Below are 72,089 nucleotides of genomic sequence, written 5' to 3' on the forward strand. Positions count from 1 at the left end.
TACTGTTCTCGTTCTAGCTGCCTATATTAATGCCCTGTGTTGCCACAAACACGGTTTCATAACTTATGATCCAAACTAGAATGTTCTTGGTAATTTGTTTTTCGCTTATAATGCATCGAAATCCTGGAGATCTTAGGTTTAGTACTAAACAAGACGAGGGAGGTGTGTCTGCGGGTTGGCCCCCACCAGTGGGCCCCGTCTGGTTGGAACTTAAACCAACAGACGACCTCTGGAGGGCTAGTGAACCTGCTGCTGCACAGTGACGACTACCACGCCCCACTGGGTTAGGGACAGACTGGGAAAGGTACAATACAATGGGTAAGGAGCTGTGTAGGTTACGGAGATGGGTGTATGCGGCCAAGGAACTACAGAGGACAAGAATTAAAGACTGAGATTTAGAAGAGGTCCAGGTTTTTAGGGGTCATGGGACAATTATTAGGATGTTCCCAGATGCCCAAAGACGTAGCGGGTAAGAGAGAGTCGTCAGGCTTCACATAGAGTGAGAGGGAGGTGAATAATGTGGTGACCTTGAGGCTTCATGCCGTCGCACAGGTTCGATAATTTATTGGGTTGTTGCTGCTGCTTTATGACTGACTAGTCTGTCATACCTACCTACACACCTACTACCACACCACGCACCTGCTGCTATCCCACTACGTCCACTTAAACACCTGCTAATACACCATCATGCTCACCTACAACTACACCACCACGCCCATCTGTACACCCGCTGTTACCACCCTACGCTCACTTACACGCCTACTTGTTGCTCTGCCTCACCTCCACGAGGCCTACTCCTGAACGCACACGTCAAAGGCCACCTCCAATATATCCCATACTTGTAAATCATTATATATATCCGGTGTAACGTCGGATGTGTAGGACTGCCAGACTTGTTTCCTATTGTGGTGGTGTTATTTGTCGCAGCAGCCAACGAAGGACTCCACACACACACACACACACGCACACACACACCCGAACGATATTTGTTTACACCTTGTTCACTTAGTAATCTCAGGTTGTTTCTTCTCTTCTTTTTATCTGTGAGTGTGAATCATTAGGCTTCCGGAGTTGAGGTGCGAGGGGCGGTGTTTGGTCCCTGATCCTTGCTTGGGAACTGACTCGCCTCGTTCAAACAGCCAGATCTGGAGGACATGTAGCCTGCCTTTACTGCTCTCTCTCTCATCGTCAACACTCAGTGCTCTGCTTTTCGGAAGAACATAATATACACGCCGTGGATGAGTAATATCCGGAGAGGATGTTGGAGAGGTGCGGACTGAAGACAAAGATAACCTGCCCCCCAACTGCTGGCTCGCATGACCATAGAGGCAGCATCCAGCCCCGTGTCCGCAACCTGGGCAGGCTTGGTCCAAAGTGTTGTTGTCTGTTATCCTTACTCCCGAGTCCCAACATTCACCTTCTTCTATTATGTAATGTAGCCGATCCCGTGGCGCCCAATCAAAACCTTGATATTAGGATATATCAGCCGTGGTAGGATGTCTCACTCCCAGGGAGACAGTGACGTTGAATGACGAGGCAGTGACGTCACAATACTTGAATAAAGGTTATTTGGAGTTGTTATTAAAATTTTGTAGCACAAACTTACTTAAAATAATAGTTTTAGAAGAATAAATTCCCAGGTGAGGTGTATGGAGGTCGTGTGTTGCGGGAACATACCACAAGTAACAGTTTGAGGCAGTTTGAGGAGGCGGGGCGTCAGGGCCGGGGGAGGAGCCACAGGTTAGAAGGAGATAAATACTGCGGAGCCACAAGGACTGCAGTCCACTCAGGCACTGTAAACGGTGGTAGTGTAGTCGCAGTCCTCGACTGTGTACCGGCAGTGATAGACGCGACTCTGTGGACACTTTGATCAAATCTCAGCGCCATGGTGGCTCTAAACCAGGACCCTCCTCCCTACGACGCCCAGGTACTTTAACTATTTACCTGTCTACACACACACGCTCATATATATATATCCTTTGTGTGTATGTATGTGTCTGTCTGTTAACAGATACAAACGAAGAAGAATGAAATAGAACAAAAACTGAAGTTAGTGAATTAGGTGATCCAGATTTCTTCTTTACTGGAAATGGGTTGTAAACGGTTCACGCGAAGAATCTGGCCACTGTGGGCCTCCACGTTCTCCGCATGATAGGCCAATATGTATAGGTTGACCGACTGGACGACTCTGCACTCAACTGTGAATTTTTAAGTGATCTGATGACATATAAATTAAAGAATATATTACTTTGCCACTGCTACGAAACAGTGTACAGTAATATATTATATAGGATGACTTACAGTGTAGAGTGACGAGGTGAGGATAGCGAAGCGCAGTGTGAGAGATGTTCCTACATGTGTTGTCCTGTCCTATCTTGTCCTGCCCTGCCTTATCATACACTGTCTTGTCCTGCCCTGCCTTATCATACACTGTCTTGTCCTGCCCTGCCTTGTCCTGCCCTGCCTTGTCCTGTCCTATCTTGTCCTGTCCTGCCTTGTCCTGCCCTGCCTTATCATACACTGTCTTGTCCTGCCCTGCCTTGTCCTGCCCTGCCTTGTCCTGCCCTGCCTTATCATACACTGTCTTGTCCTGCCCTGCCTTATCATACACTGTCTTGTCCTGCCCTGCCTTGTCCTGCCCTGCCTTGTCCTGCCCTGCCTTATCATACTCTGTCTTGTCCTGACCTTTCTTCACGTGATCGTGACCGCCTACAACATGACTCACTTATCACACCCTTCCTCCTTCCGGTATTTTTCTACCGTAAAGAAAACGCGAATGTGAACTCCTGGAGTGGGATAGTTTAAGTGTTTCGTACAAAATGATGTGGGTTGAGTAATTCGGTCCCTTGAGCGCAGTGATTCAGTCTCGTAAACACGATGATTCATCTCTTGATTATCATTTATCTCGTGAGCAATCATGATTCAACCTCTCACGTTGTTTATTTAGTTCCTTACCGTCGTGATAACTTAACCTGATGGAACATGACTATAAATAAATCTTTTCATAACTGAACCTTAACTGCTAGAGTAATGATAATCTTTTCCCTCTTTCGGCGATAATTTTAACCATGCAGGATGATTATTTAACCTCCAGAACATGACAATTTAATTCCCAATAACACGACAATTTCCCCCCTATAATGCAACCCTTGGAACAATATAATACTTCCTCAACAGGGTGATAATTTACCGTTCAAAGATAATAATATAACCCCTCGAGTATAACAGTGAGTGCCCACAGGTTACTCTCCCAAGGACTCTGTACCAACAACACAACTATTGAGGGGAAAAGAGTTTTATCACTCATAATTTTTAATTGTTGGTAAAATAGTGTAATTACTAACATTAATACAACAACAGAGCATTTGGATACACATTATACAGAAAAAATAGTCGTATGAATCACTGTGTTGACCTTCTGTCGCTCTTACGCTCGAGCTGTGCTTGGAATTGTTCATAATACAGGTGTAATGTAAATGTCGTCAAAGGAAGACAATCTCACATTAATTTTTTTTATTTGTTTCTGTCTTGATATTTGATTGATTTCTAAATGGTCGGAGTCAGTATGAAAAGAGAACTATAGAATATTGTTGCTGGACATTTCCTAAGCACAGTAGTGTGTTTATAGTTCTTATATAAAAGTCACTCATAGTCTGGTTTATGTAAAGGACAACAATACAGAATTATTAATGCAACTTAGAGATCACTATTCGCTTCCATATGTCTTATGTTCATATTGTAATTTTCCCTTAGCCAATGAAATGAAAAATTAAAAAAAAATATATATATATTCATAAGCATCGAGTTTTCACTTCGGAGATAAAGTCCACTTGGTGTGCTCATACGTATAGTTCTAAAGAGCAAGGCAATTTCTCCTCAGTCATTGTTTACAGTGTCAAAAACTCGTTGTCCAGTTACTTTAACGAAGTGACCGTGATATTTAATTGAACTTGAGGAAAGTTTGTTACGGATTTACAAGATGAGAGTCGATCGTAGCCAGACACTTGCGAGTCGATTCTTCCAAGGTCGGAACCCCTGGACTACCTCTTAACTGGGTGGTGGCAGGCGGGAGACACTTACACAGACACAACACATGCCACTGGTTCTTGAGACAAGGTGCACAAAACGTCAATATTTGTGTGGTTCTCTCTTGTCATTTAAATCGTGGTTAATAATATGGCTAATGTATGGTTTACTTTTTGTGTAAAATGGTGTGGTTTGTGCTTAGTTTGTGGCTTGATACATAATAAATAATGTGGGTGACGTGTGTCATTATCCGTGGGAAACATTTGGGCAACTGGCGGTGTGTAGCAGTGTGTGCGTGTAGTAGTAGTTGCGGATGTTTGGCTTTGGTTCTGTGACGGCACTAGCTTGCCTGTCATCTCTCAGGTTCGTCATAACCCGGCTCGCTGTGATGCATCCATGGTAGTACGCGGTGGATACACCTACAGCCTAAATTAATGGTGGGGTGTGGCTATGGTGGTAAACAAGAGGTACTGCTGACAAGGCTGGACAGTTGAGTATAAGTCATCAGACCACAGATACACAAGAACACAAGAATGGAGGAAACTGCAGCGGGCAGTCCCGTTTACACCCAACCCCTATTGCTCATATAAGCATCCAACCTATGTTTGAAGCAGTTCAGCGTATTCGAGTTAATGATGATATTTGGAAACTTGTTCCATTCATCCACTACTCTGTTTCCAAACCAGTGTTTACCTATTTCACGCCTAAATCTAAATTTGTCTAATTTAAAACCATTGTTACGAGTTCGCTCCTGGTTGGATAGTTTGAGTACCTTAGTAATATCCCCTTTGTTTAGCCCTGCCTTCCACTTATACACCTCTATCAGGTCGCCCCTCGCTCTACGTCTCTCAAGGGAGTGCAAATTAAGATGCTTTAACATGTCTCTATACTCAAGGTTCCTAATGCCCGGGATTAGTCTTGTCATTCTCCTCTGAATTCTTTCCAAGGATTCTATATCCATTCTGTAATACGGTGACCATAACTGAACTGCGTAATCCAGGTGTGGTCTCACAGAGCAAGATACAGTTTTAGGATGACCTCGCTAGTCTTGTAACTAACACTCCTTTGTATGAACCCAAGTACTTTATTAGCCTTGTTACGAGCAAAAACACATTGTTTACTTGGCTTAAGGTTCCTACTTATCATTACTCCTAAATCTCTCTCAAAGTCGGATTTCTCTATGGCATCGTTGTTCATCTGGTATCTGGTTCCCTGTTTACATCTCCTATTCTGAGTACTTTACATTTGTCCACGTTGAATTTCATCTGCCATTTTTCAGACCATTCGAAAAATTTGTTTAGATCTTCCTGTAGTTTTGCCGAGTCCTCGTCAGATTTGATAACACGTCCTATTTTAGTGTCATCAGCAAATTTACTTATGTTGCTGTCTATGCCGATATCTATGTTGTTTATGTAGATAATAAATAATAATGGTCCAAGTACTGAGCCTTGGGGAACTCCACTTGTGACGTTGCTCCAATGGGACTTAGTGCCGTTAATGCTCACTCGCTGTTTCCTGTCCTGTAACCACGCCCTAATCCATTTAAGGATGTCACCTTTGATGCCATGAGCTTCTACCTTTCTAATTAGTCTTTCGTGGGGGACTCTGCCGAAGGCTTTGCTAAAGTCGAGATATACCACATCATAATTGTGCCCCTCGTCCACCGATTCGAAAACTGATGAAAAGAATGTTAATAGATTAGTTAGGCAAGAACGTCCACTTGTGAAGCCATGCTGGGAATCATTGATTAATCGGTGCTTCTCCAGGTTATTTCGAATAGAGTTTGAAATGATTGCTTCCAGTAATTTGCCTACTATTGATGTTAGACTGATTGGGCGGTAGTTAGAGGATAGTGATCTATCCCCCTTCTTGAAAATCGGTATTACATTCGCTATCCTCCAGGATTCTGGTACTACACCTGTTTTTAAGGACAGTACAGTACTGTACTGCACAACCTTTCCTTTCCAGTTCACTCTCTCCAATTACCAGTGTCCCCTACAAGGCTGTTGCCATTATGCTGACCAGTGTGATGTCTCTGAGGAAGAGGTTGGGGTCCACAATGTCTAGATGATTGCACAATTTTCACAGCACTTCCAACAATCAAAATATTATAAAGTTCATGCTGTGTGTCTACAGAGTTTAATTTCGAGAAATCTAAGCTTCCAGGCCTCCTCCGCGTGATGGTGACAGTATAGTATTACGGAGGTTTAGATACGTGGTGGTATACGAGCTGCGGAAGTGTTTGAGTCATAGTCGAAGCCAAGGTTACACTTAATGGCATTTCAGGTTAGCATTTAAGACACTTCCGCCACTCTACATGACTCAGCATCCATGTTTTTTACTAGATATTTTTGGTTCAACTAATCCGTTAATTATAAATAATGATCTACTATGTAGGGGTCATTGTTGTGCCATCTACCGCTTGGGTCAGCTGGGATGTCAATGATGTTTTGAATGAACTGAGACACATTTTAGCAGAGTGATTATCATATACATATATTTTTATACCCCGCCTCTGTCGGCTGCTACATTGGCAGCATTTTATCATTAATTAAAGCCTACAGGAAGTATATCCTGATTCGTTGAATCAGAACCAGAAATAACGTTAGTTAACCTTTAGTTAGCCCCACCCGGATTTCATTTCTCATTTTCTATCATCTACTCAACACGTTTTGAAGGCCAACGAAAATGTCTTGAGGTGATATGAAAATTCCATAAAGTTATTAGGAATACACACCCAGATGTGATACGAGTTTTTCAGCAAATCAGGAGTACAGCTTGGTGTAGCTCCGACTTATATAACTTGGTAGTTTTTGTTGGGCTCATCACTGATCAATAGTTTGTTTTATTGCGTATAATACAATTCTGGTGGAGGCAATGTACAAGGAAATGCGACTGTGAAAACCTTATCAGAAGCATACGATACGAGCCAATCACACTTATCCTAACCATAACTACCTCAAGGTCATTAGGTTAGGTTACGAGTGGCGGGTATATGTCATACATTGTTCCTTTATCAGATATGTATTATCAACAAATATCAAGATATAAAGTAGTGTGATTAAATTTACCAGAATTTATTAGAGAATCAATACCTGAGTTCATGTTCACAAAGATTTATATTTCGAATATTCCCTGAAGTTAAAGCTGTAAGGATGAACCAAACTGATTGACTTAAATTACAAAAATGATATACAAAAAAACACCCGAATTCCACCGAGAAGCTACCTTAAGCCGATGCCTTCATTTAAAATAATAATAAATAAAAATAATAATAATAAACGGTTTATTAATAGAGTTGCAGCCGTTGGCTGAAAATATACAGACTTACATTTGATTTAGACATAATGACATAATATGCGTTAAAACGTTGAATACATTTACAGGGCTGTACAGTACATAAATCAGGAGTTGTTTATTATTTTGACAATAGATGGGATGGTGCTATTCTTATATCTATCGGTGCGGGCTCTTATGGGCTGAATTTTTTGGATGAGAAAAATAAGCTTAAAAATCTTCGACAAGCTATTTACTGAAACAAAGGTATAAATTCTGGAAACGCTGGAATAGGTGTACTGTAGAGAGAATTTATCCGGATGATTAATGTGACAAATGAAACGTTGGGAGGAATGGCGGAAACATAAACAGTGACTCACGGTCATCGACATCCACACAACAATGATGAATCACATTTTCCCCAAGTACTGATGCATATGTCCTTGTAGCTCTCAAATGATGGTGTGTCTGTGACGTCAGAGGCAGGCGAGCGTTTGCACATTATTTACTTGAGCTCTTTCCTTGTTTATTCTATTCTCAGTTTGTTGACAAATAGATTCGTAGGTCAATAGATATATTCGTAGATAAATAGAGAGATTCATAGATAAGTGAATATATTTTAGACCATATTTAATATTTCTATATCATAAGATAGCCGTAAAATACCCGTGTGAGTTTAATGGAAAACAAAATGATAAAAATTGAAACTTATTCCGAATTTGTATAGTTGGCTCTTGAAGAAGGTTAAAGTGACCAGCGTTTTGTAACCTCGGCAGTCGAAGCGCCCAAAACAAAAACAACAACACGAGTATTAGTTCAGTGTTGTGGAGTGGTGGTGGTGGAGTGAAGCAATAATGATATTGAATATAAGAACATAAGAACATAAGAATGGAGGAAACTGCAGCGGGCCTATTGGTCCATACTGGGCAGTCCCGTTTACACCCAACCCCTATTGCTCATATGAGCATCCAACCTATGTTTGAAGCAATTCAGCGTATTCGAGTTAATGATGATATTTGGTAACTTGTTCCATTCATCCACTACTCTGTTTCCAAACCAGTGTTTACCTATTTCACTCCTAAATCTAAATTTGTCTAATTTAAAACCATTGTTACGAGTTCGCTCCTGGTTGGATAGTTTGAGTACCTTTGTAATGTCCCCTTTGTTTAGCCCTGCCTTCCACTTATACACCTCTATCAGGTCGCCCCTCGCTCTACGTCTCTCAAGGGAGTGCAAATTAAGATGCTTTAACCTGTCTCTATACTCAAGGTTCCTAATGCCCGGGATTAGTCTTGTCATTCTCCTCTGAATTCTTTCCAAGGATTCTATATCCATTCTGTAATACGGTGACCAGAACTGAACTGCGTAATCCAGGTGTGGTCTCACAAGAGCAAGATACAGTTTTAGGATGACCTCGCTAGTCTTGTAACTAACACTCCTTTGTATGAACCCAAGTACTTTATTAGCCTTGTTACGAGCAAAAACACATTGTTTACTTGGCTTAAGGTTCCTACTTATCATTACTCCTAAATCTCTCTCGCATTCGGATTTCTCTATGGCATCGTTGTTCATCTGGTATCTGGTTTCCCTGTTTACATCTCCTATACTGAGTACTTTACATTTGTCCACGTTGAATTTCATCTGCCATTTTTCAGACCATTCGAAAAATTTGTTTAGATCTTCCTGTGGTTTTGCCGAGTCCTCGTCAGATTTGATAACACGTCCTATTTTAGTGTCATCAGCAAATTTACTTATGTTGCTGTCTATGCCGATATCTATGTCGTTTATGTATATAATAAATAATAATGGTCCAAGTACTGAGCCTTGGGGAACTCCACTTGTGACGTTGCTCCAATGGGACTTAGTGCAGTTAATGCTCACTCTCTGTTTCCTGTCCTGTATCCACGCACTAATCCATTTAAGGATGTCACCTTTGATGCCATGAGCTTCTACCTTTCTAATTAGTCTTTCGTGGGGGACTCTGTCGAAGGCTTTGCTAAAGTCGAGATATACCACATCATAATTGTGCCCCTCGTCCACTGATTCGAAAACTGATGAAAAGAATGTTAATAGATTAGTTAGGCAAGAACGTCCGCTTGTGAAGCCATGCTGGGAATCATTGATCAATCTGTGCTTCTCCAGGTGATTTCGAATAGAGTTTGAAATGATTGCTTCCAGTAATTTGCCTACTATTGATGTTAGACTGATTGGGCAGTAGTTAGAGGATAGTGATCTATCCCCCTTCTTGAAAATCGGTATTACATTCGCTATCCTCCAGGATTCTGGTACTACACCTGTTTTTAATGACGTGTTAAACAACTTTGCTAAGGGCATACTATTAGGCTTATTAGGCTTTAGTTTGTCTATTTGCTTACTAACATCGTTACTAGTCACTACTATCTCACTTAATTTGTTTTCTTCACTATCTCTGAATAGAGTCAGTGCCTCGGGTATCATGTTTAAATTTTCGGTGGTGAAAACTGTTGAAAAATATTTATTCAAATTATTGCTCATTTCTCCGTCGTTATCAGTGAGCTCGCCGAAGTCTGTTGATAGTCAATCGTTCACTGATCACTTGAATGTTTTTCTGAATAAATTCCGGTGTAGTAAGGCTGGTAGGGCTTTGGAATATAGCAGGGGTGGGGGGGGGGCAGGGCCAAACAGACTCGGCCTGGCTGCTCAAACTGGGAGCGCCTTCAGGGCACGTCTTGTCTCGCTGGTGGTTGACAAGTGTGTGTGTGTGTGTGTGACAAATATCCCACCTTTCGCAAAACCTGATACTGGTTGAGATATTTACACCCCATTTACACATACGAGAGGTGAAACAAAAAAGAAAAACAGGGTGTTTATTGTGTCATTGTTTAGTCAACGTGGATTATAGTGCAAAAGGTGGCTGAGGGTGTGGAAGGGGCAGAAAATGCAGGAAGTGGAACACAGAATGAAGGTGACGTAGAAAGAAAGAGGTGAATTAAGAGTGCGAAAGTTAGTGGGAGTGTGGGGAGGGGGATGCCTTGGCTAAGGTTAGGGTGGGGTAAGTCATCTGAGAGGGAGCGGCTCCGGAAGCTAGCATAAAAAAGTTCCATTGTTTTCTCATATTCCATAACTCATCTAGCACACTCCTGTACCCGGAACGACGTTGTTGTCGCGCCCTCCTATAAATTACCTGGTAAGCTGTATTCCGTAACAATTCTGAGCTCCTAGAACAGGTATGTGGGTGCAACCTTTGTCCTCCCCCTACATCGAGAAGGTGTGTGGGTGCAACCTTTGTCCTACCCCTACATCGAGAAGGTGTGTGGGCGGCTGGGCGCAACCTTTGCGTCTTCCCTACATACTACAGGTGTGTGGTCGTGGGTGGATATATAAGGTGCGTTGTTCACCTTCACATTGCTTTACCATCCATAACATTGAGAGAGGACGCTCGCCACTCATTACCCGCACCACCCAACACTGATCCACTTTCACAAGTTGCTACCTAAGTGGAGGAAAAAAAATGCCGTACCATTTGTCGAGACTCTGGCAATACTTTTTGTTCATATTTTCACTTTCGCGTCCTGCACGTCAAGGAGTCTGTTATCTTTTTATTTTTTCCTTTGTTTCATTGTAGTCTTCCATTCATATTATTTCTCTTATCTCACTGTATCCACCCATTCATTTTGCTATCACCTGGATATTTATGATATAAGAACATAAGAAAATAAGTTCATTTTCGTTGGAAATTGCGATATATCAGACTATTGGCTGACCACAAGAACGTAGCATCAAGGATGGTGTCGTTAGTGACCCTTCAACTGTATTTTGTCATTATGAAGCTGCGAAGATCTGGCTGTTGTGGCAGATGCAAGTAGCGACGATAGGGGATTTCAGTACGGGGTTAAGATGTACGGGAGACGTTAGATGGTGGCCTGGTAGATGGTACTGTGGGTGGTTTATATAGAGGGGGAAGTAAATTGTACTACTTATCACTTAGGTAAATTAGGAAAGTGGCGATAAATGGTTCTATGCGTAGTTTAGGTGGGCGATGACGATAAGTTAGGTGGTGATAAGAAGTGACAGCATCTGACAATGGAATGAAGATCACCAGTGACTGTAGCCGCCAAGGTACGTAATGACAATAGATGGAGATAAGAAGTTAGGATAGTGAGTAACTTGATGACAAGAGATGGAAGAAAAGATAAGTGACGATAATTGGTGACGACGGCAGAGATGAAAAAGATAGAGGTCATATTTGTTAGTAAATGTCATTAAGGGAGATTATAAAGTGACAATAGTTGGTGACATTGGTGAGGACGACTATAAGGTAACAATAGATGGTGACATTGGTAAGGGCAGACATTGGGCGACAATGACATTGGTAAGAGATACTGAAAGTTGTTGAAAGCTGTTGAATTTCTGTCATATTTAAATGAGACAGACGTGACGCTAAGTGGTGATGAAGGAAGGTATGGCAGACCGTCGACAACAACAGAGGCGATGAAAACAATAGTGAGAGGAGGCAATAAAAGGCTCACCCGGGATGTTGTGTTTTTATGGCTAGTAAAGTATCTCTTTGTTCTGCCATATCTTCAAACAGCTAGCTTGTTAGATGGTTACTTAATTAATGTATACCACCTCGGCCTATCCCGTGTGTGTCCTGGCGGGTGTCTGTCTTTAATGATGATGCTTGTTGCTGTTCGACAGGTACTTTGTGTATATGTTGGTTATTATTTTATTATTATACTATTATTATTATCTCCCTCTCACGTCTTTCTGTCTGTATTTAGATTCATAACTTTGCTTTAAGGTGTACATGTATGTTAACAGACAACCCAAGAAATTCAATATAACCGGTGAGAGTAACAGATAGACATGTAGGCTTGATGAATGAGTGACTCGAGTCTGTGAGTGTCTGTGAGTTGAGAGGTGAGGACTGGACTCACGAGACAGGTGGTGGCGCTCACCTTGGGAGTGAGGAAGGGTGTGGGAGGGATCTCTGGGGGGAAATCAGGGTCTTACTCGAGCCCTAGTCCAAGGTTATGGCTTCTAGGTCAAGGTCTGTGTCCTCCTCGTGCTCCACCAGCTGCTGCTTCACCTTCCTTCTGCAGCGGTTTGGGAGTTGCTGCTCCTTTTGATCCGCTGGTTACTGTTGCTACTAGGCGGTGGTTGTGATAGTGGTGATGGCGGTGGTTGTGATAGTGGTGATGGCGGTGGTTGTGATAGTGGTGATGGCGGTGGTTGTGGCGGTCGTTGTCATAGTGGTGATGGCGGTGGTTGTGATAGTGGTGATGGCAGTGGTTGTGATAGTGGTGGTGGCGGTGGTTGTGATGAGGGTGGTGGCGGTGATAGTGGTGGCGGTAATTGTGATAGCGGTGGTGGTGATAGTTGTGGCAGTGATAGTAATGGCGGTGGTGTTTTTCTCGTCTTAGGAATCAATTTAGGAATATATGTTTCCAAGAATAGGAAAACAACATAACATAGCACGTACTTGATGTTAGCTGAACTGTTAACAAAACAATAGGTGTTATATGAGACTACTTGTGTGGATTGTTTTATTGTCTTTACATGTAAACCTTCACAGACCTTGAACAAAACTGTAGTCAAGATTCACCTTAGTTAAAAGGTACTCACTGAAGTTGATACTTAACATCATTATGCTTCTTTAAAAATGAATTGGAGGCTAAAACTAACCTACTTTAATTAAATTCAGTTCTCGTAAGACTAGACGAGAGTTGATAGTTTGTATTATACAGCAGCTGACCTTCGAGGGTAGAACCAGATTGATAAAACATTCCATTCTACCAACTTTTATTGAGATACGAAATATTGGGCTGTCATAAAGCTTAACAGTACCTTAGTAGTGAAGGTTAAATATAGCTGCCCTTTGTCCTTTAAAAATACTGAAGCAAAGTAAAATCCGATTTAAATAAAAGGCGAAAACTTATGCTGGAAAACAAAAGTAACTTCTAAAAACAGCGTCGACATTGTACTAAGACTGTAACTTAACTAACTACATACACTTACCATTAGTTAGACGACAATCTGTGACCCGCTTAAAGAAAACTCGTACCACTCGAACCACCTCCCTCACGGAAGAGGACGTGGAGGAGGAGGAGGACAAAAAGGAAGAAAAGGAGAAGGAAGAGAGAGAGGAGAAGGAAGAAGAAAAGTAAGAGGAGGGGAGGAGGATGATTCTCTTCCAGGCACGACTTGTCTTTCCCAGGGCCAGTTTTTGTGGCGCTCAACACACCCTTGTGGTTGGTCACTAGGCGGGGAGACAGCCCTCTCAGTCCCGGGGGTAAGGGGGTAATGGGGGGGATATTAGACGTTAAGAGAAGAGGTGGTGTTGTAGATGGGGGGGATGTGTAGTGTTGTAGGAGAGGAGGGAGGGTGGAGGAGGATCCGATGTTGGGAATGGAAGGGAAGAGGAGGGATGGCAGAGGGACGGGGACTTGGGATAGGTGTTGGGGAGGGGGGAGGAGCGTATGGTCGAGGGGGCTTATGACAAAGGGGAAGGGGGAGCCTGATAGATGTGTTGGAAAGGTGACTGGGTGGGGGATGTACAGTGGTAGGAAGGGAGGGGGAGGTAGGAAGGTAGGTAGCATAATTGTCTGAAGGCTGAGGGAGTTGAACTGTAACGTGTGAGGACATAACACCTCCATTAATGAGTAGGGGGAAGAGGGATTACGATACTAGTGTTAGAGGGAATAGGGGTAGATAGCTGTACTGAGGGGAGTAGGGGGAGAGGGGAGGTATAAATGGTTGAGAGGACATATTGGCGGCGAGGAGGGAAAGCAGGCAGATAAGGACAGGAATCAAGCGTGACTACGAGGCGGCTGTCGTTCACTAGAGTGACTAGACGAGTATGATAGACCCTCGGGTTATGATTGTGGCTAATGGATACGCCTAAGCTGCTAATACCTGCTGTCACACACACACACACACACGCACACACACACACACACACACACATACACACACACACATCATTGACATGTTCCAAGGAAGGTGTGGCAATGAGAGCGGGGCGAGTGGGAAAAGTTTAAAGGAGGCCAAAGCCACTTTAAAAATTCGACAATAATGACGATGTGCAGACACGAGGGATACGAAAGTGATAAAGGTTTTGTTGGTGTTGCTCAAACACAACGCATAATTTTGTCCTCAGGGCGAATGTGAGATGCGTGCGGTACACCCCTCCTTCCCTGCACAAAATTGTTACCTAACTCGTCCTCTCACCATAGTTTACTAATGGCCATTTTTATTACGCAGTCTGTGTTGAAAACTGCATCACTGTATTAGTGTATGAGAGTGTTATGTATGTGCATCTGGATAGGGAGTAAGTGTGGTGGGCGTGGGTGTGCCGTGTGGAGCGGAGGTTGCAACATCATAGTCAACAAAGCTGTTGCCATGCACCCACACTCGTTCCATCCACCACCCACCCTCCCTCTTCCCATCTTAGTTGTCCCGATGTACAGTAGTTCGTTCTAAAATATACGAGCAGCACTTGTAGAAATTCTGGCTCCTCCAATATCTGCGTTAAGTGCTCGCTAAATCACCTAAAATCTCCGTTTTCTTTTCCTCTCAGGGGAACACACGGTGTTTATAATGTTCTGCCTTTTTCTCCGTTATTCCTGATAATTGTTGTGACCTTTTCTTAAGGTTTACTTGCATGAGGGAATGGTCACTCGTGTGATCTGCTGTACACACACCCTTAGTCTTCTTTGACAATTCGTGAGCATCAACAAATCTACGATGGGTTGAGTGACAGTAAGCCATAGACATAGTGTGTTCAAGCATACTCATAGGTCACTGACACGGTGCGCCGCGCCTTCAGTTTAATTGTTTCTCACCTGCTATTTTATTTTGTTCATTAATTAAACTTTTTAATAAACTTCCTTTTCATAACAATTTAAATACAGCACAGTACAGTATAGTGTGTGTGTGTGTGTGTGTGTGTAATAATAATAATAATAATAATAATAAACGGTTTATTAATAGAGTTGCAGCCGGTGGCTGAAAATATACAGACACATTTGATTTAGACATAATGACATAATATGCGTTGAATACATTTACAGGGCTGTACAGTACATAAATCAGGAGTTGTTTATTATTTTAACAATAGCTGGGATGGTGCTGTTCTTATATCTATCGGTGCGGGCTCTTATGGGCTGAATTTTGTTGTAGTGGCGGACTGCGCGAGTTGGGTGGGGGGCTGCAGGTGGCAGGAGGTGGCGATGGCGAGGGTGGTGCAGTACTCCACGGTCAAACCTTTCCAGTGCTTGGTGGTGGAGGTCACTGAGGGATGGCATTTCCAGGGTGGAGAGAGCGTTGGTGTAGCCGGAGTATTCTGCGCCGAGCATGATTCTGCAGGCCCTTTTCTGTACCTGCAGAATCATGTGTGTGTGTGTTGGAAACTGTCAGTATGAGATGATGTCCCTCGATTTGCCTTTCCTTCCTCGTTCTTCCTTCCCTCACTCATCACCTCCTGGCGGGCACCAGCACCCGTAATAGTATCTCCGAAATAACCTGTCCTGGCCTTGGATCACATTTGGCTCAGGATGCTTTAATTTTTCACATCCTAAAAGTGATTATAAATGTTTCGTGGTGCGTCGCGTTATGTTCCTTTTAAGCTGTCCTGGTGAGCAGCTTCATTCTTACAGGTATAAATATTTCGAAATGACTGACGCAGCACACGTGTTTGAACTGCTGCTTTTTAAAAACGTTTATTTCCCTGTCTGCCTGAGAGGAAACTCAGTACAGGTTGTGTTTGTCCAACGTCGACCACGCCTGTTTGTTCTGGCATCGGAATAGAAATAGTTTGGGAGTTAAATAGGACTCATTTCCGCTTGCAGTGTTTGTTTGCCATTGCCTTTATCTTTTCAGTACCTGGAACAGAGTGACTCATGAGTATTTCGTTCTAAATGTCACGTACAATGATATCTGGTGCGTAAAGCAGCTCCTGCATGTGTCGTGCTGAATGAAGATCTCTCTCACTATTTTCCTCCACGGACGCTTCCCCTGACAACTCATCCGCCATCCCCTGACCCGAGACAACTCCAACCTCACCACCGCGCAGTAGGATCTCTTACTTAATTCTGACGTCATCTTGTTTACTAGATATAGGTATTGAGTTTATATCCTACTCCTATACCTTATCCGTCATGACACAATAGATTATATTATTCACCTTTGGTGAAGAGATGCATCACTTAAAAGTATTTACTGCTTTTTATTTTTATCCAGTATGATCGGAAACTCTTTTAAGCAAGAAGAAATATAATATTTAGTATATTTATAAATGCATTGTAAGAAAATGAATGGTGTTTTGTTCATGTGTTTTATATGTACACACAAAATTATCATTGATTTTTCTTACAACACATCTGTGGGAAATTTTATAGAAATTACCGACCGAGTAGATACAACGTTCCCTATCTTAAGCATCGCTGATTCGACGCCAAGGCTCTCCCAGTCCACTCGTTTGTAAATGGTTATCTTACTTTAAAATTAGAGAAGTGATGCTGGTCGAGTGCAGAGCCGGCCACTCTGCCTCCTTGTGTACCGAAGACGTAGTACACAGTGTACTGTATCCACACTGTCCCTAACGGTCAGTCATGCCTATGGAACCTCCATTTACTTTCTTGCATCTGGAAGTTTTAAAAGTTTTTCGCATTTTACCTTGGGCAGTGGGACCAGGTTGGCCTGTCTCTCTTTCCGGATGTTTCAGTGTCATATTGTTAAATCCTCACGTTCAATGTGTTTCCGCTGCTTTGTTCGTCAGGCGCCATGTTGTGCTGTGTTGACTGACATATGGCGCTGTGTGGCCCCTGTAATCATTTTTTTTTATAACTCATAGATACGGATGTGTTCTCCTTAACCGACTTAATGATTCCCCCCACCGTGTACTGTAGTCATCTTTGAATAAAATGTTGGGACAGCTTCTTTGGGGTTTAAAATAATTATTTATATCTGTGGGTCAGGCTGGTTGGTAAGGTACTGTTCCTAGTGAGAGGTCCTAAGACATCAGAGTGGTGCCTCTTGGGGTTTTAAGAGGAGTGAGGCAGACGTACTTCAGGTGCAACATGACCTCTGCACACACATAGTAGGTCTGGAGGTTGGCCGGAGGGTTATGGGTTATTCACATTTAGTTCAGGGTGTATTTTTTAGCTTTATTTTTTGTCGACAATTTCGGCTGATCAGTTGTGTTATTTGGCAAGTCCAAATTGCCTATAATACACTTGTTGGACTAGTAGTATAACTTATGATTAAAGATCGGCGACCTCTGACCATCAAAACTTATTACACTGTATAATATATGGAAGCTAGGGGATAAGTCTGACATATAAAAGTTTTAACTTTCACTCGTTCTATTGTCTGGTGACCTCGAGTGACCCATTGTGTGTGGCACAGGAAACACTGCCTCCTCTTACCTCCACCCAGACATGTGTTCTAAAAAAAAAAATTCGTCACATTACTTTTTTCAATTTCGCAGCTCATGAGATAAATATTACGAACCACAGACTACTATGGCTACACACAAGGAGGACTTTACACAATCGCTGTTTCTCCAGTACTTATTGTAGATGACTTAAGTGGCATTAATTATTATTATTGTGCGATAGACCTTTTTCCTCCGAGTACACTATGTCAGTAGAAATAAGCCATAAATTGATCCTACTATATTCGGCAGTCAGTTTTTGTGTGTCTCTGGACTCCACAACAGTTTTCACAAGGTCAGCCCACCGGATCTGCATAGCGTGTTTCCTTGTATCGCGGAAATTCGATAGTCTCTTAATGGTCTTCGTGTTCATCAGTCACTGCCTGGGAGGTTCACGTCTATTGTGGATTTAAGACTTGCTGCTTATTATTATTCTTTTTTATTACAAGAAATGGACAAGCAAAATGGTGAGAATTGCCACTCAAACGATTACACACGAACTGGTTGACTAAGAGAGTCGATAAACAAATAGAAAATTAAAAAATAAATGGAATTTTGCACTTGATTTCTCTAGTGTCATGTGAGTGCAATTTGTTCATGATCTAAAATAAATAAATCTTTCATAAAGTTTAATAAAGTCAAAAATCACAGTTTTATCAACGTCATCCAAGACCCATAACATCACACGACTTGATGAAAGATCCACATAAACGCATCTTGATCGAATCTTAGACGGCCACTTTTATTGTCCAGCGTAATTCCACCCAAACTCACGAAGGCTAGATGGTCTTGTACTCCTGAGAATCCCCCTGACGAGGTCGTGGGTAGTTACGTAAGGAGGATGTCTTCCCTTTGTGTCTGGAGTTTCGTGGTGGTGGCGGTCGTGACCTTGCGGGCCAGATGGTATGGGGAAGTCCTTTGCCGTTAGCTGTGTGTGTGGTTGAGGTAGGCGTGCCCTCTACCTCCTTTAGCACTTTTTTTCTTCTATACCTTCCCCTTAAGGGTTTCCCGGGTGCACTGTGCATTCCTCGCCAGTCTCTAACGATAGTCGCCTGCCTCCTGTCTTTTTCTTGTGCACTCCCTTTTCCAATCTCTTTCGTGTGAGCTTACCTTTGTATTCATTTATCTTCTCTTTCTCTACAGTGTGAGATTATGAAGAACCGAATCCATGAACTAAAAACGTTATTACGATAAATAGTCCTCATATATTAGGATGTAAGGATAAACATTTACTGGTTGACTAAAGCAAGAACACAACAAAATGACTTACAAAAATATCATCAAATTTATACTAAGGTAAAGTAAAGAACGTTTACAAAAAGATCTGTACCTTAAGTGTTCCAAAATAGTACCTAGTGGACGTATCTAGTAAATTATGGTCCTATTTTTGCACGTTAGGTGTATTCTTACATATTTGGTTACAAAGGATATTTATCACACGAACCTTGGGCAGTCTGAGTAAGATGGTTGTCTCTACTGGAAGTCTGTCGGTGTCTCCTGCTTCCTCCAGTTTGTCTCTGTCTCATTTTCTCAAACTTTTATTTGTCTTTTGTTTTCTTTCTGTGTAATGGTATATTCTTCCATCACTCTCTCTCTCTCTCTCTCTCTCTCTCTCTCTCTCTCTCTCTCTCTCTCCCTCTGTATATGTTACTTATGTAATTTATATGTCTTCCTTTTTTTCCTCTCAACATCTTTTTCTCCTTGTTAAATCGCTTCTCTGTTCTGTCTCCTCTATTTCCTTATCTATCTTTTTATATTTGTATGTCCTTGTCTTTTTCCCTCTCTTTATCTCCTGCTACGGGTGCGGCGACCATGTGGGTACAGTGCTCACCTACGTTGGTTCGATCACGGGCAATCCCAGTCCACCTAATTGTGAATGATGACCTAAATTTACAGTTGGGGAAGAAAGGGCGGTAGACTACAGTGCCAGCTACGCCACCTCCTGATACACCGAAGGTTTACTATACACTGTGCTTAATCAACACTCCCAAATTTATAGAATTCTCTTTCACTATCTCTCCCCCCCCCCTCTCTCTTTTTCTCTCTCCAGTCGAGCATATCTCCCCGCCTACCTATGGCCTCTTACAATGACCGTAGCTTTAGGGTAGTATTATTCAAGCAACAATTCAAGGCTACATCCCCTATGCCCTTCTTCAACACCATGTTTATGTGGCTGGGACCTTTTGGACAGATATTATGTTAACTAAAGCAAAGTTAACACACACACACACACACACACACACACAAAGGTTCGTTATATTGTTCCTAAAGTGGCCATAAGAGAATGCATCAAGTTACAGAATTATCGCTGCAGTTTTAACACCATTATAACCTACTGTATTAATGTATTAAGTAAGATGAGCCATTTAGATATATTTTCACGTTATTTTCAGTTCAAGGAAAATAATCGTACGAAAGTTTGAGTTTCCGAACCTACTGTATGATCTTATGTATAGGTCGACATTTAAGTCACACGCCAGGGATCTCTTTGTAGAAAATCACCTACATGGAAATCCATCACGAGACGGGGGTAATTTATCAGGACACATCACGACGAGGCATTCCCATTCAGGTATATATTATGGTCCGTGGTGGCGGGTGGTGCAAAGAACCTGTTGGCTAAGGCTTGGTTACTATGGTAGAGGATAATGATGGCGTGTGATGCTCGGCTGGCTGGTGTTAAGTCAAGCAGGAGTCATTTGGGAGTTCGGATGTCACGCCAAGTTGCTGTGGTCTCGTCTGTTTTGGTTCTTCCTTCAACAGTGTCCCTTCCAGTTCTGTTGTTTTGCTTCTTGCTTCATCAGTATCCCTTCCAGTTCTATTGTTTTGATTCTAGCTTCAACAGTATCCCTTCCAGTTCTGTTGCTTTGATTCTAGCTTCAACAGTGTCACTTCCAGTTCTCTTGTTTTTTGGTTCTTACTTCATCAATGCCAACCCTTGTCTTTTTTGCTTCTTGCTTCATTGGTGTATTCGGCCTTTTTTCTTTCGCTTCACTTGTTGGGGTACTCGTGTGGATTTAGAAAAGATTTATAAACTTTCTGGGGTAAAGCTACATCTATGTATTTTTTTATTACTAAACCGGAAAGTCACGCAACCAACACTTTATGCTTGTTATTGCTTCCATCTCTACGCTTATGTGTTTCGGAAGTGCTCCCGAGTCTCACAGAAAATTGGATATGTCTGTTTTCAGAATTCATTTTTGTCATACATACATACATACATACATACATGGGAGGGCCAGGAATCATGCACTGAGCCTACATTTTATCATGACTTGTGGCTTAGCTTTAGTTTACATAATATCTGTCCAACAGGTCCCGGCCACATAAACATGGTGTTGAATAAGGGCGTAGGGGATGTCTCTTAATTACTACCACGTACTAGACATTGTGTTGTATAACTCTGGGTAATTTTTATGTAGCCTTGAATTGTTGTTTGAATAATACTTCCCTCAAGTCACAGTCGTTGATAGAAGCCACAGGTAGGCGGGGAGATATGCTTGGCTGGAAGGAGTGAGAGATAGAGAGGGTATGGGGAAGAGGGGGAAAAAGATCGTGAGGAAGAGGGAGGAAGAGGGAGAAGGAGATGGTAAAAGCACAGTGTATAGTAAACCTTCGGTGTATCAGGAGGTGGCGTGGCTGGCACTGTAGTCGACCGCCCTTTCTTCCTCAACTGTAAATTTAGGTCATCATTTATAATTAGGTGGACTGGGATTGCCTAAAGTATACACCAGACGAGTTGACTTAAGGTAAAACACAAAAATAACGTGCTAAGATAGGACCAGAATAACTCTCTAGAATTTACTAGATATGTATATACATAGCTACAAGATCTTCCTTTTTTTTATTCTCTACTTAAGTTGTAGTACAATTTTGATGCTATTTTTGGAAGTTATTATTTTTGTGTTTTACTTTAGTCAATCAGTAAATGCATCTTTAGATCTTCACATACGAGCAATATTTATCGTAATATGCTTTTTAGTATATAGACCCGGGTCTTCATAATCTCACAGGCAACTGTATCCCGGGTTCCAGGCGCAACTGAGTGGAGGCGGTTATGTTTGCACGTGACGGAATACCCAAGTTGGTGTGGCAACAGCTCGAGCACACAGAATAGCAATGTTTGTTTAGAAAGTGTTCCTTGGAAACCTTGTTATTGTCAAGTCACATTAAACACTTGAGTATTTGCTCATTACCGGGTACTGTACTGAGCAGCATGATTTACTTCGCGGGTAAATGTCTCTCGCCTATTATTTGGTGCCCATTATAATCGAGGTCGAGTTAAGCAGGAAGAAAGAGGATAAAAATAAAGGAAGTAGAATAGAAGAGAGAAATAAAATACAAAAGGAGAGTGATAAAGAATAAGTAGATAAAGAGAGAGCGAATAAGTGTTTTAAGCAGAGTAGCTGGCATACGCAAGGTACAATTGATCAGTAACACACAACTTAGAACCATGAAACAAAACTCATTTTTAGCCATTTAATGATCCAATTAGATAAGCCACCACCTGCTCGTTCCCACGTACAAGGTGGAGTCATGAAGACACTCCCTCTTTTATTTATAAACCCGCAACACATTATTAATATCGCCTGATATACCGAAATATATACACCATTTTCGTCTCCCTTGTTCTTAAGAGTGTAGGTTCCAGCGTAATAGGAAGATCTTAGAACGGTAGCAATCCTTGGAAAGTCTCCCACAGGGTTTAACAATATATCATCCTACGGAAGGAAGGCTGACGTTTATTGGGCATAAATTTAGAATGTATAATCAAGTTGTTAACTAATTAATAACCCGGGATCTGGGTACTTCAGCTGCTTCACCAGGGAACATTTTGTGAATGTTTTTGTAGAATGTGAGAATTTACTGGAGGTGATTTTTTATTTCAAGCAGATATGATCTAAAGTGCTGTAGAAGCTAATGTTTTAAAGGCTAATTAGCATTATTTAAAATAATTTTATTGATATATTTATTTAGCTTAGAACACCATTAATTTATAAAAAAAATATTGTACCTGCACTTACACAACCATCCCTTGTACCTCAGCGCAGTATTGTACCAGCACTAATGAAAGTGGTGTTCTTACTTTCCCAGGTGTCAAACGGGCACGTGAATTGCGCCTTCAATGGAGATGTACAATCCAAGGAGGCGGCGAAGAAAGAGAAGGAGAGCTTGGCCAAGAAGTATGAGGGTCAAGACCCTTGGGCCGTCACGGAGCTGGCGGTTGACGACGGTGTCAAGTGGAGCGGTAAGTGTGGCTGCTCTTCCGACTGCTGTGATGTTGATAGTAGTCTTCATACTACTACTACTACTACTACTAATAATAATAATAATAATACTAATAATAATAATAATTATCGTAATAATAATAATGATAATAATAATAATAATAATAATAATAATAATAATAATAATAATAATAATAATAATAATAATAATAATAATAATAATAAAAATAAAATAATAAAATAATAATAATAATAATAATAAAATAATAAAAGTAATACTACTACTACTACTACTACTACTACTATTACTAATAATAATAATAATAATAATAATAAAATAATAATATAATAATAATAATAATAATTATAATTATAATAATAATAATAATAATAATAATAATAATAATAATAATAATAATAATAATAATGATGATGATGATGATGATAATATTAATAATAATAATAATAATAATAATAATAATAATAATAATAATAATAATAATGATGATGATGATGATAATAATAAAATAATAATAATATTATAATAATAATAAAAAAATAATAATAATATTAATAATATTAATAATATTAATAATATTAATATTAATAATAATAATAATAATAATAATAATAATAATAATAGTAGTAATATTAATAATAATAATAATAATAATAATAATAATAATAATAGTAATAATAATAATAATAATAGTAATAATAATAATAATAATAATAATAATAACACTGTTCCTGCTGGTGTTGCCATTTACTATGGCATTGAGTATTGATGATGGTGGTAAAGTCTTTATTGATACTGTTTACATTAGTACTGATATTGATAGCCCTAATTACTACTAACACTCACACCACCACTACAGATAATACTACATTGTTTACTTCAATTCAATTTCAATTGTTTATTCCTTGATAGAGGAAGCGGGATCCTAGTGCCGTCACTAGGTACCCATGTACAATAACACCAAAAGCATCTGGCAAGTGTCACAAGTATATACTTTAAATCACACAAACAGCGCTGAAAGATATTGCCCCCCCCCCCCTCTACTTTCACCATTATTACTTGATATGTTCGTATTTTTGGTCAGTTTTACGTATATTATTCTGAAAATTTATTAGAAATTTTTAATAATTAGGGAAAAATTACCCATGAAATGGTGAAACAAATCATTATTCGTTTGGTTAGAAAAACGTAGGTTACTTTCACTTCGTGTAGGTAATCTGGTGTGTGTGTATGTTCTAGATGTAGGTGTTTCAACTGCCTGGCTCATTAAGCACCGAACAACACCAAACAGCATTTAGAAATTCACGAGGGCACAAAGTCACTCCGTTCTTACCGTGTGTGTGTGTGTGTGTTGACAGGGTGGGGCTGGACGAGTTCCTTACCAGGGCTGACTGGAGGAACCTGCTCACTCAAAAATACACAGTCATGCCAAGAGTGCCAAGTATGTCCTCTCAGCCAGCTCACCTTTCACCTTGACAATGAGGCCACACATGACCTTAGTGAGTGACCCGGGAGTTGGTCAACCCAAGGTCATCTGACGCACCGATCAGTTCCCCCCTCCCGACACCACCTTCAACCCCTGCCATGCGTTCCTGCCCCGACATACAGCACAACCTTACCTGCAATTTAAGACACCACAGCATAACACGTATGTTTAGAATGGATAGCTTGGGCGAATGACAGTGAATTAGGGGTGCGGTTAGTGATGCGCTTGGAGTCCATCCAAGTCCGGAAAAGGGATTTCAAGCGTGACTTTTAAGCTAAAACATGACGATTTTTCAAATTATTCTGAGTTTTGAATTTAATAAAAGCACGTTAGATAATAGGTTTTACGATAGTAACGACGTGAACAGCTGTGCCCAAATCTTTTTTTTTTCCAGAAAACTAACGTGTTCCTTCACAGCTGTACGGTGTTTATTCAAATCAATGCAGCGAAAATTGATATTCAAGGTAGCGTCTGTGTTAACCGAGTCGTTGATAAAATACTCATAAATAATGTACTCTGACAGCTTAATGACTGGGAGAGTTCACGGTTAAGTGCAGTATCTGTACATAGGTTGACGCAAATATTAAAGCTCTGTTCCTCCACGCAATGTTCATCGATTGGGAAATGAGACATAGAAATTGCATAGTAATTTTATCAGAACTAATGAATTGGAACTTACTGTACAGTCGTACGCCTGGGTGTTTTTACCTCCTGAAAGTGATTAGACTGAGAAATATAGAAAGGATTGAAAGGTCACTCTACTTAAGAGGGTGGCCGTGAACACACACACACACACACACACACACACACACACACACTCAAACACAAGAAATATTCTCTGAAATATATTTTAATGCTGATAGTTTCTCCAGCATTTTGATGAATTTATACGTCTACCTCTCTCTCTCTCTCTCTCTCTCTCTCTCTCTCTCTCTCTCTCTCTCTCTCTCTAATGATTTTTTTTTCTTGATCTTAATAAATTTTTATTCCATCACATCACATAAGTGTGTGAATGTACCGCCACTCACCAATAAACTCACATGACCCCACTACAAGTTCACCTCCTTCGCCATTCTTCTATTGATTTCTTTTTAATACAGTTTTAGAGCAGAAACCAACGAAGTGGAAACTGTTTATAGGAATTTGGGAGGGGGATAGAGAAGAGAGAGATGAGGGAGGGGAAGGTGGGACTTGGGATAGCTATTAACATCACCGAATAGTGTTATCAAGTTGTCTATATTACTCTATATTCTTGTTTGTTATTTGTCTTGCAGCCATGTGCCTTAATGTTAGTAATATGTAATGCAGGGAAACAGTTTAGAGGTTATACAGTAATTTCTTGAGTGTAAATTACCAATTTGAACGTCACTGCTGTTCATAATTATTTGCGTCTCCCTTATTTTATTTTCACTGCAAAAAACGAGAACAGAATAAGAATTAATTGTTTGTATAAAATGGAGGAGTAAATAGTAAAGTTATCCACTGACGCACATCATTCGGGCGTGGATGTTAGGAAGTTAATTATCAGAGCGGTGGAAACTGATACGCATATTCAAGTGTCGACACAGTACTGGTGTGAGCTGAGTAAGGGTGTCTACCTGATAAGTAACCAGCACCAAAACAATGACGAGAAAGTAAAATTGGAGTTACTGACTTAAAATGGCTCCATAGGAGCAAACCAGTCGTGTTTTAAGGATACTTTAGTCTGTTGTTGACAGCAGCACTTTTTCCCACACCAGCTTCCCGAGGAATGTTTTTATTTTTATTTTTTTTCACTCTAATAGAAAGGCTGGTACCGTCTTGGTTGGGGAAACTTGTCTTAAGTGGAAGTGTGCGTGTATTGAGTGATGGCGGGAATGGTAATAAAAACTTCACCTCGCCAGGTTGCACCATAGGCCATGTTGAGCGGCTTGGCCTCCACTGCATCTCACTTGATGTTTGTTAACCTTCCACCGTCTGAGTTCCCCGTTAGTGGTACAGTATGTGATGGATTACTATTTCACATGGCGTTGAATACTAGCCCCACTATTTTCATAAAGACCTATTTACGTGTACAGACTCCCCTTTCCTGCATAGCATACTGTAAACAGTGAGTCACCTCTAGAGATCTATGATTTATTGTTTTATTGAACTATGATGAGGGGCTCAAATATCTCCACAAGTTCTGCAACATTACACCAAGTGTGTCTCGCTGCCACTGTCTCCCGCCACCAATGACTAACTTGTTAAAAACAACACCAGAGGAAAATATCGTGGATTGTGAGAGGTCAGTTGAGAGATAATGGCCTCACCGCTCATGTGTGGAACGCTTAACATTTAGCAGACTATTACCTGGGCAACAGAGTAGCCGCTAAACAATACATGCTGAGAATATTGCCCTGCCGATGAAAACACATGTCACTATAATTAGAGCACCTTGGATAATATCGACAAGACTAGAGGATATCACGGTGGATATCATGAGAGATATACCGTGATGGTGACACAGCTCTGGGTGTGAGGTACACCAGCTAGAGTGTGTCGATGGTACAGTACGGTGAGAGACATTGCCTGGGGTGACGTCACTAATAAAATAAGCACCTGCGGCAGGAAGGGGTGAGATAAGACCCGCTGATGTAAACAGTACTCCAGGAATCGTTCAAGAACTAATTGCTAAATTTTGGAAGTGTCGGCAATACCTGACACTTTCACCGTACTTCAGATCTCTATCGCACTCTGCTCTTCCGTTTGATCAGCAATATTCTACATGTCAGGGCCAGAGCCACTCTCATGAGTTGGTCCAGTAAAGTACACCAAAACTCCTACATACCATCGTAGTAGCATCCACCAGGTGTTCCTTCGTGTCAGTGGTGACGGCACTCAACCCCATACACCTTTTTTGTGGAGATAATCCAACCACACCGCCACCACCACCTCTCCCCTTGACCTTAATATGTGGTAACATGATTGGTCAGAGGTCAGATGTCATCTACAGACTCCCAGAGTAAATTTTGGGTTAAAAATATCTTCCTGTTTTGATAGTTAAGCAAAAGTCTGTTAACTAAAGCCGTAAATTTTGTATCTTATGTATAGGTTGTCATAAATGGTCTTAGGTTAAGTTGATCCATCATCCATAAAGTTAGCAATTTTAGATGTTCTTTGATTTTAGATGAATAGATGATTTAAGTGAATTTGATTGATCATATGTGAACTTGGTCTATTTATCGTAGGTGAAGTTAGTTTATCATTGATGAAATTTGGTGACTACATGTGAGTCTGGTCATTTCAATACAGGATTTCATTATAACAATATACACGAGGCCAGAGTGATTTGTTGATAACATGTAATTGAGACTTGATTTCTTTGCCATTTTTTTTTAGATATCTCATTATTTCTCGTCTGTCTGGCCGTGTAGGCGTGTCAGTGATAGTGGTTGTATTGTAGATTTGTAGACGTCTCTCTCTCTCTCTCTGTCTAGTTATCTCTCAATCTCTTTGATCTCTTAGTTGGTATTACTGATTGCATCCCTGTTTTCTAGATACGAGACCAGTTAGAGTTACACCTCTTATCTGGTATCAATGGTGGGTTTCTAAGCATCGTAATAATTAATACCAGTAACATCATGTTGTAATAGAGGTGTAGTTTAGGATAGTGCCGGGCGTTGGGTGTGGCCGCGTTGCACATGAGTTTCCTGCTGGCCCTCGCACATCGAGCTGGGTTATACTGTGTTGAGCAATAAACATTAATAAATCTGACTCGCACTTCCACCCAGATGGACAATGTTCCGTGGCACACGTTTGGAGTATGGAGACTTTCACGACTCAACTCTATGTTTATGGTCTCCTCTGATTGCAGATTCAGATTCAAAAGGGTTATTTAGTGGTACAAGTACAAGTGTAGATGTAAGGAAAAAATCCGTCACGCTTATTTTCACGATACTGTGCATGCTTGTTAGTGCCAGAGTGATATTCATTTATGCTACGCTTCAAACTTCATAAAATCCTCAAATTATGAAGCTTTTTTTTTTCTAATCTACAAATATAATTCTGATCAGAAGCAACAGTAACATGGTGTTTACTAGGTACCAGGTGTCTTATGGGAGTCTAGTAATAAAAGTGTTAAAGAGTGTTAACCTTGTGCTTGTACATCATCATTATAACACACCTCGCTAGCTGCCGACACCCTTGATTTTTTCACTTTAAAGTCTGAGAACAGTCATTACCTTGTGGTGGTGCCTTAACCTAGATAGGACTAGAAATGTACGAGTGAGAATTATAGCTAAAACTTATTAAACTTAGTCATCACGTATAAAGTACAAGTGGTGTATAGTGACTATCATAGTGGTGACCCTTTATCCTGATGACACAAAACTACCAGATAGCAAACCTTTCAATTTATATAATAATGGTTTCCCCTCGTGTAACGAGGATGGCCTGCCCAAGGGCCACCTAGACGTGAATTTGTTTAAGGTGTAAAAGCTGTCACCAACACAACAACCACACCCTAAGTTAACGAGTTGTATGACTCACTATCAAGGAATAGTCCAAGAAGACCGGACAACTCGCTAACTGCACTGGCTAACCATTACCCCGGAATACGATCCACAAAGCGATTAACATCCAGGTTCCCAATTACTGCTGGGTAGACAGAGGCAAACGGCGTAAAGGAACTTGCCTGTAGTTTCACCCTGCCCGAGGATCGAACTCGGGTCCGCTCGCTTGCGAGGCAAGGATGCTAACCATTACACCACAGGTGGTATCGACTCCGTACTCCCCGACACTGATTCTAAATCAAGGTTTATGTCTTCTCTGTTTCGGGTATTCAGTACTGTTCACTGTGCTGACTATGACCTTACTTGTGTAGTGATCCCAGTAACCCCGGACGAGAAACAGGTCATGACCCAAAGCCCTCGGGACCTCCGAGATAGGTCATACACCACTGATTTTCAGGTCACAGTTCATGACCACGGTCACCCCAAACGTAGTTCATGACCCCAGGCAATGACGCCACTTGCATTCAGGGTCAACGGTGGAAGGGGTGTGAACCAGAAGGGCACAAGTGTGGGGGGTGTGGCACCTGAATGGGTGTGGTAGTTGTGGGGTGAGGCACCTGTGGGTCCAGGCCACTAGGATTCAGGCAACGCTGCCCGGGAGACTCGCGGGTACTAACCTTTAACATAGTCATTATATTGTATAAAATTTTATACATCTCCAGGTTGGTTCTCAGGTCTTCATGTTTCTTAAAGTAGTTCCTGACGTTAAGGTTCAAGGGTGGATTTATTTGTCCTTCCCGTAATTTAATATATCTCATACATGTAACTCGTGTCAAGGTTTGAAGACCTGCCCAGTTAAAGAAAACAGAACTATTTTTTCATCTGCTAGAAAATTATATGATGAAAGTAATTGTTGGAAAACTTGACGAACGCCGTAATAGATGAATATATCAATATATATTATTCGTATTTGTGATATAAGGTAGTCATTATAAAACTTGCTGCTACAGGTTAGTCAAACTCCGTCATAACATCGAAGCTCGTGCACACATCTCCGCACCTGGGAGAGCGAGCGGCGATAGCTTTACAGGCTAGCGGGTCGGGATCTGATGGTCAGCTTTTTGCTCCGACACAAATTGACCGACTTGTCTGTGAAATCCAGAGTATTTTAGCCGACACCTGTGCACCCGCTGTACCTCTGTGAAGGCTCCAGCCATGGTCCTGTGGCACCTGGCTTGGTAGGAAAGGCATCCAAACAAGCAGGTGGGCAGACAATGTTTTGGGCTATCTCTGTGTCGCATTTGGGAATTGCGTAGCTACTAGCAGGTCACTGGTGGATGATGTCAGTATTCTTAGTCTTGGCATTAAATATGCGTTAAGTTAGGAATTTTTAGAAGCACAGCGGATAATCTTGTGTTTTAAATGGGTTTTTTGTGTGTGTGTGTATGTATAAGCATAGATAGCAGCACAACAAAGCCTCTCTTACCCTCACTGTTTCGCCACACCTTGCAATACCTTCCATCTGACTGTGTTATCGTCTTGTTAGTGTTCCCCAGGCGGAGATGCTGCCCTGGCCCCGCCCCTGTCTCTGTATGGTGGTCCCCTACCTGACCACCTTACACTTTCTCCCCTTCCTCCCTCCCCTTGCTGCCTACGCCCTGTCTTACCTCTCCCTCCTGCCCCTCCATACTCTCCCCCTGCCTTTCCACGCTGCCCTCCACCTCTCTCCTCCTGCCCTCCACGTCTCTCTCTACCCTCCACGTACTCTCCTCTTGCCCCTCTTCATACTCTCTCTCCTGCCCTCTATTCTCTCCCCAGCTCCTCCCCACTATTAGCTCCTCACTAGCTAGCTCAAGGAGATTTCAAGACTGCTCTAGATAGTTATCCAACCTCACACCGCTACCACTGTCGGGACTTACAGTACATTACCTTTGCAGTTTACATCATACTTTGTACCTAAAGCTCTTCGTCAGTCACCCATATACATGCTGTACTATACATATTATTGATTAATACGTTACATTACAGAACATTTGTTATTCCCTGTATCTTTTGCCACTAATTCCCTCGGACTTGTTTAAATTCTTTGATAATTTTCCCGTTTTTTATATTTTACTTCATTATACAGTTTTACTCGTCTATTCTATGATTTATTTTTCTCTCAAGCATCATTACAGGTTACCATTACACATGTTAAGCGTGTATGATGCCCCCAGGCAGTGTTAGGACAGCAGGACCAAATCAGAAAGTGGGTCAGATATTTCTTATTTTATTCCTCGTCGGGTGGTCTTGCTCGTAGAGTTTATATTTTTTACTGGGTTATGTTTACGGTGCTTTTTGGTTAAGTGTATATGTCGGCCTTGAGTGACCAGACGTGATTCTTGGAGTGAAAGGAGTTCAGTAATGACGTATTTTATTTATTCTTTTCTCAAATCATTGTGTTAGCCGCTAATATATTCAAAACTCTTTCCTATTTGTACAGAAGATTGCAATAATTTAATCATAAGAACATAAAAATAGAATAAACTGCAGAGCGCCTTTTGGCCCATACTAGGCAAACCAGCTCACCTATATCGCTCATTTGTGTGGAGTTTTGTCTAATATATTTCATTGTTATAAAGTATTGCAAGGAATTAATCCTTCAGAAATATATTACTCCAAACTGCATACGTATTTTATTCATGATGCATGATTATTAAAAACTGATTTGTTACCAACTACTTACTTGGTCCACGTGATAAGAAGAGATGTTGCAGGACATTTCTAAGAACCGTTTGGATTTGTAGCCTTAAATATCTCGATAAGGCAATTTACAGTCAAACTAGTTAGGCGAACTAGGATACCCTAGTTGAGTTTTAATCAGGCGTTGAGTATGGCTAAAACAAATTATTTCAATACCTCGGCTTTTAGTACTCATAAAAGATTTCACCATCTTTTTAATATATTTTCATCAATCCACAAACTCTTGATAAATAAGTTTTCAAGTGTTAAAACATCATGTTAATGTTCACTAAAAATAAAAATACAAAGTGAGGGCGAACCAGGTGTTTATACTACATCGTGTAATGGTCGTGGTAAAGTGTATGATGGTCATACAGGGAGGGACAAAGGCCTTGGATAATTCAGTTGCATTTTAACATGTTAGTGGGTTGGGTCATACCATTAACCGGAATAATTTATCCATAATTGATTAATCACATTGTAGTTTTAGAAGAAAAGTCGTAGTCTGTTTTGATGTAAAAATAATAAAGTCTCAAGAGAACAATGGTCCTGTCCTAATCACCTCGATAGCTGTTTATAAGACCTGACTTGACATTCATTGCGGACAGCCGCCTGATCACGTCACTTGGAGTGACTTGACGCCTCTATAAAAACTCTTTGTGTAATTGAACTTGTCACACGGTCAACATATACAGTGATCTTATTCCTTCCTGTCTTTTATCTTCTACTGTAGCAACAAGATCACTTGTATATTTCGACCGTAACCTATGGTCTTCTTCAGCAGTATAACAATGACAGTTACAGGAGGTTTTATAGAGGCGTCGAGTCACACATTTTAATTCATTGATTTTCAAACCTTTATTTAAAAAGACTGTTATTAGAATAGACCAGTTTCAGGTTTATGTGTCTAAAATCTGTTGTTGTTCCTCGCTTCAGAGATGACGACGACGGAGAAGGTGCAGCGGGTGACAATGAACACTCTTAAGGTGTCTCTGGTGCTGGGCTTCCTCTACCTCTTCATCTGCTCCCTCGACTTCCTCTCATCCTCCTTCAGGCTCATTGCTGGCAAGACAACAGGTAAGTGTCATCCATTGCCCGTTTACTAAACGTTTAAATGCATATACCGTGTCAACTGTACATTACTGCAAACTGTTGGTCTATCATTGGCTAGTGAATTCTATTTATTATTTGTTTTACTACCAATAGGAATTTGTCAGTATAAAGGAACAACTTTGTATTTTTTGACTTGAGCATTTTGATGACGAACTATCTGCTAACTGGCATAACTGCTAACGATGTTTGTTTTGACGTAGAGTCGAAGAGTATTTTAGAAGCGACGGATGATTATAGATGTCTCATGTGGTACATTGTCAGCTGCTCTAATCCTGAACGATGACCTATACAATATAGCTTGACGTATTTGATTTATGGATAAGGAAAATCACTGAATTATGCTGTTGATTTTGTGATCATCGTGTGCTCTTTGTTTAGATACTGTCTTTAGTAATATTGTTGTAAACTCGTATTAGAAGTGTACAGTACAGTATGTGCGGATAAGGGGACCATGTTGTGAGCTTTCTAATGTTTGATCAAAGTAGTGGTAGTAGAAGGCACAGTACCAGAGGCGTGTGGAGCGACCACCACCAAATACGGATCAAAGTGGAGAACGGAAACAGGGCCAGGGAGAGACCATGGACTTCGTGGTGGTAATATATGTTGTGTGGTTCTAAATTCTTGCTTCTCACTCTTACCTGATACTTTTTAAGGTGTTGTGTACTTTGGACATAAATTTGAAATGGAAATCTTGAATAAAAGCGACTAACTTGCAGTCTCCAATTATTTCACTGATTAAGATTATGAATAGTTAATTCACATCCACTGGTTTAATTTATATAAACTGGTTTACCGAAGGCAAGATACATATGACTGAAGTTTACGTAGGAGTAGTGGAGGTTAAGTGTTGAGGCGGGAACATTGTTTTGATGGTCACCGCCACCTTCCGAGTACTAAAGTCAGGTTTTTCTGGGTGTCTCTAGCCTCGCTAAGGGATACAACTGGACCTCCTTTTTGAGAGGAAAATAGTTCATAATTGATCGAATAACATATATCAGCAAGTTAGAAGTACCTATATACCAGTCTGCCAGACCACAACACGAGGCAAGCCAACACAGGTGTGAACAGGCTCTCAGGAGATCATTTGAGCAGCTGTAACATCCGGTCAGTCAGGTCGACGAGGGGTTGCAGGCTGGGGCAGATACGCGGTTTATATAACCCATACCTATCTTAGGTGTGTGTGCTTGTTATGACACAACCCCACGTCACGAGCTTGAGCTGCCCGTCACTTATTAGACCTGGACGATGATAAGTGTGTTGACGAAGAGGCTGTGTCAGGAGAGAAGGGAGAGACCAAGGAGGAGGACTTTGAAAGGGGCCATAAAAAGCGTCATCGTGCAAGGTAAAAGTGAATGTCCAGCTGCAACAACTACCCTTTACTGAAATTAGACCACTGCCCGGGCATGTGTCTCTCTAGTACTGGAGCACATAAGAACATAAGAATGGAGGAAACTGCAACGGACCTATTGGCCCATACTGGGCAGTCCCATTTACACCCAACCCCTATCGCTCATATATCCATCCAACCTATGTTTGAAGCTATCCAGCGTATTCGAGTTAATGATGGTGTTTGGTAACTTGTTCCACTCGTCCACTACTCTATTTCCAAACCAATGTTTACCTATTTCGCGCCTAAATCTAAATTTTTCTAATTAAAAACCATTGTTACGAGCAGTGTCAGCTAGTCTTAAGTCTAATTAGCTGAGGAATTTATGTGTTCGCCAGGATTTTTCTTGTCTTCCTCGTGACTTGAGGAATTCAAAATTTCCTCTTTCTTGTAAGTTTAAAGTTATTTCCAAAGTAATTAAGGGATGCTTGTAATATCCAATGTTTAACTGCCCCTCCAGGAATCCTTTTATTTCTGGATTAATTATCATGTGTCGCTGGACCAAAAATTAAGAAGCGCACCCTTTATTCGATATGGCCAGTCTCTCACCAATTGTGGTAAAAGTTGTGATAATTTCCAAATGACGCCTCAAATACGTTGCCCAGGTGGGTGGAGCAGGAGGTGTTGGCGGTAGTTTGCACTGTGCCAGTTGACCCTTATTGAAGCTTTGACATTGGAGTAATATTCCGCGTCTCCTGTCACTCTACGACCCCGACCCCCACGACTCTGTTTTAATGGTAACTATGAGGTCTTATGCATAGGATTTCATGTGTCAATATTTAGTAGCCGTACTTTATATCTGATAATCTTTAGGTGCTTTTGATATTATAGAAGAGTTTAATGAAAATAGTCAACATATATTTTTTTCCTGAAACACGACAGTAGGAGCGAGTTTAGTAATGTATTTTCTTTAGTGGTTAATTAAACGTGTTCCAGGATAGTTCTGTGGACATAAAAACTTATTTGGTCGTCTTGGATATCATATTTCTACATTTGCATGTGATATTTACCATGATAATCATATTGTACTGTTGGTTTAATAACAGGACACTTCTTTTCTGTACGTTTTTCAAGTGATTTTGGCCATATTTCTCTCTCTTCACTACATCTGCGATAGTTATCACAAGACACGATAATAATGAATCAACCCAAACAGGCTCTCCCCCCGCCTCCCTCCCTCTGTATATATTTTGCTACTCAAGAATCCTGAGGTGAAACTACCACTACCGGTTTGCTTTTCCTTTGCCAGTTGCTGCTTGACTGACGGAAACTGAATCATGGTAGTGAATGGTAGGGTCATGGTGGTAGATGGTAGGGTCATGGTGGTAGATGGTAGGGTCATGGTGGTAGATGGTAGGGTCATGGTGGTAGATGGTAAGGTCATGGTGGTAGATGGTAGGGTCATGGTGGTAGATGGTAGGGTCATGGTGGTAGATGGTAGGGTCATGGTGGTAGATGGTAGGGTCATGGTGGTAGATGGTAGGGTCATGGTGGTAGATGGTAGGGTCATGGTGGTAGATGGTAAGGTCATGGTAGTGGATAGTAATCGTGGTCCTGATGGTTGTATTATGGGACGTAATGGTAAGTGTATGGTTGTCGTGGTACTCGTCTTACATTTAAAACTGGTTTATGATACACAACTGAATAATGGAAATAACATAACTAATTTAGGTCAGATGAATGATACAACTCACTTTAATAATATTTTAAGTAAACAGTTAACAGTTAAGAGAAAGTTGTAGAGATAACTGGGACGAAAGCTTGACACTCAGAAAACCGGGTCGTAGTAATGTGAGGCAAGTACGTTGACAGCCACTGCTCCACCTGTCACCGTTACTTACACGTCCAGAACCCTGTTTTTGGCAAGCTTATGCACGGCCAAATAGATTGAACGTAACATTTATGACACACTAGTGGCTGGCGCCGAGGGAGTGTCAGTTGTTGTTACACTTTCATTACTGGCGCCAAGGTTACGAGTAGGAGGAAGAAGGGGGAAGTGAGCAGGTGAAGAAGTGGCCGGCCTTCAGTATTACTCCAGTACATGCCACCATCCTTAGTGGGAAGCCATTAACCACACACTTATGGTGTACCTTAGCAATCTTACCTTTTTATGTGAGTAGCAGAGCTATTTTGAGATATGTCTTTGTCGTTTACAGTTTAAAAAATACATTAATTTCTGAGGTTTTCCACAAGAAATGCTTTTCTTGTCATAGAATCTACATAGTTATTACACACACACACCTAAATTACCATAAGGATAGTAATTAATAGTATAATAAAACACCCAGAAGAGGAAGAGGCCGAGAACACACCTAACCTAACCTCGTAATAATTGTAGGGCAAATGTTGATTTCTTCACAACACTGACTTCCTCCTCCCCTGCGCGGCGCCTCCATCTCACACTACTCGGTGCAGTACAAGTGTCGTGTTCCAACTTTAGGTCTCGTTTGGGCTTGCTCTGACCGCCTGTTCTGTGCTATAATATTACATTTCATTATACTACATTACATTTATTTACAAAGACACAAGGCTATAGATACAGTTACAGGTCCGCAACTACCAGTACAATGATTTCCAGATGATAATACAGCAGTACACAAAACCTAGGATTAATGTGTGGGTTAGATACTTTACCGTCAAAATTAGAGTTTTTTTACACGAACTGGTTACAAGTACAGTATTATCATGTTCCCTTTAGTAACTTTATTACGCGCTTGAAGACCTTAGTTGTTGAAGTACAGTAATAACATCATAACGTTAATGCTGTTCCAGGGTCGTGTGACACACGGTGTTTTGCAACCCATTTTTTTTAAGGTGATACGTATTCAGGCAACTTGAGAAAGAGGTGACAGTAGGACAGATGAAAAACTTGTTGTTTTTGGTGGTGAGGTAGAGGTGAGATGGTCAGGTGACACTCGATTGAAACTAGACGCCACTAAAGTGTTGGTAAACCTCTTTACTAGACACACCACCGCCACCACCCACCCGGTGACCTCGTCCTCAGTGACGGCTCCTCGCCACAGAGAAACGACAAAAAAAAGATATCATTATTTTCGTGAGTATCATATATTGCACGTAAGCCTAAGCCCCGCAAAACGGATCTATTGTACTTATAACCTCACCAAGTTATTCACGATACCTCCACACTATATAATTTTGGGTGGAAAAGTGGCGCTATCTTCCCTGGTATTGGTGAAGGAGTTTAACTGTCCATTTTTCAGTGATGACGAAAGGGAAGTCCTCTTGTTGCACGAGGAATAATAAAAAGTAAATTGTGGCTCTTCAGTTAACGTGATATTCGTAAAAATTGACCGGACCAACCAGTCATGATTCTTCAGTCCTTCATATGACTGAAGAAAAAAATATCGCGTGAAGATCACGTTTGTTCCATTGTCTCGCTAATTCTCGTCTTTCGCAAATAGTTAAACACAGAACTGTGGACTTTGGCACCAGGCTAGCAAACACGGCCGGTATCTGGAACAGGAAGATGCACGAAAAGGAACAATTTTATTTATCTATTATCAACTATCATAAAATTTACATGTTCCCCACAAATTGGTACCGACACGTTAGATATGATTGCAGATAAGCATGCGATGGATATTATAATTAGTCTTCTTTTAAGTTATTGTCTTATTAAATTGAGATTCACATTATTGTCATTCTCCCATAAATTGATGACCGATGTGTGGTGAATCATGCGGTCATTGTGTGTTGTGCTCGAGAGTGTGCGACAAACTTGGATTGGGGATAGCGAAACTTCACATTAATTTCAACATGATAATGTACTGTATACATTGATTTGCACACACACACACAAACACACACACACGCACACACATACACACACACACAGTGGGTAGCGAGGCCGATAAAAAGTTATGCAAATTTGAGATTGTGTTTCATCAAGTTGACGCTGTGCTAACAACAGGTTCAGTAAAATATTTTATGGAGCAGCGTGTGGATGTGGATGAAGTATGTGGACATGGATAGATATGAGGGTTTGATTGTAAATGGACGGGTTGGGAAAGATGGTGTGGGTACGGATGGAACAAGTGGGATTAGACATGGAATGGGAGTAGACGGGAAGTGAAGGAACATGTGGGCGTAGATGCAGATTAAGGCACGGATATATAAGGAGGGTGAACCCGGTTAAAACATTGGTAGACGTGTAGGAACAAGAGTGTTTGATAACTATATGGTGGTGGCAGTGTGTTGTGCCCCTCAAACTGTCGCAGGCAGACCAACCAAGGTTCTGAGGAGCACTTGACTCACCTTGCATTTGTCACCATCGATGAGAAAACTTCCTCAACTTTTTTTGTACACTAAAAGTTATTGCCTCTTTTTACACCCTGTATACGGATGCCCTTCCTTTAGAGGTCACCTTCCTCAAGAGCATTTTCCGGTTAATACAAAAGAAAAAAATTATATTCCTAAACCGAACGTGAGCTTAATCTCGTAATGCTGTAGTGTTGAGGAAAAAAATCTTTAGTATTAAGCAACACAATTACATAATAAATTTGAAGTGTTAGGCTACCTATGTGGATCTCTGTGTCCTTCCTCTTCTTCTCACGGTCTAAAGTGATGAAGGACCTTGAGGTTCCTCCTCCTTCCATTGCTATCCGGCTACGAGGTGTTTCCTGTATATGGTCGCATTGCTTTAACCAGGGAGCCGAAGTATTTGTTGTGTGTGTGTGTGTGTGAATCTCAAGAAAATTGATGAATGGACGGAGCAATCTCTTTCTCAAAGATTGGTTAGTGCCTTAGGCCTTCGGGCGCAGAGGTGGTATGTCAGGTGAAGGTTGCCCGCCACGCACTGTTTACATGTGGCGTCCTCGCTCCACCAGCCTGGCCATCCCTACCCCCCCCCCCCTCTTCAGTTCTTTATTAATTATTATGTGTCCTTCCTTCCCCATAATTATTCTCATGATAAATTATTCCATTCTCCACTTTCACTTGTGGACGATATTTCGTCCCCAGTAATTACCTGTTCCTCCTCCTGAGTGGCCACCAAGGACTCTCTCTCTCTCTCTCTCTCTCTCTCTCTCTCTCTCTCTCTCTCGTACACACACACGTATACATACATACATACATACATACATGCGTATGCGCGCGCGCTCTCTCACGACAAAACGACAAAGCAGTTGAAACCTGCCAGACTCTTCCATCCAAATATCGCAAAAAATATACATATATATTAAATACCAGTTTTGAAGTACCAAGTATGAGCCAGTATCGGGCCTTATATGTCAGGAAAAAACCAGTGAACTCCTGACCTCAATAGTCGTAAGAGTTTATGGGTTTCAAGATTTTGACGTCAATTTTAATTATCATTAACTTAAATAATGGTATGGGAGAGTTGTGGAAGAGTGACCTGCTCCTAGTGGTCTTGATTGATTGATGGCCCATTGGTGTGTGTGTGTGTGTGTGTGTGTGTGTGTGTGTGTGTGTGTATGTGTGTGTGTTTGTGTGTGTGCAGAAGATGTAACAATATAATTTGGCCCTTAATTGTGCTTGTGTACTGCTGTCGTTTTGTGATATTTGTACCTGTACTTCTATATGAATCTTAACTTATATAATTTATGTACCTTTAGTACTTATATATCTACCTGTACCTGCACTTGTATCTGAAGCTGGACGGTTGTTTATTGAGGATTAAGATGATGAATATTATCTGGTAGTGACTGGTTAGTAACGTGTGGAGGGTGACTGTACGGGAACACCCAGGACAGCTGTACACGAGAGCCTCACCAAGAGGTTTATCTACCGTGTGTGTCATGATGTATGTGGCATTCTAGTACACCATCACCACACTACACCATCACACTACTACACCATCACCACACTTCACCACAACCACACCACACCATCACCACACTACACCATCACACTACTACACCATCACCACACTTCACCACAACCACACCACACCATCACCACACTACACCATCACACTAGTACACCATCACCATACTACACCATCACACTAGTACACCATCACCACACTACACCATCACACTACTACACCATCACCACACTTCACCACAACCACACCACACCATCACCACACTACACCATCACACTAGTACACCATCACCATACTACACCATCACACTAGTACACCATCACCACACTACACCATCACACTACTACACCATCACCACACTTCACCACAACCACACCACACCATCACCACACTACACCAACACACTAGTACACCATCACCATACTACACCATCACCATACTTCACCATCACACTAGTACACCATCACCACACTACACCATCACACTACTACACCATCACCACACTTCACCACAACCACACCACACCATCACCACACTACACCATCACGCTACTACGCCATCACCATACTACACCATCACACTAGTACACCATCACCACTCTACACCACCACACTACTACACTATTACATCACTAGTCACCTATTACTAGGATCACTCAACTGTTACGACTACCCACCTACTACGATCACCAAACTACTATGACCACCCACCTACTACGACCACTACCAATTACTTCGACCACCCAGTAACGACCTGACAGTTAACCATAGCACACTGGACCACCTTGTTAACGAGTCACAATTGATTTGATAGTGGGTCATATCTCACCTAGCGGCTGCCAACGACCACGCGCTCCTGTTTCACCATTCAATCCTGCTACCTGTGATGTTTTTCCCTGCCTCTATGTTTGCATGTCTGTCTGTCTGTCTGGGTGGGTTCTCTTTGCGTTTCAGTTGAGTTCCTCATCCCAGGATAAAAGAAAACGGGATTGAACAGGCCAAAAGAATACACGAACACTGCCTTTGTTACGTTAGGTCATGGTAAAGTGACTTCCATATGGTGACGGTGGGCGGCGGTGTCTTAACCAGAATATTAGTATATAAAGTGCACCTAATATCTAGTGATTCAAGATGTTGAGTGTGAAATGCAGATGCAGTAAATAACACAGGTACACAGGTGGCGGCAGTATCTCAGAAGTGTTTCTAAAAGATGTGTACCAGAGAACTAATAACCTGGTAATTTCAGGTTGTTTAGTTTGCTACTTGTTTTATCTTGGTCGTCGTGTTTTTCACTGAGTTAACAAACATTATGCAGTGGAAAACCCCAGCCACCAGCCGCTCAGTTGTTGGACTTCCCACGCTGGTTTGCCCTTGTCCCTATCTCGCTACCCACACTCAACCTATTCCACACCGGCTTGACTCGCCCCGTCCACACCACCTGAACCAGTTTCCTTTTATTCACACAATATGATCAATCATTTTAACCTACAACAATTGATCAGTCATTTTAGCCCACAACAGCTGATCCACCTTTTTTAGCAAGGGCGGATACAGAGGGGGGTCCTGGGTTGTCCGGACCCCCCCTTTTCACCAGAAAATTCCAATACTTTTTCTTTAATACAGTATTGAACTTAGGCGGTTTTATATAGCTTAAAGTAATTACTGTTGACCTCAGTATATCTCCTAATATCAAGTGCACATGGCCTCAAAATGTCCATAATACCCATGGTATTGGTTAGATTTAAAAAATTCTGGGGGGGGGCGTTCAGTGCTCCGCCCCCGCTGGGTGCTTCTTGGACCCTCTCTGTTGATATTCCTGGATCCGCCCCTGTCAATCTTTTTAGCCCACAACAGCTGAATCAACATTTTCAACTGCGGATCCAAACCTTGTCCTCTATCCACACCAATCTGGCCAACCCTTATCCCTATCCCCACATGGCTACTCATCCTCCTCCTCCTACCTCCGCCCCGTCCGTCATCCACATCAGTTGCTGAATCGCACCTTCCTCCGTCCCCTCCTCCCCAATTGTTACATCACAGGTTGAGGCACACCCCGGCACGTCCTGATCCGGGGTTCATTGGTGACAAAAACGCATAACATCAATTCATCAATTAGGGTATTACCAGGTGGCGCTCCCTCACACACACACACACACACACACATACATAGACAACTGAGGAAGATATAATATTCTGGTTGCGCTAAATTTTCATTTTAGGAAAAAAAGGCTTAATATACCTGTGTTCACTTCATCCTCTCACGCCCTAAAATTTCCGTCATGCTCTATTTAATATACTTTTACTTTATCCTTTTCGCCATCGTTTTATTTACTACGCTTATCATTACCGTCGGTTGGTCACTGGGTAAATATACTTCCACAAACTATTGCCTTTACGCCTTACTGCTTTAACTTCTTGTTCAGAAAAACTATGTACTTGATGAAATAGTGTTTTATTTAACATGAGAAACAATCCAACATTTAAAGAGTTAAAACACACTGGCCTTACTCTCCCATCCTGGTTACAACTGCTTCCCTTCCCTCGGGTTTGACGTAGGGAGCAAATTGTACTCTTCTGATATTTATTTTGTCATGAAAGACAAAACTAGGGTATATTATAATGTACTTACACCCGATGAAAACATTTAAGCTTTTTTTAAGGCTGTGGGTAAAACACGTTATTAATTTATATATCAAAACAATATATTTAAATCTATTTAATGTACAATGAACAAGGTGCAATTAACAGGATAGTGTATGTTGGATGTAGTGTACAGGAGGGTATAGATGTGTGTAGTGTGCAGGAGGGTATAGATGTGTGTAGTGTGCAGGAGGGTATAGATGTGTGTAGTGTGCAGGAGGGTATAGATGTGTGTAGTGTGCAGGAGGGTATAAATGTGTGTAGTGTGCAGGAGGGTATAGATGTGTGTAGTGTGCAGGAGGGTATAGATGTGTGTAGTGTGCAGGAGGGTATAGATGTGTGTAGTGTGCAGGAGGGTATAGATGTGTGTAGTGTGCAGGAGGGTATGTGTGTGTGTGTGTGCAGGAGGGGTATGTGGTGTGTGTGCAGGAGGCAGGTGTGTGTAGGTGTGCAGGAGGGTATAGATGTGTGTAGGAGGGCAGGAGGGTGTGTGTGTGTAGGGGGTATAGAGGTGTGTAGTGTGCAGGAGGGTGTAGTGTGTGTAGGTGTGTGTGGTGTGCAGGAGGGTGTGGGTGTGTGTGGTGTGTATGTGGGTGTGCATGTGTAGTGGTGTGTGGTGTGCAGGTGTGTGTGTGGTGTGGGAGGGTGTAGGTGTGTGCAGGAGGGTGTGGGTGTGTGTGGTGTGCAGGGTGTGGGTGTGTGGTGTGCAGGAGGGTGTAGTGTGTAGTGTGCAGGAGGGTGTAGTGTGTGTGTGTGTGCAGGAGGGTGTAGGTGTGTGTGGTGTGCAGGAGGTGTGGTGTGTGTGGTGTGCAGGGGGTGTGGGTGTGTGGTGTGCAGGGTGTGGGTGTGTGTGGTGTGCAGGAGGGTGTGTGTGTGTGCAGGAGGGTGTGTGGTGTGTGTGTGTGTGTGCAGGTGTGGTGTGTGTGTGTGTGTGTGTGTGTGTGCAGGTGTGTGTGTGTGGTGTGCAGGAGGGTGTAGATGGTGTGTGTGTGTGCAGGAGGGTGTGGGGTGTGTGTGTGTGCAGGAGGTGTAATGCTTGGGTGTTTGAGGTTGTTGGGTGCAGTGGATTGTGGCTCCTGAGGCACGTAGGAGCTTCCTTCTGCACCATCATCAATTAACACGGATATTGAAGTGAGTGGGCTCCCGGATACACACATACATATACATACACACACACACACATATATATATATATATATATATATATATATATATATATATATATATATATATATATTATGTATATATATATATATATATATATATATATATATATATATATATATATATATATATATATGCCTCGTTATGTATTTCTCCTTAGTCTGTACTCACCCCTGAAGATATGAATTACACGAAAGCGCCTGGGAACTTCGTGTTTTCTTGTGGTCATCAGCATATACCTGGATCACGCGCACCTACAGTGATTTACTCGCACATATATATATATATATATATATATATATATATATATATATATATATATATATATATATATATATTTTTTATATATATATATATATATATATATATATATACTTGTTTTTTTTAGTCCATATTTAGTCCATATAACACGCGGACTTTGAACATATAATCAACGACCTCACCAGCCAGGACTCGAACCCTCGACCTAATGCATGGGACCAGGAAACATTACTGACCATGCCACAAGAGCACTAAAAGCAGTTCTAGACTATGTGATATTTCACATACTCTAGTATACATGGTACCTTGTGTTTCATACCAGCTGGATTCGGTAAAATGCTACTGACATCCACATAAGTAGCACGGGCAATTCCCAATGAGAGGTTCACGGCGCCATCAGCTCGATGGACAGGCTTTGTGTGAAATATCACATAGTCTAGAACTGCTTTTAGTGCTCTTGTGGCATGGTCGGTAATGTTCCCTGGTCCTATGCAATAATATCACCATAAATATCTACCATTAGCATCATATTACAGTCAATATCTGCACCTCCAATGCATGTACCCTCAGTACCTGCACTATCAACGCTATCAGTCTTAACCCTCCACCCCCACCTTCCCCAGATTGACGTCAGAGAAGTGGACAGGGATCTAGGCGGAAGACCGTAGATGTCAGGGGTCAGCGGTGTCCTTGGAGATCTTTATATAAGAGATGAGCCACTGAGCTCCCTTCCAGGAAGTGTGATGTTGCTTCTGCAGAAGGATTTGTTTACTCTGGCGCTCACGTGGTCTTCGATCAGCTGTTTATGACGATTAGCTGTTTTTGTCTGGGTTGAGCTGCGAGGAGTGAGGGAGCGACGGGACTCGTGTATGACGCATAGTATCTCAGGCTGGATTGCAAATGGTGAAGTCCTCCCGTGTATCTTTTACCTGGTAACTGCCTCGTGATATTTAACTTGGGATAATATTTACCCGGAAAAATGTCAGTAGTAATAATGAAGATAAGATAAATGTTGATGAAAAAACGAGTGTAGGGTTAAAGGTGGAGGTTGGTTGTGGGAGGGAGGTGAACATACCCCGGGGACAGTGTTCCGGGTTGGGTAGTATCTTCGCCTGCCCGGCCACCAGGATTACTTGATGAAGAGCATTTCAGGATATACAGGAAAGGGGAGAGGGAGATGGACCAAGGGGGGAAGGGGTAACAGGAACCGATACAGGTCATAGGTCAGCTATATCCTTGGGAACGGACCTCACTTAGTCTTCAGAATGCTGCTGTGTTTATTCATCTCATTTACAACACTCTGGTTTTCATTACCAAGAGTTTATAAGAGGTTCATCTGCAGGAATTTTAATGTCATTTTTATGAGTATTATCCTATTAATAAATACAATGATAATAAGGTATCATTTTTAGGAAAATTCTCTGGCATTTCCTTGCCCGAGTGACAATGGTAAGACTGAGGTATTACGGAACTTTCAAGACCACACTTATTATGCCGTGTAAATTGTGATTTTTATTAAAGATGTTTTGTTTTTGTTATAGTGGTGTGCACGTTGTACAGTAAAGAGATAACAGTAATTGAGGAATGAATGGAGCGAAGTCGTGACCAGGGTAGAGGCTTGAAGGGGTAACTGTCTATGTTGTACCAAGGTCATACACACACGCTACGCCACACCGCATGATACTTACACACATATATGTTTTAGTATACACAGATATAAATTCACCTACCCGCGCACCAATACATAAATACAAGACAAAACTTATGAGGTTGATTATTCAGTAATCGGAAAGAGAATGGAGGAAATGTCAGTCGGTCTTACTCATCAGGAGGTTGGTGTGGTGGGTTAGAGTGACCGTCAGTACAACACACTCCCACGGTCCAGTAAGAGTACCCAGACATATTCCCCATGACCACGACCCTCTCCTTAACTACCTGGCCACACGCCCCCTGCGCCTCCACTGTTTTAATATTGTCAACTAAGGAACACTTGTACCGGTGATCAATCCCACGCCTTACAGGCAGCCTTAATTATCCATCAGTATTATGAACGGGGAATGTTGTTGTTGTACGATTCATTAAACACCGAGGATGCGTGGCTAAATTGTAATGAGGTGTTGTCCGTAAGATAAACACAAATATTATGCCTCCGGTGTATAACTCTAGAAGACATCGGTGTGTGTAAAGTGTTGCCAGGAGGATGGCACTACCGCAGCAGTGCATCAACCAAGGGAGGACAAAAAAAGGTGAAGGCCAGAGGAGGGAATCCGCTCGTCCCGCAAAAAAAAAAAACGTTGGAAAATAGACAAAACTGCACGAAGGAATGCTCAAGGGCGCCTACACCAGTCTCCAACAAGCGTTACTTGGGTGAACAGTGACGCTTTTTGCTCACCTACGTTAGTAAATCTTTCAGGGAAAGCCTTTATATGTACCCTTTCTCGACCGGAAGTTCCAGGGGCTCTGGCCTTTACCTATACCCTTTTTCAGTCCCAGAGGATAATTACACAACAGCGACATCACAAGTAAGATGTTGTGACGTAAGGAGAGTGAGGGTATTGTCATTGAACACTGGTCAGTTTTTCTTGGCTTGAAACTTCTGACACTTGTACACCCCTGCCATCACCAGGGACCATCTTCCTTGTTTTCACTCATCAACTTCTCTATCCCGTCTTATTCTCCATATTTATCCGACTTTATATCGACATGAACAGCATATCGAGTTTCATTCAATCATATTTATGCAGCCTTATTCGGGTGTCATGTCAGTCTTTAATCACCTTTCTTATCCATGTCTGGCGTGACCATTTCAAGAGTTATTTAACATGGTTCACCTGATCTCAGTCACATTTTTTTTTTTGCTTGGTTTATAGTTCGGTCTTCTCCCGTGAATTCCCATCGGGGTTTTTACGCCCTGACATTACAAGTGTTCGTGTGTTCTGGCTCAACTTCGCCCCGCTCCCTCCCCGTCTCCGCCTACCCACATTCCCCCACTTCCAACCCTCCCTGTCTACCCACATTCCCCCACTTCCAACCCTCCCCGTCTACCCACATTCCCCCATTTCCACCCCCTCCCCGTCTACCCACACTCCCCTACTACCTCCCCCTCCCCGTTTACCTACACTACCCCTCCTCCTCTCCCACCCTCTCCATCTAACCACTATTCCATCCTCCTGCGTCCGTGTCCTCGCCAGTCGTCATCGGCCGTGTCTGCTTTAACCTGACGGAGGCCAAAAAAAACTGGACTGATCACTCATCTGTATCCTAACTTATCTGAGAGACTCGCGGCGGTGTTGTCCCGAGCTGTCCTTGTGGTCCACATTTTTGGGGCTCCGTGACCATTTGAGTTAGACTACAATACAGTTGATTCAGTTATGGGTTCCGTGTTTCACATTTTCGGGATCTCTTGTTATCCCCTTTCAGAGTATAGTTGATTCATAATATCGAGGGACCCCATAAACCACTTTTAGAGTACAGTGCCCCATTTCTGGGGCTTCGTAGTCCACTTTCAGAATATAGTTGATCCACTTTTGGGGCCCTATAATCCACTTTCAGAGAACATTTGATCCAGTTTCGAGGCGTTATGATCCATTTAAGAGCTCCAAGATTCACATGATCCACCCTTAGGGGAGGATCTCAACCCATGTGTCTCCTTTCTCTGTTGGGATATACAAAACTGGTGGTGGTGCTGTTGTGTCTGCTGAGGACCTCGTTCAGTCTTCCACACGTAAATGAAAGGATTTTTATATTTAGCTGCTTTTTGGTAGCGTATATATATATATATATATATATATATATATATGGGCTAGTGGGCTAGTGGGCCGTGGGTTCGAATCCTGGCGGGTTGAGGTGTTGATTGTATGTAGAAGTCCGCGTGCTATTGGGCTAATGAAATATATATATATATATATATATATATATATATATATATATATATATATATATATATATATATATATATATATATATATATATATATATGTGTGTGTGTGTGTGTGTGTGTGTGTGTACTTGATGACCAGAATCATCATCACGGGATTCTAAACAATATGGACCAAATGGGTGTGGCGCGTGACCGCCCCGGATGACCAGTCACTGTGTTTAGTTTTCTTTGTCCTGCTGAGTCCAGGATCTTGTCCTGAAAGAGTCTTGAATATTATCTTGTAGCGGTCTAGAGTCTTGTCTTGAAACAGTCCTGGACCTTGTCTTGAATAATTACCGAACATTTTTTTTTTAATATTTCAGAATCTTCTCTTTAAACAGGAACATATAATCAGCCGCAGCTCCGTCGTAAGTAGCAGTATGCACCCGTCAAAACCCTCCTGCCAGGGCAGTGTGTAGAGGGGTGGGGGCTGTCTTCATACCCTAGCATTTAAACGCTTCAGCTTCAATAGTGTTCCACGGCTCGTAACATATAGAACCTGTATCAAAAATAATATAAAACGAAATAATAATATTCCACGTGTTAAAGTGTCTTTTATAATAAAAATATTACAAGACCATAAAGGATTATTTAACTGGTTTAAGAGTACAGAGCTGATGTAATGGTGGTAAATAAGTCCAGGCCAAGACTCCTGAAGCTCGAAACACAACAACAGCTGTGTGTAAACGATACCTGAAACTTTACAGTGAACTGGTTTTGGCTACTTTCGCGGGACTTTTCCCGGGCATAAGGCGCTTTAATAATGACCAATGATTGAACACCAATTATAACAATCACTTCTGCTTTTTTTTCTAGACATTTTAATGCAACTTAAATTTATCAGACAGCGTTGTTTGTTTTTTTTTGTTTTTTTTTTACTCTAACTGGAATTAAAGATGTGAGAGTAAATACTTAGCATAATCATGAGTCACCTGAGCAAACTTGCTCAGTCTAAAGGATGTTGCTCAAGTGGACCATCCCAGCTGACGACACTCACCCTAGTGCAGCGGCTCCCAAGGAACAGTTTCCCTCCTAGCCCCCTTCCTCTTCCCTTCAGTTTCCTCTTCGGGAACAAAGAAACCGATTTTTTTAAAGGCTTTCTACGGACAGAAAGAACAAGAAGTGGGTTAAGGTGAAGCGTGGGACGCGGTGCGGGGAGGAACCATATCATTTGTGCTAAAAGTTGTCAGTTTTTGTCTGCGGTGAACAGATCTACACCTTGACCTTTGTAAAGTTCCCGTCGAGTGGAGAAGTACGTACCCAAGCTACTGTAGCATAAATGAGGTCCTGGATGACCGATACACTGCTGTAGGTAACTTGAAGTAATGTTATGCAGCGTCGTAGTGTTATGAGCGTAATTGACGGAGCTCTCTTATTGTTACAGGTGATGTGTTGAACAACGAGTATGTCAAGAACCCCATCGTGGGCCTCATGATCGGCATCCTGGTGACCGTCCTCGTACAGTCGTCCTCCACCTCCACCTCCATCATCGTCTCTATGGTCTCCGCTCAGAGTAAGTACCTTTGCCCTCTCTCTCTCTCTCTCTCTCTCTCTCTCTCTCTCTCTCATTCATCCGCATAGATCTCTTATCACCTTTGATTTTAAAGATCTCCGCAGAAATTAAGTTTCGTTTCTCTCTTTACAGTTCCCAGTTCATGTGGAAAACTTCTTTGTTTTTTTCTTTACATCATTTTCTCCATTATCTGGACAATAACACCATAATGATGCTTGAGTGGTAATACACCTCCTTATTTACAGTTCTGGAGGTGCACACGGCTATCCCGATGATAATGGGTTCTAACATTGGCACTTCCGTCACCAACACCATCGTCTCCCTCACACAGGTCGGTGATAGTGATCGCCCTTATGCTTTCGTTGTTGTGTCGCATCATATATACTGCCGTGGTGTGTGTGTGTGTGTGTAAAAAAAATTAAAGTAAAGAGACGAAGAAATGAGGAGTTGACTGAAAGGAAAGATTCTATATGAAATACTGAGAATGTCAAGTAACAGATGAAGATGGTGGAATAATGAGACTTCAATATTACATTAAGGGTTTTGAGTGTAGTGAGAAAGAACACAAATCACTGATAATATTTAAGAAAAGAACAAACGAAAAGAATACAGATTAGTGAAAATGGATAATTAGAATGAAATGAAAGAAGTAAGTAAATATTTAATTGAGTGGGTGAGTATTTAAAGAAACTCAAATAAAAACCAACATAGTTATTACCGGTAGTTATTACAATATGATTATTTACTACCTATGAAAGCAGTCTTTTTCTGTGTTTACAACATTGTAAGATAAGTAAATAAACAAGAGACAAATGTTTACAATGTGTGAATATTACTTTCATTCTTCAACTTATTCATCTTCAGGTTGGCGACCGTAACGAGTTCAGGCGAGCCTTTGCTGGAGCTACTGTCCACGACATGTTCAACTGGCTGGCTGTCATCACGCTACTCATTATTGAAATCACCACAGGTAAATAATCACATGTAAATGAAGTTATATAACAATGGCAAGACTAGAGAGAGATAGAGAAAATTATGGGAAATGATAATAGGCTTATGCATACATCAGCCGGACGCACCTCGAGTCGCCTATCTTTACTCACGCTTACTCTGCTTGAATATCAACAGGGTAAGCGGGAGTATCAGCTGGATTTTATCAGCAGACATAGTGAGGAATTTGTTATAGCACTAAGCTGGCAACAAAGGAGTCTCGGGTTCGAATCAATGGTACAACAATATTCCAAGTGGCACCAGGCTCAGGGGGTTAACTTTATTGGTTCCATTGTAAATGTGCTCTGAGGGGCCAGTAAATCTAAAGTAAATAAAGTTGATAGAATATTTTTTAATTACGTATCATAAGAAGGAATTAATGAAGACGTACACTTTTTTATTTGGGTATTCTTTGTGCTATTAGTGGCTGGTGTGGAGGAAAGAAATACTACGCAATATCTGTTTTTGAAATATCTTAAATGTGTTTTGGAATAGAGAAAATGTTTGATACTTATACTTGGTTGATTTGTTTATTTACTGATAAATTTTCAAAGCATTGCAGTCTTGAGATGTATCAGTGACATTCTTCCTTTTTCTTTCAGGAATGTTAGAAAAACTGACCACTGCTCTGATATCTGACCTTCAGTGGGTCAAAGGTGGTGGCGAGGTCAAAATGCTCAAGGTCATCACTGATCCCTTCACCAAACTGGTCGTACAGGTTAGTATTACCAAGAAAGCAATCAAGGAATCGCTTCTGAAATAGGGTGTTGGTGGTACAGCCGTAACTCGCGTAACTTTCACCAATATGTCAAGTGTTCGAGCCTCGTCCCGGACACACGTGAGAAGTGTGACCCTACCAAACATTCCAGGTTTCCCGGTCCCCGGTTTCCTCCTATACTGATAGTGGATAGAGCGCCCAAACGGCTAGTAAGCTGATAAGTGACAAAAATTATAAAGAAAAGAATCTTTTCAAAACATTTCCATTAATGAAAAACTTAAAGTTTGTTGTTATTATTATATTATTATTATTATTTATTTATTTATATTTTTTGAATATTTTTGCCCATAAATGAAGAGCTAGTACAAACAATGATAGAATCTACAATATCAACAAATATGTTTTAGTACATTAAATGGGTTTAAATTACATTTTAATTTGGTCTGTTCAACAGCTTGACAAGAGTGTGCTGATGGCATGGAGTACTGGCAAAGGGCCATTGGTGAATGAAACTTCACTGATCAAAAAGTACTGCAAGAAGGCATGCCTGGAGATAACGACCACTGCTTCTGCCACTACTGACCTGAGCACCACAGAATGTATTAAAGTGCCTGTAAATAATTCTTGCAACTTCATCTTCTACCAAACGTCACTTACTGACGGACAGGTGGGTATCATCCTCCTCATCAGCTCCCTCGTGATCCTCTGCTCGGCTCTTATCACAATTGTCAAGATCCTCAACTCCATGATGAAAGGTATAGTTCTTCATCTTCTCTTGCCTTTACATATCATACAATATCCACTTCTTAATCAATCCTATAAATTTCCGGTTTGAACATCATGATTAAATTTTTAATATTTTAGCGAGATGTAAAAGATATCAGTACCTCCTGGAACATCAGTTGGATTTTTAGTATGGGTAAATATATATATATACATATAATCATATAATCCGCGTGTTTATTGGGCTAATGAAATATATATATATATATATATATATATATATATATATATATATATATATATATATATATATATATATATATATATATATATATATATATATATATATATATATATATATATATATATATATATATATATATATATATATATATATATATATATATATATATATATATATATATATATATATATATATATATAATGGTGGTAAACGCCATTTTAAATGAAACAGCAAATTTTACTATACTTAATTTCCATTGAGTTGTAGCTATAAAAATTAAAATTATCCAATCGAGCGTATGTATTGTACACATACTTTATAGGCATGCATGTATGTGTATGTATACAGTATTTAACTTGTTCCTTTTGAATTAACTAGGCAAGATGGCAGTGATCATTAAGAAAACGATCAACGCCAACATCCCCTACGTTCCCTGGCTTACTGGCTACATTGCCATCTTCGTTGGTGCCCTCATGACCTTCGTTGTCCAGTCGTCCTCCATTTTCACCTCCACACTGACGCCTCTCATTGGTTAGTCTTATGCATTTAATTTATGTAATTACACTAACCAGAGTTATGAAGACTGAAAATATATCACCTTAACATTCACAATTCTTTTTTTTAATTCCAATGATTCTAAAGTATTTTTACTGAAATATCATAGAACTGATTTTGATAAAACATTATTAAGTCGCACAACATTAAAAAAAATTGTGGTGCATCAGTTTATTAACGTTATTTGTTCAATTATGATTAGTGTTCAAGACATTTGGTATTATTGGCTAGAGCTCTGTTTAAACTAAGAGCATTCTTTTGTGTGCAGGTATTGGGGTGATCACAGTGGAGAGGTCATACCCACTCACACTTGGCAGCAACATTGGTACGACCACTACTGCACTCTTGGCCTCCATGGCGGGCGAGGGAGACGGTCTAGTCTATGCCATACAAGTTAGTGTATTCTCTAGATTTATTTGATCCCAACTCTGTTTGAATGAGCTCTTATATATTTGGAAGATGTCAACCTTCAGATATCTCTTACATTTTTATTAACTCTTAAAAAAAGTACACTGCGCTTTCGTTTATATTGTCATCAAATTCAAGATTACATACAATATTATGATTTATTCAGGTATGTGATGTATTCGAATCAAAATATTGAAACAATAGCATAGCATTTAGCAATTCCTTATACTTTCCTTTACCCCACAGATTGCCTTGGTACATCTCTTCTTCAACATTTTTGGTATCTTGTTTTTCTATCCGATACCGTTCATGAGGTTCCCCATCCCTCTAGCCAAGAAGCTGGGAGACACCACCGCCAAGTACCGTTGGTTTGCCATCTTTTATCTCGTCTTCATGTTTTTCCTCATGCCTGGATTTGTCTTCCTCCTCTCTCTAGGTGAGTGGTAGATTAGTGTTACATATTGTTTACCAAAAGGCAGCGTACGCTCTACCAAGTCCTGCCCCAATTATTATTTTGCCTTATCCATCCATTCTGTCTGTTCTTACAGGGTCACACTTCTTTGCTTCTCACTCTTTCAATTACGTACCTCTCTTTCCCTCTGACGTCATTATTCCTTAGCTTCATTGAATGTTGCAATCTTGGCATGTATGCTTCTTGGGGAGACACTAGAACATTTATTTCTTCTTTCCCACAGATCCTACTGAAATATGGAGTCAGTATATTATTAGTCCAGTGTATTCGTATACCGTATCCCTTTGTGTGTATCGCTTTGATTTGTGTGATGGGTCTTCTATGCGATGTGCGTACTTATTTGGAATATTAAGGAATCAAAGGTCATATTATATTCATTAGTTGATCTCCGAACATTAATGGCCATGAATAAGATAGATGAGGAGATCAGCCTTTCGCCTTAGATTTACGTGACAGATCCAACCGTTGATAAGCGTTTTTACCGGTTCCTTTTATATATTGTAATTGTTTATTTAATTTATATTTAATTCCGCTATAATGATCTGTATCATTGATCACAAGGAGTTTAGAGGCATATCTATGGTCTGTTGCACCTTTAATGGGCATGAATTTTTTAGGAGCTTTGTATTCCCAGCGTTAGACCACTTGGAAAAAGTTTAGTGTTGTTTTCCCTTGATATAGATAGTTAAAACAGCTGAAGAAAATCATATAGTTATTAGATATCAAAAAGCTCATAAAATATTTGCAATGCATATAGTATGTTTTAAATGTCACTCATTAGAATGATTAATTTTGTAACCATTTTCTCTTTTCCAGGTGGAAGTTTAGCTCTATACATCGTTGGTGTTCCTCTGGTGATCACCTTGGTGTTTGTTTTTATCATCAACATCCTCCAGTACAAGAAACCCAGCCTTTTGCCACGCTTCCTGCAGACCTGGAACTGGCTCCCCATGCCTCTGCATTCTCTCCAGCCCTACGATGCATGCTGTCTCGCTCTACCATGCTGCAAGTCCTGTCGTGTCGCAGATGCTGGCAACAACGAACTGTCTAGCGTTGAAGTACCCAAGGACAGTGGCCTGGAAAACCAAGCTTTTGAGCGTACTGACACAAGGTTCTGAGTAAACCTAATAAACTAAACTGGTGATGTTCATACTGCCAAAAATGTACACGTTCATTACCCTCATATAAGTTGTGTTTTATCACTGTGTCTTCTTTATTTTCCATTTAAACTATCACTGGACGTTTATTTAAAGTGAATATTTTATTTTCGAAATTTATGTATCTGATTCATATAATGGTTGTGATTTAGATGTTTTGGTGTTTGTTTTAGCATTCATACATCTTGTTTTAAGAGTCACGCATAGTTCCAGTAATGTGCGTGTAGATGATTACAAATAGTGTTCTACTTCACACATCTTCACTTTTTTTTACTTCCGTAACTTCACTTTCAGTAAGATATTTTATTCTTGGCAATACAATGCCATTGAAAATCTTTTCTAAATACTTAGACTTTGATGTGCTTTTTTGTCTTTCATTAGGACAAAGTTGCAGTTTTATCACACTTCATTTTATGGAAAGTCCAGTTTGTTCATATTTTCATATTAAAAATCATTTCATTTTCCTCAGAGTTCATATTCATTATCATCACCATTGTCAATCATCATCATCCTAAACATGATCATTTAGCACAGTTAGTGTTTACATTCACAAAACACTTTATAAATATTTGTTGTTATACTCAATGGAGTCAGACTTGAAATGTGAGAAGTAAAGGTCAGATAAACCATAACACTGCACAGTCTATGAAATTAATCATTGTTTTCGAGTAAACTGAACACTCTATATCATACATTAGGTATGAAAGAAAATGTGCGTTTGATACACCCAAGAAACCATTACTTCATTGTCTTATGTTAAGAATGGAGGCAGTTAAAACTTTACTCCTCACATTAAATAGAAAAGGAGGCTTAAATGATGCATGGGCCTCGCGACTATGAACTGGGGTCTTAGCCTTAAAATGTAATTATTAAAGACTTAGGTACCTGAATGAGAGTCAGTGTATAATAATCGATATCCAAAACTACATGGGTGTAGCATTTGATGTTTGTAGATGAGTATATGAGCTGAGGATATTCGGCTTCTATCCAGTTCACTTTTCCTTCAGATTGTACTAATAATCAAGACAGATTGTATCATATTTATAGACTGTCCTCTGGCATTTGTGGAACACAGTCAGTTGGACATTGAAAGCTATTTTGTGGAAGTAATAGTAAATATTGTTAATGTGTATACTTACATATTATTATTATGGCTAGAGGGAGCCTTAGTTTAGTGGTTTATGATGAGTATGTCCAGAATATGCAGTTACATGCACTCCTTGTTCAAGTTAATGTAGATAAGAATACGTAAACTTCAATACACGGTAAATGAAAGTAAAAACAAAATTGTGGTCTAAGTAGCATCCAAACGTGTGATGTGGTTGCTGCACGTAAGTACGTCTTGCAAGTCCATCATGTGCCTTATTTATCCGTGTGGACACCAATGTACAAAATGCATCAGAAAGTCTTTCCAGGCATATTAGTTGTGCCAATAAATGTTGTAGAACGGAAGGTCTTATCAAAAAGACCTAAACAATAATATTGTATTTTTACTTATGTATTACTTTCTTCTTAACTTTTGTATTAGTTTTTTTGCAAAACACCTTAGTGATTATGGTTTAGTATTTTGAATGTGGACATGTACTTAAAACTTTTAATTAATATATTTAGACGAAATGATTGAAGGGGAAACGATTTAGATGCTGTAATTCAAGCTCCTTGTTGATACTGCAATTCCTAGTTTTTTTTTCTTTTTTTTTTACAAAATTACCTACATTAGCTCATGTTAGGCAGACTTTGTAATACTACAATGGACTTTTACTCCATTATAGTACTGCTCAAGTATGGTTCAGTACAGTATTGTATATTTGACTGTAAAAGACTTCCCTGTACGAGTATGTTCTTTCAGACAGTCACGGTGCAACTCTTCCTCCAGTACCTTTGTCTTCTCTTTAAGGTATGTGATTTTTACCTATACTAATGTTCTCAGTTTAGTGTATGATTTTTTCGCATGTATTACTAATAGAAGGATGAGTGTGTGTTTTGGCTTGCAAGGAAGTGTTGCTGTAGATGATTACAGCATTACAACATTATAAAGTCCATAGATATTTTATGTAACATAAATGCAGACGAGGCATTTTATATTCTGACTAGAAGCTGTATATTTGTAGATACTTGTGTAAATATATTTGTCAGAACTATTATTACACCAAAGTAATAATTATATATCCATATAAATTAATTATTGTATGTCCTCTCATTATCCTTTGATATGGAAGTTGATCTTAGAGATTATATTTACAGTGAAATGTGACAATTAATTTGCTCTTTACCGACTTTAACTTTGCTAAGTAGTCACCCAACTAGAGGTGGCCATGCCGGGAAAGGGCCAGTGGCCTGTGTAGGATCCCTCAATTGTTCTTGATAAATTAAATTCTGCAAACCAATAAATTAGAAAAATTACAGTGCAGACTCTTAAACTACTGTATAAAACGTACATTTTGTTGACCCTTATCTACAAATATATTACGTTCTGCTAAGCCTCCACATATAAACATACGATCAATAAGAACTTTCCCAACCATGTACAGTATAGAGTTGATAGCTCCCTGTAATATGAAAAGGAGATGATTCCAACCATTTGTAAGAAAATATTAGAAATATCACAACCATGATTCAAGAAGGACTCCAATAGTTCTTTGATGATTAGAAAAAAGACCCACTAATTTATACAACCTGCCTGAACCTATGCCAGTGTTGAAGAGGCTACTAAATTAAATATTGATAAGAGATTTTAATGCAACAAAGGAATTTATTTCCATAAATTGGGATCGAGCACTTAATCCCTACAGAAGAGCAATGGCATAGACACGACCAATCGGAATCAAGAGATGTGACAATGGCCTTTCCACATTTTGTCTGGAGAGGCCATTGAGCATGTTTCAGACATGCCACCAGCGTAGCAAAAAATATTTAGTTTATCACTGTCAAAAGAGTTAGTAGCAGGAAAAAGAAAAGGTTTAAATGTTACAAAGGTCCGGAAGGCTACCACCCAAAAATATCGGTAGAGCTGGTGAATGTGGTCAGCTGTCGACTCACTTTATTGTATAAAACTTCTCTGAAAGCTGGTGCTGTACCTCATGAATGGAAACAAAATATTCGGCAATTTTTAAGAAGGGTAAAGGTGAAAGTCCAGTAATTTTTGTGTTGGGTGTGTGTACTAAGGTATGTGCTGTAGTACTGCGGTTATATTTGATTGTCCGAAGACATTCTGGTAGAAGTATAATATGAAGTAGTTTACTCGATGACCCAACAAGCGATTTAGTAAAAGGTACCGGCTTGCATCTAACCTGCTTTCTCTCTCTCTCTCTCTCTGTTACTTCTTTCTTTGTACTTGTATCTCAGAGGTGTTTTAGAGGAAAGTCAAACAGCCACTGAGTCAGTCCCGAGAATTACGCTCGGATGAGAGGATACGTTAAGCAGCCTTGGCTAAACTGAATGAAAGAATACAGGCAATTACATCACGAGAGCTGGTGGCTGCGGAGGCACAGTACCACAAATCATGCGATAGGAACTACACGAGAGAAGTGCCAGTAACATCCACAACTATACCTGACCCGGAAGCCGAAAAGCATGCTCATCAGCTATTGTTTGAGCATATCAGGAAAACTCTCTTTGTACATCCTAAGGCTATAAAAATGACTGATTTGACAGATAAATTGACATAGTTATTAGCCACATTTCGCTATACAAGTGATCAAGTGAAACCTCAAACCAAGAAACATCTACGGTGAAAACTGGAGGTAGAATTTAAGCATGCGCTTCATATTGTCTATGGTAAGAATGGAAAACATGTGGTCTACCCCGACAACTTATCTATGCACGCAGTTGTGACTGAGAAAATACAACTGTAAGACAAGATAAAAAGTGCAAAGTCCACAGATAATATTAAACAAGTGATAAGACATTCAAATCTACATACGAGTATAAGAGGCGCGATCAAGAGTACATATAGGGAAGAAGCCTTGGACACCACAACCCGATAAACTTGATGAAAAGTATGTACTGTATATTGATTTTCCGCAATCACTGATGAACTTTCTGAACATTCTTTCCAGTGGCGATACTGGAAAGAAGACTATCACATTCAGTTGGTCAGCAGCAGGACTGTATCTATGTTATAAGTGGCCAGTTTTCTATTCATTAATTGGGATAATTCGGGGAGGTATTCTGATGTTTCGAATTCCTGAACACTGAAGCTTCAAGGTTCCGGGTTAGGTGTAATGAGTGAATGATTGTCGGTTGTGCTTCACTTGCTCAGCACTCTCTACGCACGGAAGGTAAGCATTTTCCAGTCGTCAGTGGTTTTCTTTGTGCTTTGGGATTTCTTATGTTTTGGTTAATTATTTTGGCTATCGGCAGTCCATTGCAACTCTCCCTCTCCCCAGTCGTCACAACACTTGCACCGCTGGATCAGGAAAAGAGAGAGCCAAGATGTGTGGTTGCAACCTGCGTTCCTGCCTCACCACACAAATCAACTTATGTGCAGCCATCAGCACATCATAATTTTCATCATCATCAAAACCCCTACACCCCCAAAAGCCCTATGACAACGGACGAGTGGCGATGGGAACAGGGAGAGATGACTCCCAGGAGTCTTTAGTCACAACTCTGCACATGGGCAGCATAGATAAGATGGTCGCTTATGCACTGGGATCTAGACAGCAGTGCAATCTGGTCCTTTCTGTGCGAATGACCAGCCCTTTCAAGGAGCCACTCTGCTCACCACACATGAGGAGAGGGCTATAAAAGGTGCCCTAAACATAGCCTGGCTAAGAAGCAGCCTGATTGGGCAAGCGCACCTAGTAAGGTCATCCTTATGCACTCGAAAATACAACCATAATCACATATCAAAGCAAAAACAAATTATACAACCTCTTATGGTCACTGCTTGGAATGTCAGGACCCTTCTGGATGCTGTTACAAATGAGCGTCCTAAAACAAGAACCGCCCTTGTAGCAAAAGAGCTGGATAGATATAACATCGACATAGCAGCCATTAGTGAGTCCTGGCTCCCAGACAAGGGTCGATTCACAGAACGGGGGACCGGCTATATCTTCTTCTGGAGGGTAAGCCTGCTGCGGAGAGAAACTGCATTTATGGAATTGGCTTTGTCATCCTCCAATGCATCCTACATATGCAACTGAAATGCCTGTTGGGATCAACGAACGCCTCATGATGCTCAGAGTCTCACTGAATCACTCTAGTCATGCCTTCTTCATCAATACATACTCCCCAACACTAGATGCAGAGGATGACACCAAGGAAGCCTTTTATGCCAACCTTGACAGAATCCTAACCTTTATCCCCAGAGAAGATAAGGTCGTGGTCCTAGGTGACTTCAATGCTAGAGTTGGCAGAGATGCTGACATATGGCAGGGAATCATAGAGAGAAATTGACTAGGCAAGTGTAATCTCACTGGCCTACTCCTCCTCAGCAAGTGTGCTGCACACAACCTCACTTTCACCAATACCTTGTTTAGGCAGGCCGACAAGTTCAAGGGTTCGTGGAAACACCTGTGATCCAAACACTGGCATCTCATTGACTACATCATTGTCAGAGAAAGAGATTGCCAAGATGCCCTGATCACCTGAGCCATTCTTTGCTCAGACCACTGTGGCACTAATCATCGGCTCATCAGTGCTAAACTCTCACTTCACGTCACCACAAAAAGGAGAAGGAAACAAGCCTCCAGAAGAGGTTTTAACACTAAGAGTCTAAAGGATCCAGCGGTAGCACATGCTTTCAGGGAGCACCTTGAACATAGGCTGATGAACATCCCATCAACAAACAACCCAAATCCCAATGCCGAATGGGGTATTGTCGACAGTCATAACAAAAACCTGCAGAGACCCTCTGCCTGATAGAAAAAAAATACACCAGGACTGGTTTAATGAAAATGACCCGGAAATCAACGTACTTGTTTATGATAAATGTTACCGCCACAGTAGGATATGTTACCGACACAGTAAGATAAACTAGAAGAGAGAGAGAAAGAGAGGGATAGAGAGAGAGAAAGGGAGAGAGGAGAGATACAGTGTTTTGACAACGAACTTTGCTGATATAAGCGTGCGAACCTTCAACCTTTATTTTTATTTTAAATCTTTAATTTTCTCTAGTAGGTTTTTTTTATTGTTACTTCATTTCAATTTACTTCAACCTCTGACCTGTGGTAGCGTGGCTCGAGGTTTAAGACTCATGGGTACATGTAATTATGGTATCAAGCAATAGGAAGGAATAACGGTGACAACTGTAGGTGAATAATAGTCCCAACATACAAATACATTGGTTTATTAAAAGCATAAAATGGTTTATTAAAAGGATAAAATGGTTTATTGAAAATAAAAAATGGTTATTAAAATGACATTAGATTTCTTGAACCATTATAGGAACTCAACTGTAGGGTCAACTCCCTGGTTTAACTTATTTTGCACTGTGGCACTTAGGCCCAATTTCCACTTACACCACGACTGGGTGTACATATACAATGACACACATAAACTCTCTCTCACCACCTTAAAACACCATTAATACCCGTGGCAATGACGCCAGTTACCACATGTGACTGTTCAAACAGCACCAGACATGATACTCAACAGTACCAGACATAATACTCAAGCAATAATACTTAAACAATAATACTCAAACTGCACCAACCATGGCAGTTTTCTCCCACCACGAGGTACCTTGGACCACACTCCGACAACTCCGGCGGACGCCTACAGGTGTCCTCGGAGGAATAACACAACCACCAAGTAGCCCTACCGCATCATGGACTCGTCCAATAATGATGGGGGCTGGCAGTTGTTGGCTTTGGCCTGATATTCTTAGGTTCTTAGGCCACCACGTGGGCAGTGAACGCATCAGGTGAGTTGACTAGGCTCTGGAACCTAGGAGGTCGGTGATTTCCTAACGCCCGGGATTCACGGAGGTACCCGTGCTTACTGGCCTTCATCCATCTCCCAAACTAGTGTAGGGGACTTCCTCAAGCTAAAGACACGTGGCCTACGACGCCTACAGAAACCTGTGGGTGGAGGAGTTCGGGGCTGACTAACGGTTTATGAACAACGTTTCAAAAGGACATTAAGGGCGTAAAAATACTTCACTTAAACCACTTCAGTTACATTAGTGTATCACTTGCATATTCAAACTATTAACTAGGTCAAAATCACTTAAAATGGCGAGTTATAATACCGAGAAATGGACATTTGTGGGGTTTTATGGTGTTTGTTCACACTCAGGATGGGTTGGAGAAAGGAAACTCACAATGGGCTCTCTACATACATGTTGTATTGGATGTACAATGCAGCTTGGTGCTGGGAAGGCAGCATGGTTACAAGCGTGATGTAGAGAGAGCTGGTTGGTGAGGATGCTCAGAGGAGGACCAGCTTGTGGGTCGCCATGCTCGCCGGTGGGAGCGAGGACCGCCAGGCAGGCGGAGGAGGAGGAGGTGTTGCTGACTGGTTGGTGTAGGAAGAAAGAGACAGGTCTCCACGAGGTCAGGTCTTAAATAGCGGGGGGTAGGCGTGGCTTAGTAGTTGATCCCCGCTCCGTGATGTATGGCGGCGCTGGTTGACCTAGACCACGAGGCACACACTGGGGAATTGGTGGGGTCGGCTACTCAGCGACAAACAGCGTTTGTAGGGGAGGCCCACACACCCCAGCAGGCGCATCTGACGACTCTGTACTTGCCGTGAGGGAAGCACAACATTCATCGCCTCCACACACCCTATTTCTCCCTCTCTACTTTCACAGATATTGTGTATCTAGACAGTTGTCTCCTCTAGCGGCCGGCTCATCCACGCCCTCGCCGTTATGGCTCACATGTGGCATGCACCGCCCATTCTGCCTCACATGTGCCATACAACCCTGCAGACAACAAGTCTCCTACACCGCCTGGAGGGAAGGGGGGAGTACTGTACTGAATATCTCCGCTACAAACGCTGTTTGTCGCTGAGTTGCCGACCCCGCGAATTCCCCAGTGTATGCCTCGTGGTCTAGGTCAACCAGCGCCGCCTTACATGACGGAGGTCAACTATTAAGCCACGCCTACCTCCGCTATATAAGACCTGACCTCGTGGTGACCACTCTCTTTTCTACCTGCACCAACCAGCAAGCAACACCTCATCCTCCTGCCTGACGGCCCTCGCTCCCGCCGGCGAGCATGGCGACCCACAAGCTGGTCCTCCTCTGAGCATCTTCACCAACCAGCTCTCTCTACATCACGCTTGTAACCACGCTGCCACTTCCCAGCACCAAGCTGCATTGTACATCCAATACAACATGTATACAGAGAGCACGTCGTGAGTTTTCTTTCTCCATCCCATCCTGAGAGAACCCAAATATCACGAAACCCCCAAATGTGACCCCCGGAGATTCGCACTCACACAGGATGGAGGAGAAACAGATCACTCTCCCAGTCTTCAAGCAACATGGAAGACTGGCTTATCCACACAGAAGCAGCTCTCATCGGCTCTACAGCTACTGTCTCTACACCGCAGGTTAGACACCCAAGAGCAGCTCTGCGACTCTAAGCAGACAGTCGCTCCTCTTCCTGCCCCAAGCACCACGTCATACCGACCCCAACACACCCGTCCTGCCTCAGACGCCGCCCCGGCCCGTGCTCCTGACGCGGACCCACATACCCCTCTTTTCTCCCTCAGGTACCCCCTGCTACTGTCCTGCACCCTGCTGCTGTTGTGGACCCAGCTGCTGTCACGAACCCTCATCCGCTTCTGCTGACGCAGCCCCTGACCCAGGCCCACACACCCCAGCAGGCACATCTGAGGACTCTGTACCTGCCGTGAGGGAAGCACAACATTCATCGCCTCCACAAACCCCTTTTCTCCCTCTCTACTCCCACAGACATTGTGATATTTGGGTTCTCTCAGGATGGGATGGAGAAAGGAAACTCACGATGTGCTCTCTTTATTCATGTTGTATTGGATGTACAATGCAGCTTGGTGCTGGGAAGTGGCAGCGTGGTTACAAGCGTGATGTAGAGAGAGCTGGTTGGTGAGGATGCTCAGTGGAGGACCAGCTTGTGGGTCGTAAATTCTGGTAAACTGTTACAATCCATAATGTAATAATATAATGTATGGAATTTTACGTAGCCACACAGTTTACAAGGAATGCCATCACTTCCTTCAATATATTGCCAATAACATTTGTATCCAAAGCGTAGCCTCATCACAAATGTATCATACTTAACCGAAGCTTTCCCGTAAGTACAACGTAAAGAATTCAAAACTCGAACATAATGTTTCAAACTACTACAACCGTTATTCAAAATTTTCCGAATATTGCCCATTTCCCATTGCTGTCGGATTTTTACCATTCCAAGTTATTTCGGGAAATCAAGAACCAAGCAGACCGTGAAGAGCTGCAGAAGGACCTCTGTGGGCTCCAAGAATGGTCGAAGAAATGACTGCCGAGATTCAATGTCACGAAGTGTAAGAGGATGCACCTGGGGCGTACCAACGGTAAGGAAGCGTATCATATGCCCCATCGGGATGAAGAAACTGCACTATTTGAGACTGAATGTGAGAAGGACCTAGTTGTGTATGTTGACAATGAGCTGAGGTTTTCGGGCTATTGCGAGAAGAAGGTAAATCAGGCAAATAAATTATTGGGTCTTATAAGAAGGTCGTTCAGATATCTAGACGGTCCGTCCCTCGTAACGATCTTCAAGAGTGAAGTGCTTCCCCATTTGGAGTACTGTCACCCCGTCTTGTCCCCGAGATATGCTAGGGACTGTCAGTTGGTTGAAAATGTTCAAAGGAGGGCCACCAGATTGGTGGTTGCACTTTTCGGCACCTCATCTACCCGGAGAGATTGGAGCACCTGAACTTGCCTAGCTTATACTACAAAAGGGCAAGGGGAGACCTAATTGAGGTGTATAAGCATCTCAAGGGGCACTACTCAGTCGAGTGTCCTTACTTGGAACTGGCGGACGCTCGCTCCACAAGGGGTCATAGATCAAGATTGAAGAAGCCACAAGTCCAGAAAACTGTGAGGGCAAACTTTGCGGAGTGAGAGTTGTGAACAATCTACCAGAAAGTGCTGTGACGGCACCGAGTGTGAGCTCTTTCAAGACCAAACTTGACCAACACTGGAGCAGGTTCAGGTACATTCAGGAGCCGGTGCATGCCCAGTACTTGCCAACAGTTCGTAACAGAGACGTGACCGATCGCCCAAGCGGCTAACGAGCCGATCTTTTGGTAAAGAGGATAAAAGAAAAGAAATAAAAAAAAAATCATTAGTGAGAAACGATATATATATATATATATATATATATATATATATATATATATATATATATATATATATATATATATATATATATATATATATATATATATATATATATATATGTTGTGTTGTCAAAGTAAGAGAAACAATTGAGACCCTGCAATTGTGTGTAAATGAGGCAGAAAGTCAGATTTGCAACCTCTGAATGGGAAGGTACAAACTTGGTTAAGTTCAATAGTAATAAAACTCAATATTTACCAATTACACTTTGTAAATTAGACGATCTCCCACCAATTTTATTTCAGGACGCTATCATCCTCCCAAATTCTGAAATAAATATGTTAGGCCTCACCATATCCTCCAATATGTCCTGGAAATCACACATCCTTAGTATACTTTTACTTTTTACTTTTATCCTCTTCGCCACTGATCGGCTTGTTAGCCGCTTGGGCGATCGGTCACGTCTCTGTCACTCACTGTTGGCAAATACTGGGCATGCACCGGCTCCTGAATGTACCTGAACCCGCTCCAGTGTTGATCAAGTCTTCTCTTGAAAGAGCTCACACTCGGTGCCGTCACAACACTCTCTGGTAGATTGTTCCAAGAGTTTACAACCCTCACTCCGAAAAAGTTTGCCCTCACGGTTTTCTGGACTTGCGGCTTCTTCAATCTTGAGCTGTGACCCCTTGTGGGGCGAGCGTCCGCCAGCTCCAAGTAAGGACACTCAACTGAGTAGTGCCCCCTGAGATGCTTATAAACCTCAACTAGGTCCCCCCTTGCCCGTCTGTAGTATAAGCTAGGCAAGTTCAGGCGCTCCAATCTCTCAGGGTAGCTGAGGTGCCGAAGTGCAGGCACCAGTTTGGTGGCCCTCCTTTGAACATTTTCAACCAACTGACAGTCCCTAGCATATCTCGGGGACCAGATGGGGTGACAGTACTCCAGATGGGGAAGCACTTCACTCCTGAAGATCGTCACGAGGGACGGACCGTCTAGATATCTGAACGACCTTCTTATAAGACCCAATAATTTATTTGCCTGATTTACCTTCTTCTCACAATGGCCCGAGAACTTCAGCTCATTGTCAACATACACACCTAGGTCCTTCTCACACACAGTCTCAACTAGTGCATTTTCTTCATCCCGTTGGGACATATGATACGCCTCCTTACCGTTGGTACGCCCCAGGTGCATCCTCTTACACTTCGTGACATTGAATCTCAGCAGCCATTTCTTCGACCATTCCTGGAGCCCACAGAGGTCCTTCTGCAGCTCTTCACAGTCCGCTTGGTTCTTAATTTCCCGAAATAACTTGCCATCATCGGCAAACATTTGTATGGAGGAGTGTACAACGTCAGGCATGTCATTTATGAAACAAACAAACAACAGCGGGCCCAATACACTACCCTGCGGTACCCCACTTATTACAGGTACAGATGACGATTTCGTGCCATTAATCACCACACACTGCTTGCGGTCATGTAGAAAGTCTTCTATCCACGCTAGGACATTTCCCCGAATTCCGTACCCTTCCAGTTTGATTTTCAGCCTTTCGTGGGGTACACTGTCGAAAGCCTTGGCAAAATCTAGGTAAATATTGTCGATATTACCACCCCGTTCTAGAATATGGGTCCAAATATCCAATACCTTGAGCAATTGTGTCAAGCAAGAGCGCCCCGGCATAAAACCGTGTTGGCAATCTTTTACAAGGTTGTTTCGTAGTAGATGTTCCATCGCTGCATCTCTGATAATACTCTCAAGTACTTTACATATTATGCTGGTCAGGCTCACCGGTCTATAGTTGTTCGTGGAGTGCCTATCGCCCTTCTTGAAGATAGGACTCACATAAGCCACTTTCCATTCACTGGGGACCATTTGTTCATCCAGGCATTTACAAAACAGAATCTTCAGGGGCTCTGCAAGCTCGTTGCACAGCTCTCTTAGCACTCTAGGATGCACCATGTCAGGTCCGGGACTCTTATGGACCTTTAGCCTGGACAGTTTATTTCTAATACCCTCTTCTGTGAACACAATGTGGGTCAGTGCTGTGTCGAACCGTCTGTCCTCAAACGCAGGAAGGTTAGTTGCATCCTCTCTTGTGAACACTGAGGAAAAGAAGCTGTTCAATGCCTCAACTTTATCCTGGTCAGAAGCTGCCTCCCGAAAGTTGGGAATGCTGTACAGATGCCGCAGCTACTTCACTCCTGAGCAGTTGCTTCAAGTATATAAGGGATTCATTCGTCCTAACTTGGAGTACTGCTCTCATATCTGGAGTGGCTCTTCTTCTGTCCAACTATTAGATAGGGTGGAATCAAAGGCATTTCGTCTTATTAACTCTCCTCCTTTAGTCGACAATCTCTCTTCCCTTTCTCTTTGCCGAAATGTTGCTTCATTCTCTCTCTTTAACGGGCAATGTTCGGTGGATTTGGCATCCTGTGTACCGCCGGTAAGGCCGTGGGTTCATAACACACGTCTTGCCCGCGGTGCCCACCTTTTCTCTGTGGATGTCGGTCACACGAGAATAATCCGTTATAGTACCTCCTTCTTTCCTCACACAGCCAAACTGTGGAATGCTCTGCCTTCTTCTGTGTTTCCATGCTCTTACAATCTGTCTCACTTTAAAAAGCTGGTTTTCCGGCATCTTCGTGGTGTAGATTAATACAGTATTGTGGAGTTATGCGATATTAGTTCACACTCAGGAGGGGATGGAGAAAGGAAACTCACAATGTGCTCACTGTATACATATTGTATTGGATGTACAATGCAGCTTGTTGCTGGGTAGGTAGCATGGTAATAAGCGTTGAGTAGAGAGAGCTGGTTGGTGAGGGTGCCCAGAGAAGGACCAGCTTGTGGGTCGCCATGCTCGCCGGCGCGAGCGAGGACCGTCAGGCAGGAGGAGGAGGAGGAGGTGTTGCTTGCTGGTTGGTGCAGGTAGAAAAGAGAGTGGTCACCACGAGGTCAGGTCTTATATAGCGGAGGTAGGCGTGGGTAGATAGTTGACCCCCGCCGGAGGTGTAGGCTGGGGAATTCGAGAAGGTTCGGTGCTTGTAGAGGAGGAATCCACTACAGTATAACCTTTTTTTTCTATATTTACAATTTCTTTCCGTTCTTTTTTTTCGCCCCAGGGCTCCGTTGTGGGTCGTTTGACCTGTGCCCGGGTGGGCTAATTCCCGTAAAAAAAAAATGGTACTTGGTTACAATTTTTGTGATGCCATTTGGCAGCAGGGTCTACCATTAGACAATACATTATGCTTTCAATATCTTCCCAGGCGGTAGTGCCTCCCTGTTTGGTAGTGTAGTGGAATTCTCCCCTACAAACGCTGTTTGTCGCTGCCTAGCCGACCCCACCAATTCCCCAGTGTATGCCTCGTGGTCTAGGTCAACCAGCGCCGCCATACATCACGGAGCGGGGGTCAACTACTAAGCCACGCCAACCCCCGCTATTTAAGACCTGACCTCGTGGTGATCTCTCGCCTTCTACCTACACCAACCAGCCAGCAACACCTCCTCCGCCTGCCTGGCGGCCCTCTCTCCCGCTGGCGAGCATGGCGACCCACAAGCTGTCCTTCTCTGAGCGTCCTCACCAACCAGCTCTCTCTACATCACGCTTGTAACCATGCTGCCTTCCCAGCACCAAGCTGCATTGTACATCCAATACAACATGTATATAGAGAGCACATTGTGAGTTTCCTTTCTCCATTCCATCCTGAGTGTGAACCAAACAACTCATACCCCACAGTAGCTTCCTACTACCTGTTGTATACATATCTGATTTATGATTATGTTCAATATTAAAGAGCTCTTGTTAAGAGTAGATTTGGGCTGGCTAGATGGCATTCTAACCAGCTCCTTTTGATGTATTTGTCAATATTTTTTTTTAATTTGAATGCTATGTGTCTTTTATTTTTATCTTTAGTTAACTACATTTAATAAGTTACTGTGGATTTATTTTAATATTTGAGACACTTAATAATTTTGTTGTTACTTTTTACTTCTACTTGAATGAAATACTTGTTTATTTTACTTAAGTAACATTTGACAAATTTAAGAATACTATTACTTAAGTAACAATGTCTGGTACTTTTTACAACTCTACATATATATACAAATAAAACGAAAGTGCTTCGGACAAAACACTTTTTAAAATAGTAATCCATTTAATACTTACACTTCCTTTATGTCGTACCCTTCATAGAGGGCGCGTTAATCGGAGCCAACGAAGAAATAATATGTTTTAAAAGAGGAGATCAATTGCATTCCCGTGTTCCTTACTTCTTATATTTTCCTCAGTTATTTTCCGGGATATCGGTGTTCAGAAACCCTTAGTAAAGGTGGGCGGTAGACTCGGTAACTCGATATTTAAAAGTTCCGTAACCTGCAGTTAAAGGAGACAAGAGATTCACATAACATGGTAAGGAATTGTGTACATATATCATGTTGAATATCCAAATACTATATGAAAGTGATAATTACACTGGAAGTTTTGTTTTCTTGTTATTGAACTTTTGAGGGATCAGAAGGTAGCACTGTACAGGTATTTATTGTACAGGAAGTAGCAAATGAATTATAAGGCAGTTGCTGTCAGGGTAAATTTGCATTAGTGCACACAACTCTGTTAGAAAGTCAAAACTATGTTTTTCTAGTGTATTTTTTGATTGGTTTTGACCTTGACTTCCGTCGGAAATTGTCTGTTTTTTTAGTTATTGGAGGTTTGGGTGGGGCTTTTTCCGACAAAAATCATGGCCATGCGAATACAAAATACCTCAAAACACTATGAAAACATATAAACCGAAACTTTTTTAGATGACCTAATCTAACCTGACCAAAATAACCTGACCCATACAAAACCTGACCTAACCTAACCTAACCTAACCTAACCTAACCTAACCTAACCTAACCTAACTCAACTCGCCATATGATGGAATTATATGGTAAATTTTTACTTTAGGACACGAGTCCCTCGGGGTTGACCGATATGTTTTTCCAGTGTATTTTGTTATGTTTTAAACGAATCTGACTTTCATTTTTGGCTGAAATTTATAGCCCCCCAACAATAATGGGGGAGAGCCTGGGAAATAAGGGTTTTTTGGGTACGGGGAGAAAACGAATCATCTGACCTAACAAAACCTAACCTAACTATTCTCGCTCCTAGCCGGGGACTGGACACCTAGTAGGCCCAGCTTAAACGAACCTAAATGTTTCGGTAGTTAAAATCTTTGGGGCGCGCCATGTCCGAAAGTACAATACCTTAATTAGAAGTAGAAGGACCACAAACGACAACCAACCTCCACCACGGCCATTGTGAAACTGGTCAATGAAATTAAAATCGTAGCCAGGATGCTTCCTTTGAAAAATAAAATGTGATTGGTCGAAAAAAATTCGTGTGATGATATTGATACCTCATTGGTCATGACTGATGACGTCAGTTAACATTGCACATGCGTGATGCCCCTATAACATCATCTCACAGACGAAGACTGAAAACTACTTAAATTCAATTAAATTCAATTGTCTCAGTATACCTGTATATGGGGTTCAAAATGCTCAGAATAGCGAGATCTAAATGCTTCAGTAATTTATAACTTTTGGGGGCGCTATGTCCGAAAGTAAAATAATACTCACATTTCTTACCTTATTGAACTGGTTCTGGTTCATTGTTGGATTTACTACAATGCCAACTATGTTGGTCTTGACGATATTTACACTCATTCTTACACTTAGCACACTTTACTGTGGTCGGGAGAACAGCATGAGATTAAAAAATGCTATAGATTGTTCGTTTTTTTCCCGAAAACGCGCAATCAACTCCATATAATTGAAGTGACACCCATTGCAGACTGCCATGGTCAGAAATGAATTTGAATTTCAAAATATGAGAGACCCAAAATCACAATCGAATCTGATTGGGCAAAAATTATCGTGAATTAAACCACAATTCATTTTAATTGGTGGCAAAAAAAAAAAAACCTTTTGATTGTCCGCATAGCTTGTATGGGAACTCTTATGCGTGACAATTTATGAAGGAAACATGCTGAGTGGGAGGTCGGGTAGGCGATAATGGCAGAAGATTAATGGAAGAAAATAGAGAAAAATTTGGCATGTGCTATCTACGTTATTATACGTTTGCGATGGTAATGTATAAGAAGAAAATTATCTTAAAAATTTCGAATATGATATAGATTCGCGGTAGGAATGTTTGGTGCACTAATGCAAAAATACCAAAAAGGTGAGGTTTATTTGTTTTTCTAGTGTTTTTTGGTGTATTTTGTATTCACTTGGCCATGAGTTTTGTCGGAAAACGCCCCACCCGAAACCCCGGTTCCCAAGAGGATCCCCTATTTTGTTGGTGGTAGAAGTGGGCAATAACTAAAAAACAGGCAATTTCCGACGGAAATCAAGGTCAGAACCAATCAAAACACACAAAAGCACACTAGAAAAAACATAGTTTTGACTTTCTAGCAGAGTTGTGTGAACTAATATAAATTTATCACCTTTTTTGGGATGACCTAACCTAGCCTGACCTAACCTGACCTACCCTAACCTGACCTACCCTAACCTGACCTGCCCTGCCCTGCCCTAACCTGACCTAACCTAACTCTCACGGTGTTTTTACGTAACCAGACTCGCCATATGAGGGACTCACTGTTATTACTTACCATATTCCGAATTAGAATCTTTACTGAGCTCGGGAGAATGGGATCTGCCCATTTCGTCACAACCCGTTTCATCACCACTGTTCTCAACCGTTTCGTCATTACTGCTTCCGTTTTGTCACCACGTTCATTCCCTTCAATATATACATGAATGTAACTGTTGCTTGGGATGTAAAATAACAAAAAAACAATAAGACAATTTATTAATAGCGAAAATAAAAAATAGAAACATTGTTAATATGCCTGCAATCATCTCACTGCTTGGTGGTTTACGTGCTGGTGCCAAATCACCCTCATTTGTTCTGTATTTTGTTAATTTACCAATGTTTTAATTATTTTCTTTATTAAACAATAATCAATAGAAGTAATATCTCCGTTAACCAGAAGCCCACAAACCCGGAACTCTCCAATATCTGGAATTGAAATTTTCCAGGGGTCACATTTTCCAAAAAATTCTGTGAAAATATTCCCAATAC

General features: G+C 41.4%; 2 protein-coding genes across 3 annotated transcripts in view; both read left to right on the forward strand.

Moving 5' to 3' along the window:
* The first annotated feature begins 1,793 nt into the window (after positions 1–1,793).
* Positions 1,794–56,893, forward strand: LOC121869301 (sodium-dependent phosphate transport protein 2B-like). The gene is made up of 12 exons (XM_042370548.1): positions 1,794–1,927; positions 22,811–22,964; positions 32,579–32,719; positions 49,316–49,444; positions 49,690–49,775; positions 50,309–50,414; positions 51,037–51,152; positions 51,607–51,907; positions 52,498–52,650; positions 52,943–53,067; positions 53,329–53,518; positions 54,371–56,893. Exons 1-12 carry the CDS (start codon positions 1,886–1,888, stop codon positions 54,670–54,672), a joined length of 1,845 nt encoding a protein of 614 aa, XP_042226482.1. The 5' UTR covers positions 1,794–1,885; the 3' UTR covers positions 54,673–56,893.
* A 12,261-nt stretch (positions 56,894–69,154) lies between these two features.
* LOC121869302 (nucleoside diphosphate kinase 7-like) overlaps positions 69,155–72,089 on the forward strand; it is a 203,835-nt gene continuing 200,900 nt past the window's right edge. For both annotated transcript variants that reach the window (XM_042370549.1, XM_042370550.1), the window contains exon 1: positions 69,155–69,371. Coding sequence is in view for 1 of the 2 variants with exons in the window: in XM_042370550.1 (XP_042226484.1) it covers positions 69,369–69,371 (3 nt within the window). In the remaining variant the exon portion in view is untranslated. The remainder of the gene's footprint in view (positions 69,372–72,089) is intronic.

The sequence above is a fragment of the Homarus americanus genome, unplaced genomic scaffold, assembly GCF_018991925.1.
Source record: "Homarus americanus isolate GMGI-L3 unplaced genomic scaffold, GMGI_Hamer_2.0 scaffold36734, whole genome shotgun sequence".
Lineage (NCBI taxonomy): Eukaryota > Metazoa > Arthropoda > Malacostraca > Decapoda > Nephropidae > Homarus > Homarus americanus.

Excerpts from the sequence above, each read along its gene's own strand:
- LOC121869301 (XM_042370548.1), top strand. The coding sequence starts at position 1,886 with ATGGTGGCTCTAAACCAGGACCCTCCTCCCTACGACGCCCAG. Across the intron at positions 49,445-49,689 it reads CTCTATGGTCTCCGCTCAGA|TTCTGGAGGTGCACACGGCT; the intron begins GTAAGTACCTTT and ends CCTTATTTACAG. Across the intron at positions 51,908-52,497 it reads CCTCAACTCCATGATGAAAG|GCAAGATGGCAGTGATCATT; the intron begins GTATAGTTCTTC and ends TGAATTAACTAG.